This window comes from Bubalus kerabau, chromosome 6 (assembly GCF_029407905.1).
Source record: "Bubalus kerabau isolate K-KA32 ecotype Philippines breed swamp buffalo chromosome 6, PCC_UOA_SB_1v2, whole genome shotgun sequence".
In the NCBI taxonomy this organism is placed as follows: domain Eukaryota; kingdom Metazoa; phylum Chordata; class Mammalia; order Artiodactyla; family Bovidae; genus Bubalus; species Bubalus kerabau.
This window is the reverse complement of record NC_073629.1, coordinates 12,069,697-12,141,785: the sequence shown is the minus strand read 5'-3', so window position 1 is coordinate 12,141,785 and position 72,089 is coordinate 12,069,697. Positions and strand designations below refer to the sequence as shown.

Genomic DNA, 72,089 nt, shown 5'->3' with positions numbered 1-72,089 from the left:
ATGAATATTAAATGGATCCTCTTGCCCCCAAGTCCTCTAGTTAGTTATTAAAATAGACATGTATAGAAAAAAAAATCAGCATGATTTCTATGAATTTCCTCTATAATAATTAAAAAATAGCTTAATATATCAAATATTCATGCATTTTGATTGTTAAAGTTGAAAAATTGTCTAATTACAACCACAGTCCAGTTTTAGGGCATTTTTAATCATTGCCAGAAGACATTTCTTATCTGTTTCCAGTCAAATTATGTTCTGTCCCTAGCCTATGGTCTAATCTGCTTTCTGCCTGTATAGAGTTTCCTATTCTGGAAAATTCATATAAATGAAGTTTACAGTGTAGCCTTATGCACTTGGCTACTTTAACTTAGCATAATGGCTTTGAAGACAGCAATATCTATACTTTTGTTGATATCTACTATATCCTTTACTTTTAACCTTCTTGATGAATGCTTTTATTTTTATACCTCTGCTATTGTTTTGGTGCATGGGATATATATGAAATACCAAAAGATTTATTTAGAATAAAAAAAGAGATCCTATAAGAAAATTGAGTCAATATTTCTAGAAATATAATGAAATGCTTATTTGTAATGTATACAGTGAAGTATTTGGATTCAGCACTAATGAATCATTACAGGTCACTTATATATAAAACAAATAATGATATTGCATCCTAAAATAGCTACATTAGTAGAATTAAAATAATATGCATGCTAAAATATATAAATGAAAATACTTCACCAGGAGTAAATTGGAAGACACCAATAATAAAAATTAAATAAATTCTAATAATAGAACTTACATTAATCACATTCTCTCACTAACATAAATACTACATAAATTAAAGAAGTTATTTAAATATCAACAAGGGAGTATCTATAATAAATAAGCATTCCATTCCCCCCAAAAATTTGAATAATAAAAAAGGAAAAAAAAAACACAAGAGAACAAAAAATGGAGATAGTCAATATTGTCCTTATAGAGAAATGTAGTCAGTAAAATGACAATTATGCTACTACTAGTAATAATAAAATAACATGCAAAGACTTAATCTAAAAATTAAAAAATTGAGGGATAGAAATAAGAATAGAGATAGTAATTTAAAAATGTGGGAGCCTTATTGATGATTTTATATACTTTGATATGAAAATCTAAATAAAATTAACAAGAAAGAATATGGTTACCTTTTACCCTGAAAATGGAGGTCATACATGAAATATGAGCTCCAGTTTTATTAACTTTTAAAAAGAATACTGATAAGTAAAACACTGCACACAAAAAGCTGAAGTGTCTGAAATTCAAGTTACAGGAGTAAAGGGAAAGGATCAGATTATTAATCATAATTGTCTCAAACACCTGTGAAACAAGATTAGAACTACTGTATGACATAAAAGGCAGAAAATCACAGAGGCAAGTATCAACTAAAATGAGGGGAGATATTGGGTTGGCCAAAAAGTTCATTCGTAAATGAGTATGTTGTTCAATAAAGTTCTTGGTGAAAATGAAGAATGCATTTTTAATTTTTACTTAAAACTGAATAAACTTTTTGGCCAATCCAATAATAATGATAGTTAAAAACAACAGGAATGTACTTTTTGTGATACCTGTCAGGGAAAGCTGGTTTCTCTTGGAGCAGCCATGAAATTAAAAGACGCTTACTCCTTGGAAGGAAAGTTATGACCGACCTAGATAGCATATTCAAGAGCAGAGACATTACTTTGCCAACAAAGGTTCGTCTAGTCAAGGCTATGGTTTTTCCTGTGGTCATGTATCGATGTGAGAGTTGGACTGTGAAGAAGGCTGAGCGCCGAAGAATTGATACTTTTGAACTGTGGTGTTGGAGAAGACTCTTGAGAGTCCCTTGGACTGCAAGGAGATCCAACTAGTCCATTCTAAAGGAGATCAGCCCTGGGATTTCTTTGGAAAGAATGATGCTAAAGCTGAAACTCCAGTACTTTGGCCACCTCATGCGAAGAGTTGACTCATTGGAAAGGACTCAGATGCTGGGAGGGATTGGGGGCAGGAGGAGAAGGGGACGACAGAGGATGAGATGGCTGGATGGCATCACCGACTCGATGGACGTGAGTCTGAATGAACTCCGGGAGTTGGTGGTGGACAGGGAGGCCTGGCGTGCTGCGATTCATGGGGTCGCAAAGAGTCGGACACGACTGAGAGACTGATCTGATCTGATTGATGAAACAATTTCTGTATAGGTGAGAAGTTGAACGAGATGAACACCCAAGTCCTTTATACACTCAGATGATAGATTTGAATCTGGGAATTCTTCCTAATAAATTCGGTGGGGAAAGCTGTGTAGACATCTTCCTCATCCTGAGGCAAGACAGGGTGGTTATTATTTCTTCTATATTTATATAGCATGTCTTCTGTAATATATAAGGAGTAGTTCAAAGGAGTGATAAAAAAGGCATTGAGAAACACCATTTTTGGAGGATTAAAGAAATAAAAGGTCCTCGCAGAGATGTGCAAAATCTTGATTAATATGAGTCTTAGATTCTGTGCAGCTTCTTGCCTGGAAAATCCCATGGATGGAGAAGCCTGGTAGGCTACAGCTCATGGAGTCGCAAAGGGTTGGACACTACTTGACTTTCACTTACATTCACACATGCTTTCTTTTATGTTATCCATTAGATGCAAACAAAACCCATGCAAAATAAAAAATTATATTATCCAGGTTTTCTATATTTTAAAGTTTAGATTCAGAAAATAGCTATAACTTTTTAAATGTTGTGACCTAATCACCTAAAATCCTTTAATTACTAGTAAAATATTTTTTCCCTCATTGTGTCTTACTCCTATGTCAAAATCACCTTCAGGCCTGAGCACCTCATTTTATTTATTATTATTAATTTTTATTGGAGTATAGTTACTTAATAATGTGTTAGTTTCTGCTGTACAACAAAGTGAGTCAGCTATACATATACATACATCCCTTGGTTTTTGGATTTCCTTCCCATTTATGTCACCACAGAGCACTGGATAGAGTTCCCTGTGCTATACAGTAGGTTCTCACTAGCTATCTATTTTACACTATATATATATATATATATATCAACCCCAATTTCCCAATTAATCTCATCCCCCACTTTAGTATCTATACTTTCATTCTCTACATCTGTGTCTCTATTTCTGCTTGGCAAATTAATTCATTTGGACCATTTTTCTGGGTTCCACATCATGAATATATTGCTTTTCTCTTTATGACTTACTTCACTCTGTATGGCAGTCTCTACGTTCATCCATGTCTTTGCAAGTGGCACAGTTTTGTTCCCTTTTATGGCTGAGCAATTTTCCATTGTAGGCTTTCCAGGGGGCTCAGTGGTTAAAAAAAAAAAAAAAAAAAAAATCTGCCTGCCAATTCAGGAGACACAGGTTCGATCTCTAGGTTGGGAAATATCCTCTAGAGAAGGAAATGGCAACCCATTTCAGTATACATGCCTGGGAAATCCCATGGACAGAGGAGGCTGGTGGTCTGCAGAGTTGGATACAATTTAGGGAGTGAAACAAAAATAACAGTGTTCCATTGTATATATGTACCATGTCTTCTTTACCTCTTATTTTTTCTGATGGACATTTAGGTTGCTTTCATGTCCTGACTATTGGAAATAGTGCTACAATGAACATTGGGGTGCATGTATCTTTTTAAATTTTGGTTTTCTCCAAGTATATACCCAGGGGTGCGATCACTGGGTCATATGGTAATTCCATTTTTAGTTTCTTAAAGAATGTCTGTCTATACTGTTCTCTATAGTGGCTACACACATTTACATTCCCACCAAAAGTGTAGGGGGTTGCCTTTTCTCCACGTTGTCTCCAGTAGTTACTGTTTTATAGATTTTTTGATGATGGCCATTCTGACTGGTGTGAGGCTTTTATTTGCATTCCTCTAATCTTTGCAGCTTTGATTTGCATTCCTTTAATAATCAGTAATGATGAAAACCTTTTCATGTGTTTGTTGATCATCTGAAATTCTTATTTAGAGAAATATCTATTTAGGTCTTCCGCTAATTTTTAACTGGTTTGCTTGATTTTTTTTTTTTTTTTAACATTGAGCTGCATAAGCTGTTGTTATATTTTGGAGATTAATTCCTTGCCAGTTGCTTCATTTACAAATATTCATTTGCAAATATTTCTCTTCATTTACAAGTATTTTCTCACAATGTCAAGCAGAACCTCTGTTTAAGTTTCCTGAGCCATACAGCAAATTCCCGTTGGCTGTTTTACATATGGTAATGTAAGTTTCCATATTACTCTTTCCATGTATGGGAAGACATACATCTCACTCTCTCCTCCCCTCTCCCCATGTCCATAAGTCTATTCTCTATGTCTGTTTCTCCATTGTTGCCCTGTAAATAAATTCTTCAGTATCATTTTTCTAGGTCCCATATGTATGCACATTTTGAGTTTATTTTTATGTGTGGTGTTAGGGAGTGCTTTAATTTCATTCTTTTGCATGTGGCTGTCCATTTCCAACACTACTTATTGAAGAGACTGGCTTTTCTATGTTGTAGATTCTTACTTCCTTTGTCATGATTAGATGACCATAGGTGCATGACTGAGCACCTCATTTTAAACTGGATAGAATATGAAACAAAGAATGTTCAAATGCTCATTCAAAGAATGAGCACAACTGTACTCATGTCTCACACTAGCAAAGTAATGCTCAAAATTCTCCAAGCCATGCTTCAACAGTACATGAACTGTGAACTTCCAGATGTTCAATCTGGATTTAGAAAAGGCAGAGGAACCAAAGATCAAATTGCCAGCATCTGCTGGATCATCAAAAAAGCAAGAGTTCCAGAAAAACATCTACTTCTGCTTTCAGTACAGTTCAACCACACAGTCATGTATGACTCTTTGTGACCCCATGGACTGCAGCATGCCAGGCCTCCCTGTCCATCACCAACTCCTGTAGTTTACTCAACTCATGTCCATTGAGTTGGTGATGCCATCCAACCATCTCATCCTCTGTCGTCCCATTCTCCTCCTGCCTTCAATCTTTCCCAGCATCAGGCTCTTTTCAAATGAATCAGTTCTTTGCATCAGGTAGCCAAAGTATTGGTTCTTCAGCTTCAACATCAGCATTTGCAATGAACATTCAGGACTGATTTCCTTTAAGATGGACTGGTTAGATCTCCTTGCAGTCCAATCTCAAGAGTCTTCTCCAAGACCACAGTTCAAAAACATCAATTCTTTGGCACTCAACTTTCTTTATAGTTCAATTCTCACATCCATACATGACTATTGGAAAAACCATAGCTTTGACTAGACGGACCTTTGTTGGCAAAGTAATGTCTCTGCTTTTTAATATGTTGTCTAGGTTGGTCGTAACTTTTCTTCCAAGGAGTAAGCAAACTCCAGAGAAAATGAAGGACAGAGAAGTCTGACAAGCTACAGTTCATGAAGTTGCTAAGAATTGGACAAGACAGTGACTGAACAAGAACAACAACAAACTCCTTTTTGGAAATAACACCTCTAAACTACAAAGCTCAAGTTTGCTAAATTCAAGTCCATTGAGTTGGTGTTGCTGTCTAACCATCTCGTTCTCTTGCTGCTCCCTTCTCTTTTGGTCTTCAGTCTTTCCCAGAATCAAGGTCTTTTCCAAAGAGTCTGTTCTTCCCATCAGGTTACCAAAGTATTGGAGCTTCAGATTCATCATCAGTCCTTTCAATGAATACTCAGGGTTGACTTCCTTTAGAATTGACTGATTTGATCTCCTGTGGTTCAATAATGGAATTATGTCCTTTTCTCTCACATTGATGCTCTGACATATATCATAATTGGTGGATGAGCACAGTCTTTCTTTGCTAGTTAAGAATACATGCTGCTTTAATTAAATATATGGGGTTCCATCAGGTATTGTCACATACTTGGTGCTATAACTAAATTTTCAGCAAGGTATTACATTTTTCCATCAGGACACCTCCTTCTGAGATATGGAACACAGAGGTAGTAAGGTTCCCAGTGTGTGCTAGCTAAGTTGCTTCAGTTATGTCCAAATCTGTGTGACCCTATGGACCATAGCCCTCTGGCCTCATCTGTTCATGGGGATTCTCCAGGCAAGAATCCTGGAGTGGGTTGCCATGCCCTCCTCAAGTTTCCCAGTATCATTTATAAATAACCATAGTTTTCTTCTTCACTGACTTATTAGCCCACTTTTGTCAAAGACAAGGTTCCCAAATACTTTAGATTGATTTCTGAGCCCTCCTTTCCATCTCTTTATACTATTCATCTCTTTCTGTTCCAGTAGTGTGCTCTTTTTACTGCTAAGGCATCTTACTACAGAGAAGAGTAAGCCCTTATATTACTTTTCTTTTTAAAAATTTTGTTATTTTTTTCATGTAAACTTTAGAAATTTGACTTTTAGTTTGGCTTCTCAATTTATACAGTGATTTATATTATTCCCAGAAATAATGGAAGTTAAACCAATGAAACAGTGAAGCAGTAATTAATAAAAGTTTAGTGTGCATACAACACAAAGACAGTTAACCAGAAATATTCAAACCAACCAAAAAAAAAAAAAAAAAAAAAGGCTCAGGGTAATATTGTCATAAAGCAGCTTATAAAGTGAGAAGGCAGTATTTATTTATTACTCAAAGTGGTCTGTTAAAATATTAAATTTTTCTTAAATGATAGGAAATTAATCAGTGGTCATATCAACCTTGGGAAACAGTTTAGGTTTTGAATATGAATTCAAGAGCCATAAACAAGAAATGACCCAGGTCAAGTTAGTCTTGCAAAAATATGCTAAATTAAGCTTTGCATAACTAAACTGGTTTTGATCAAGGAATATTCAAAGTTGTTCTCCATTTGGTTTTGATTTTATAGAATATATGGACTTTATGGGGCTTCCTAGGTGGCACTAGCTGTGAAGAACCTAATGCAGGAGATGTAAGAGACATGGGTTCAATCCCTGAGTCAGGAAGATCTCCTGGATAAAGGACTGGCTACCTACTCCAGTATTCTTACCTGGGAAATCCCATGAACAGAGAACCTAGGTGGGCTATAGTCCGTGGGGTCCCAAAGAGTCCAATAGGACTGAGTGACTCAACATGCACACATGGACTTTATGGGCTGCGACGGTGCACAAGTGCCGTGGAGAGGAGCTACCCCCTGTCCGAGGTCAGGGGCAGCAGCCCAGATTTCCAGGCTGCGACAGCGCAGGAACGGCAGGCTGAGAGGAGCTACCCCACATCTGAGGTCAGGGGCAGTGGCCGGGAGGAGCTACCCCGCATCCGAGGTCAGGGGTGGCGGCCGAGAGTTCCAGGCTGCGACAGCGCAGGAGCAGCCGAGAGGAGCTACACCCGCCCAAGGCCAGGGGAGATGGCTGGGAGGAGCTACCCAAGGCCTGAGGCCAGGGGTGGAGGCCGGGAGGAGCTACCCTACACCCGAGGTCAGGGGCAGCGGCCAAGAGGAGCAATCCCACATCCAAGGAGCGGTGGCTGTGTGGGCACAGGAGGGCCTAGAGGAGCTACTCCACGTTCAAGGTCAGGACGGGCAGCAGTGAGGAGATACCCCTCATTTAAGGTAAGGAGAAGTGGCTGCAGTTTGTTGGAGCAGCCGTGAAGAGGTACCCCACGTCAAGGTAAGAGAAACCCAAGTAAGATGGTAGGTGTTGCAAGAGGGCATCAGAGGGCAGATACACTGAAACCATAATCACAGAAAACTAGTCAATCTAATCACACTAGGACCACAGCCTTGTCTAACTCAATGAAACTAAGCCATGCCCGTGGGGCCACCCAAGATGGGCAGGTCATGGTGGAGAGGTCTGACAGAATGTGGTCCACTGGAGAAGGGAATGGCAAACCACTTCAGTATTCTTGCCTTGAGAACACCATGAACAGTATGAAAAGGCAAAATAGTAGGATACTGAAAGAGGAACTCCCCAGGTCAGTAGGTGCCCAATTATGCTACTGGAAATAGGTGGAGAAATAACTCCAGAAAGAATGAAGGGATGGAGCCAAACAAAAACAATACCTAGTTGTGGATGTGACTGGTGATAGAAGAAAGGTCCGATGCTGTAAAGAGCAATATTGCATAGGAACCTGGACTGTCAGGTCCATGAATCAAGGCAAATTGGAAGTGGTCAAACAGGAGATGCCAAGAGTGAACGTTGACATTCTAGGAATCAGAGAACTGAAATGGACTGGAATGGGTGAATTTAACTCAGATGACCATTATATCTACTACTGCGGACAGGAATCCCTCAGAAGAAACGGAGTAGCCATCATGGTCAACAAAAGAGTCTGAAATGCAGTACTTGGGTACAATCTCAAAAACGACAGAACGATCTCTGTTCATTTCCAAGGCAAAGCATTCAATATCACAGTAATCCAAGTCTATGCCCCATCCAGTAACGCTGAAGAAGCAGAAGTTGAACAGTTCTCTGAAGATCTGCAAGACCTTTTAGCACTAAGACCCAAAAAAGATGTCCTTTTCATTATAGGGGACTGGAATGCAAAAGTAGGAAGTCAAGAAACACCTGGAGTAACAGGCAAATTTGGCCTTGGAATATGGAATGAAGTAGGGCAAAGGCTAATAGAGTTTTGCCAAGAGAACCCACTGGTCATGGCAAATGCCCTCTTCCAACAACACAAAGGAAGACTCTACACATGGACATCATCAGACAGTCAACACCGAAATCAGATTGATTATATTCTTTGCAGCCAAAGATGGAGAAGCTCTATAAAGTCAGCAAAAACAAGACTGGGAGCTGACTGTGGCTCAGATCATGAGCTCCTTATTGCCAAATTCAGGCTTAAATTGAAGAAAGTAGGGAAAACCACTAGAACATTCAGGTATGACCTAAATCAAATCCCTTATGATTATACAGCAGAAGTGAGAAATATATTTAAGGGACTAGACCTGATAGAGTGCCTGATGAACTATGGAAGGAGGTTCGTGACATTGTAAAGGAGACAGGGATCAAGACCATCCCCATGGAAAAGAAATGCAAAAAAGCAAAATGGCTGTCTGGGGAGGCCTTACAAATAGCTGTGAAAAGAAGAGAAGCAAAAAGCAAAGGAGAAAAGGAAAGATATAAGCATCTGAATACAGAGTTCCAAAGAATAGCAAGAAGAGATAAGAAAGCCTTCAGTGATCAATGCAAAGAAATAGAGGAAAGCATCAGAATGAGGAAGACTAGAGATCTCTTCAAGAAAATTGGAGATACCAAGGGAAAATTTCATGCAAAGATGGTCTCGATAAAGGACAGAAATAGTATGAACCTAACAGAAGCAGAAGATATTAAGAAGAGGTAGCAAGCATACACAGAAGAACTGTACAAAAAAGATCTTCAAGACCAAGATAATCATGATGGTATGATCAATCACCTAGAGCCAGACATCCTGGAATGTGAAGTCAAGTGGACCTTAGAAAGCATCATATGAACAAAGCTAAAGGAGCTGATGGAATTCCCGTGGAGCTATTTCAAATCCTGAAATATGATGCTGTGAAAGTGCTGCACTCAATATGACAGTAAATTTGGAAAACTCAGCAGTGGCCACAGGACTGGAAAAGGTCAGTTTTCATTCCAATCCCAAAGAAAGGCAATGCCAACGAATGCTCAAACTACCGTACAATTGCACTCATATCACACGCCAGTAAAGTAATGCTCAAAATTCTCCAAGCCAGGCTTCAGCAATACGTGAACCATGAACTTCCTGATGTTCAAGCTGGTTTTAGAAAAGACAGAGGAATGAGAGATCAAATTGCCAACATCTGCTGGATCATGGAAAAAGCAAGCGAGTTCCAGAAAAACATCTATTTCTGCTTTATTGACTATGCCAAAGGCTTTGACTGTGTGGATCACAATAAACTGGAAAATTCTGAAAGAGATGGGACTACCAGAGCCCTTGACCTGCCTCTTGAGAAACCTGTATGCAGGTCAGGAAGCAACAGTTAGAACTGGACATGGAACAACAGACTGGTTCCAAATAGGAAAAGGAGTACATTAAGGCTGTATATTGTCACCCTGCTTATTTAACTTCTATGCAGAGTACATCATGAGAAACGCTGGGCTGGAAGAAGCACAAGCTGGAATCAAGATTGCCGGGAGAAATATCAATAACCTCAGATATGCAGATGACACCACCCTTATGGCAGAAAGTGAAGAGGAACTAAAAAGCCTCTTGATGAAGGTGAAAGAGGAGAGTGAAAAAGTTGGCTTAAAATTCAACATTCAAAAAACGAAGATCATGGTATCTGGTCCCATCACTTCATGGGAAATAGATGGGGAAACAGTGGAAACAGTGTCAGACTTTATTTTTTGGGGCTCCAAAATCATTGCAGATGGTCACTGCAGCCATGAAATTAAAAGATGCTTACTCCTTGGAAGGAAAGTTATGACCAACCTAGATAGCATATTCAAAAGCAGAGACATTACTTTGCCAACAAAGGTCTGTCTAGTCAAGGCTATGGTGTTTCCAGTGGTCATGTATGGATGTGAGAGTTGAACTGTGAAGAAAGCTGAGTGCCGAAGAATTGATGCTTTTGAACTGTGGTGTTGGAGAAGTCTCTGAGAGTCCCTTGGACTGCAAGGAGATCCAACTAGTCCATTCTAAAGGAGATCAGCCCTGGGTGTTCTTTGGAAGGAATGATGCTAAAGCTGAAACTCCAGTACTTTGGCCACCTCATGTGAAGAGTTGACTCATTTGAAAAGATTCTGATGCTGGGAGGGATAGGGGGCAGGAGGAGAAGGGGACGACAGAGGATGAGATGGCTGGATGGCATCACTGACTCGATGGACGTGAGTCTGAGTAAACTCCGGGAGTTAGTGATGGACAAGGAGGCCTGGCGTGCTGCAATTCATGGGGTCACAAAGAGTCGGACAGGACTAAACCACTGAACTGAACTGATAAAACTGACAGCTTTATTTATTCTAGTATAAGCAATAGATAAAATAAGATAACAATTTAATGATATTCTTAACTAGATTTAAGGTATTTTCTAAAACTCAAGCTTTTGAAAAACACCCCAATGCGCTTGATTAGAATTTCTATGGACAAGAACCTGATAAGACGAATTTGTAACTAAGGCCTCCTTTGATTCGTGTACACACTAAAGGTCAAAGTCCCTGGATAAATACACCAGTATAATGATTTAAAATTCAATGAAAATATGTCCATGGTTTGCTGCATTACACACTAAGTTACAGTGATTTCTTTTTCATCAGTTCAGTTCAGTTGCTCATTCATGTCTGACTTTTTGTGACCCCATGAATCGCAGCACGCCAGGCCTCCCTGTCCATCACCAACTCCCGGAGTTCATTCACTCAGACTCACATCCATCGAGTCGGTGATGCCATCAAGCCATCTCATCCTCTGTCGTCCCCTTCTCCTCCTGCCCCCTATCCCTCCCAGCATCAGAGTCTTTTCAAATGAGTCAACTCTTCACATGAGGTGGCCAAAGTACTGGAGTTTCAGCTTTAGCATCATTCCTTCCAAAGAACACCCAGGGCTGATCTCCTTTAGGATTGACTGGTTGGATCTCCTTACAATCCAAGGGATTCTCAAGAGTCTTCTTAAACACCACAAAATCTTTTTCATAATCTCTTACAAATATACTGAATATTCAATGCAGATGTGAACTCATTACACTCAAGTCTTCTGCTCCCCAGGTTTCTCAACTGAGGGTTCCTTTGAGAAATTGGCAACATTATTTTTTCCAAAATAAAGTTGGCTTCTAATTAACCCCAAGACAAGGTCTTCAGGGCAGTAGATCAAGCCTCAGGAGACCAATAATCAGAGTATATGCTTCTAATGATCAACATCCCATGTGATTTTAAGAATTGCACGAACCACAAGTTCTCAAGATTTTTACTTTGGCTGGACAAATAGATTCCTGATGGATAGCGGATGCTACTTTTGATGCAGAGAACTTCTGTCTCAAGGCAGAGTCAGTCTCTTCTGCTGTTTCCTCAGGTTCTAGTCTTTGACGTAGAGTCTACTTTCCTAGGATTCCAGATACTGAACAGCTGTTTCTGAGTTGAAAGGAGATATATTAATAAGTACTTGCTAAGCAGTGACAATATTGATCTGGTTAGTCTAAGGGCTTTGTGGTGTCTAGACCTTGGCAAAGGGTAGCGTTATGGACACTGAACCTCACTGCAATTCTGGTAAGTAGCAGGGTTAAGAAGGAGTACCAGGAGCTGCTTTTAATTCCAGGTACTAAGAATGATTGGGCATAGTTCTCTGAGTTTTTCTTCATGACTATTATACTGGATTATTTATGCTCTTAGTAGATTTTCCATTCTTGTTTTTTTTTTTTAAAGGTTGGTTGACTAGGATTAAGTGAAACAAATACTTAATCAATATTCTTTCTGCTGTCTACTCATGGTTGTATGTTTTAAGCTATAATTGAAAACTCTACTTAAACTCCATTTTAAAATGTCAAATTCAGGATATCCATGTGTACTTAAGAATATGAAAATTCAATTTCTTTATTATCTGAGGCTGCCTACATGATTTATCTCAGTTAATTAATGCCTTCCATAAGATATATATTTGAAAGTCTCAAAATATTTTACACCTTAAAAATTTGTGAATTTGATCCTTTTTTAAATGTACATGGTAACCTCAAGTATTGAGTCACTTTTAAATCTAAATTACATAAATCCCTGGGGAGTATCTAAGGAGTCAGAAAGCAGAGTGGGAAAGTGTCAGCTGTAAGGATTGTAACCTGAATTCTATCTATAAGCTCTAGAATATTATAAGGGGACTTTCAAGGTTATCTAACTAAAGAATCTTGCAGTCCATGAGTTGAAAATGCTATTAAGGGCCAGTAGTCAATTGCTACCCTAAGTCAAATTTCTTTCTGTAGGATATTCTGCAGAAGTCTCTGTTTAAATACTTTCCATGCATCTTAGCAGTTTATTACAGTTATTTCCCTGACTCTTTCAAGGGCTTCCAAGATAGTTCAGTTGGTAAAGAATCTGCCTGCCATGCAGGAGACTGCATTTCGATTCCTGGGTCGGGAAGATCCACTGAAGAAGGGATAGGTTACCCACTTCAGTATTCTTGGGCTTCCCTTCTGGCTCAGCTGGTAAAGAATCGCCCACAGTGTGGGAGTCCTGGGTTGGGAAGATCCTTTGGAGAAAGGAAAGGCTACCCACTCCAATATTCTGGCCTGAAGAATTCCATGGGCTGTATAATCCATGGGGTTGCAAAGAGTTGGACACAACTGGAAGACTTCCACTTTCACTTTTAATTTTAAAATAAGGAGATTGATATCCAAGATAAGAATTTTGCCCAAAGTCACACAATGCTAGACCTAAAATATAGATCTTCTCACTCCAAACTGAGGGATCTTTTAACTTAATTGTACAGCCTATAAGTATTTGGCTGGAAGATCTTTTTATTCTTCTGCTCTTTAAATTTTTCTATCCCTGCTGCTGCTGCTGCTAAGTCACTTCAGTCGTGTCCAACTCTGTGCGACCCCATAGACAGCAGCCCAACAGGCTTCCCCATCCCTGGGATTCTCCAGGCAAGAACACTGGAGTGAGTTGCCATTTCCTTCTCCAATGCATGAAAGTGAAAAGTGAAAGTGAAGTCTCTCAGTCATGTCCGACTCTTGGCGACCCCATAGACTGCAGCCCACCAAGTTCCTCCATCCATGGGATTTTCCAGGCAAGAGTACTGGAGTGGGTTGCCATTGCCTTCTATCCCTAGTACTGATATAACACACTGTAGTGGTCTTTGATGTCTTCTCATATATACTGTGCCAGTGGGTCTCCATGCACCATGAAAAGAACAAATGCATCAATCACACAACTCATTTAGACTGTGGGGTTATATTATATTAATAATAGTATGAAAAAAATCTACCTAACTGAAATCAGCTACCTTCATGGGTCTGAGGGACAAATAATCCTAACAGTTGTGTTTTATGGTATTGGGTAAATACAGATACTCTTTAAGAATCAGGTAATTCTAACGTCTATAGTCTACTCTACAATTCATACTCAGTGAAGTGAGGGTACGGTGGGTTTACATGTGAATTAGTTGAAAGAAGATTCAGAAAAATTTTGGGAAATTGATAAGACAAGGATAAACAATGACTATAAATTTATATTTCCATCAATGTTTTGAAATGAATGGAAGTCCATTTGTCCAGTTGGAGGTATTATGTAGAGAAACTATTTCATCAGTTTGCTTTTCTTTATATAGAAAACAGACGCTTATTATACATATATATGTGTACATATTGAGGATATAATTTTCCCAGGTGGCTCTAGTGGTATTTGGTATATACACCCTTTGCATTTGTATGTAATAGAAATATCTTTATACTTATTTTTAAAGTTGCAGTCACTGAAAATTCCAATTGTTTGTGTTAAAAAGCTTTAAAACTAGTGTATGTGAATATCCTAATACTAATTTCAGAAAAACAATAATTATACCTACACATTTTAGGACCAGTTTCCAGTGATTAAGAGAGAGTAAAATTATATTCTCCAAATACTAGTAATAGTTGTTTCAGAAATTTTTAATCATTTTACTTAGTTTTTAGAAAGCTAACATTTACTATTGACTAGAAATATTGAAAAAAAACTTTTTGAGAGCAGATGCAAATAATTCTTCAGCGCAAAATGATGGATAAGTATATAAATATACTAAAAGTACATACACAAAGACTGGATACAGTCAATAAGTGCTAGATGATTTTGCATCCAGAGTACACTTTCTTACTTCTTAGGTTTGGTTAGTGGTAAACACACCCATGAAAAAATTATCTGATATTAAAATGACTTTAGATGTCCAGGCTGGTTTTAGAAAAGGCAGAGGAACCAGAGACCAAATTGCCAACATCTGCTGGATCATCAAAAAAGCAAGAGAGTTCCAGAAAAACATCTATTTCTGCTTTATTGACTATGCCAAAGCCTTTGACTGTGTGGATCACAAGAAACTGTGGAAAATTCTGAAAGAGATGGGAATACCAGACCACCTGACCTGCCTCTTGAGAAACCTATATGAAGGTCAGGAAGCAACAGTTAGAACTGGACATGGAACAACAGACTGGTTTCAAATAGGAAAAGGAGAACATCAAGGCTGTATATTGTCACCCTGCTTATTTAACTTCTATGCAGAGTACATCATGAGAAACGCTGGGCTGGAAGAAGCACAAGCTGGAATCTATATTGCCCGGAGAAATATCAATAACCTCAGATATGCAGATAACACCACCCTTATGGCAGAAAGTGAAGAGGAACTAAAAAGCCTCTTGATGAAGGTGAAAGAGGAGAGTGAAAAAGTTGGCTTCAAGCTCAACATTCAGAAAACTAAGATCATGGCATCTGGTCCCATCACTTCATGGGAAATAAATGGGGAAACAGTGGAAACAATGTCAGACTTTATTTTTTTGGGCTCCAAAATCACTGAAGATGGTGACTGCAGCCATGAAATTAAAAGACGCTTACTCCTTGGAAGGAAAGTTATGACCAACCTAGATAGCATATTCAAAAGTGGAGACATTACCTTGCCAACAAAGGTCCGTCAAGTCAAGGCTCCAGTTTTTCCTGTGGTCATGTATGGATGTGAGAGTTGGACTGTGAAGAAAGCTGAGTGCCGAAGAATTGATGCTTTTGAACTGTGGTGTTGTAGAAGACTCTTGCGAGTCCTTGGACTGCAAGGAGATCCAACCAGTCCATTCTGAAGGAGATCAGCCCTGGGTGTTCTTTGGAAGGAATGATGCTAAAGCTGAAACTCCAGTACTTTGGCCACCTCATGCAAAGAGTTGACTCACTGGAAAAGACTCTGATGCTGGGAAGGTTTGGGGGCAGGAGGAGAAGGGTACGATAGAGGATTAGATGGCTGGATGGCATCACTGACTCGATGGACATGAGTCTGAGTAAACTCCGGGGGTTGGTGATGGACAGGGAGGCCTGACGTGCTGCAATTCATGGGGTTGCAAAGAGTCGGACACTACTGAGCGACTGAACTATACTGAACTGAGAACGACTTTAGAAATAATCTTTTCTAGCAGTTTGCAAACTACGTTTAGTAGTCAGATTATTCAAAAGGAACATTAATAACATAGCAAGATACAAAATAAATAAAGCCTATGACTTATGTCAGGGGTTGGAACCCAGAAAACTGCCCAATTATACCTTTGTTTCTCATTCTCTGTAACAACTTCATGGCCATTTTTGCAAAACTCTATTTCTCTTTCTCTGAGGCACCTATTAATAGAATGGAAAAATTAAGTGTGGTACAAAATGCCACAAAGTCAATGTCTTGCTTTTTTTTTTTTTTTACCACCCTGATGACTATTCTTTTTCTGGAAAAAAAAAAAAACAAAAACAAAACCACGAATATTTGTTTAATGTTATTTTCTGTTCCATCCTTGCCCACTGCTCTAGTTTCAGAATTTTCCAGCAGTGTTTCTAATTCGTCTCTTCTTAATGTTAGAAACAACATTAAAGGCTTCTCTTCTATTTTCTTATTGTTTTGGATGTTGACATAAAATTATAATTAATAGTTGACAAAATGTATATGCTATTTTTACCATTATATTTTAGCATATATTAAGTTGTCAATAAGTACAGATCCCTTCACCCTTTTGCTCAGAGATCATCTAATTCTTCTTTTTCCTTCCCATTTTATGGTTGATAAACTGAAGTTCAGATACTGTTTCTGAACATTTCTCATTCTTTTATTCCACATTCTGATCAAGTTCAGATAGCTGAAGTTAACCATATTTTTCACTTTTGAAGAGTTGACTTTCTTGGGCTTCTGGTGAGCAAGAAAACCACAATAATCCATAAGTAAGATACAAGAGAAAACTGTTAGGCAAATCTTTAATCCTTGCCTGGAGAGGTAATGTGTTCATAACCTTGGGAAAAGTCTATTCATCGGTTGTCAATTATTCTGTTCCATATTTAGTCTTAATTCTTATTTTGGCAGACTATTTTGGAGGGAATGTATGAGTTCCATCAAACATCTGGAGATGCCTGCCACCTGCAGACTTTGTGCTGAGTTCCCCATGCCTTTCTCCATCCCTGGATCCTGGCCTCTGGCTCTGGCCCTGGCTCTCCTGTATAGCAGTGACCATGGAGTGGGCCAATGAGACCTTAGTTACAGAGTTTGTCTTCCTTGGCTTCTCATCTCTGGCTGGGCTGCAGCGGCTGCTCTTTGTTGTCTTCCTGCTTGTGTACTTGTTCATGCTGGGCACCAATGTCATCATTGTTTCTACCATTGTGCTGGACAGAGCCCTCCACACCCCCATGTACTTCTTCCTTGGTGTCCTCTCCTGTTCTGAGACTTGCTACACCTTCGTCATTGTACCCAAGATGCTGGTTGACCTGTTGGCCCAGAAGAAGACCATTTCTTTTCTAGGCTGTGCCATCCAGATGTTTTTCTTCCTCTTCCTCATTTGCTCTCACTCATTCCTGCTGGCAGCCATGGGTTATGATCGCTATGTAGCCATCTGTAACCCTCTGCGCTACACAGTGCTCATGGGTTTCGGGGTGTGCATGGGACTAGTGGCTGCTGCCTGTGCCTGTGGCTTTATAATCTCACTGGCCACCACCTCCATGATATTTAACCTGCCATTCCACTCCTCCAACGAGCTCCATCACTTCTTCTGTGATGTCTCTCCAGTCCTCAAGCTGGCATCTCACCAATCGTATCTCAATCAGTTGGTCATATTTGTGCTTGGTGTGTTTGTCTTGGTTATTCCACTGTTACTTATTCTGGTCTCCTATGTCCTCATCATCTCTGCCATTCTAAAAATCCCATCCTCTGTTGGAAGATACAAGGCTTTCTCTACCTGTGCCTCCCATCTCATTGTGGTAACTGTTCATTATGGTTGTGCCTCTTTCATCTACTTAAGGCCCAAATCCAATTACTCTTCAAGTCAAGACACCCTAATATCTGTATCTTATACTATCCTCACACCGTTGTTCAATCCAATGATTTACAGCCTGAGAAATAAGGAATTCAAATCTGCCCTTCAAAGAGCAATGACCCATACTTCATATTCTATTAATTAAGGAGCCAAATTTTAGCTATTCAGTTAACTGTAGACCTTTTATGTGTCTGGTAATATGTGTACTTTCACATTTTTCACAAGTGTAGAGCACACTGTAACATGAGAATGTTTTCATATTCAGAGAATGAGGATCAAAGATGTTAAAATATTTTGACTTTCTGCCATCAGTGATACTCTAAGAAGGTTGTGCTGATGTGGGAAACAATTACTCATTTCTAGAACAAATTTCATTATATTTCACAGCTGTGAAATAGATTGACTATTCAAAAACAATTACATCAACTGATAAGAGCAAATGTACACCCAAGCTGTTGTGAAACAAAATAAAGGATACCTCATTTAAAAAGGAGTCAGAAGGCCAGAGAGAGACCTTGCACACTGCAACTTGACTTCATTACAACACTCACCAGGAAGACATCAATAAGAGACCTCAACAGGAAGAATATTCCTCTCCCAGAAACAATCCAGGCAAAGGGAAATGCTGCACTGTCCAAAACTCTCACTTTGCTTCAACTGACTTTCATTCAAAACAACTCATCTCAATTTCCTCACTTTTCTCTATAAAGTAGCCTTTAACTTTTTTGTTTTAATTGTTAGACTTGCCTATGGCTTTTGCTAAAGCAAGCTTGTCTCAAATGGCAATTCTCCATTATTCCCAAATAAACCCATTTTGCTGATAAAATAATGAACAATTGGCTGTTTTATTTTATTTTTTTAGAACAACACTGTCCAGTTCCTTGGAACAGTAGAAGATAATCTTACTACTCTCTCGCCCCCCCTACTCTCAGTTCTGCCTTTCATGAAAAACTAAGGCAATTTTGGTACTCTCCATGCTTGAGAAAACCCTAGTAATCCTTTTCAGTTCCGATCCACCCACCTCAACCTACATATTGAAATGTCTTTGCTTTTCCATGAGATTGTTTTGGTCTTCCTTTGTTTGCATTTGGAACCTCACTATAGAGTCTCCTTCCTATGTGTATGCATATCCTTCCTGTATTCTCCTGTCTTTCTGCCACATTCATTCCCTGCACATCATATCTATTGCTTCTCTTCCAGGAACCTACTAAGATTGCATAATTGCTGAAGAATCTCAGATAATCTAAGAAAAAAGGGTTGAGTCAGTGTTAACAGTATAAAGAGCAAGAAGGCCCTAATGACCAGAAAATCCATGAAAATACCCTCAATGACTTCCCTTTCCCTATAAGACAAAGCCAAGAATCCTTTGTTAGCAAGAATTTATCACCTAGTCTTTGCCTATCTCTCTGACATTTTTGTTTCTAACATGATTACTATCCATTTCTCATACGTGTCTAGTTGTGCCCTATTTGATTATCCTCCAAGTGTCATTCTGTATTCTGCTATGTTTCCTCATGGGCTCCTTCTTTTCTGTGGGATAGCTCCTCTACTCTATGTAAATTGCATATTTCAAGATAGTCTGAGGGGCTCTCTCTCTTTCTCTCTAAAGCCTTCCTTGCTTCCTTATTTCAATCTTCCCTTGATAGTATACTCTGCCTTGTGTTTTTACAATTATCAAGATCTATTTTTATTATACCTTTTATTATTTCAAGAAATGTTTGTTCATTACTTAATATTACCAGATACTATTTTAGCTTCTTGAAATCAACAATAAATAAATATGTGTGGTCTTTGCCCTCTAGAACTATATTCTGGTTTGAAATAGTCTTATTAAAGAGGTAAATTCAGGGGAAAATAATTTACCACACGTTGAACTGTCATTTTAAAATAAAAGCTGTACATATTGGGGGGGCAGGGTAGATAATAAAATAAATCTAATTCAGATTGAATGGTGTGGAGATGACTTCTCTGAGAAATTGATGGGTAACTTATAATTTGAAGGATAAGTAGGAGTCACCAGGTAAAATGGATTATTTGGGTAGATACTTTCAGATTTAAGGGACAACATATACAAAAACTCTCCTAGCCAGAAAGAACTAGGAGAGTTGGAGGCAGACAAAGAGGTCAGCATAACACATTTTGTTTATCTCTCTGGACAATGAATTTGAATTTCCTGAAGGCACAGATTTTACATTAAACACAACCTTGTCAACACTGTTCTTTGTATAATGCCTGGAACCAAAGAGATGTTTATATATTTAATTTCCTTGTCCATCCTTCCATCTTTTGCTGCCAAGATTGCTCAGCCACCTTCATGTCCTGTCTTGGTGAACGTCAGCTCATCTCATCCACTCAGGCAGCCAAGCACCTGAAAGTGACTTCATGACTCTTTTTTGTTTTTTTCTTTCTACACCACACATTGGCTCAGCTACTAAATCCTATCAGTTTTGTGGATTATGAGTTTTTCAGTCATATTCCTTCTTCATTTCCACAGTATCATCCTGTTTCTGTTGAATCACTTCAAGAACTTCAAAACAGTAGTAAGCAGAACAGCTAAAATTAACACAGGTCTTTAATTATTCTTAGTCTGGTTCTCCTCCTGTCTTGTAAGGCTTTGACCCACTTGTTCTTGATCTCCCTTGAAACATAGTTCTTTAAATGTGGGAGAGAGGCAGGATTACAAGAGGCTTCCAGACCCTCCAGACAACACTTTACAAAATGAATCTAGTGCCAATAGTAGGGGCCAATGCTCTCTTGAAGGCTTCATCGCAATGGCCAGAATGTCAGTCTAGGACTCTTCATCTGTGTTTTGGACTTTGGCTTTCTCCTCCGTTTTTTCACTGACACTATTCTGAGCTGAAGAAAACTTATCCTTCAGGAGAAGGATAGGAGTCAAACACAGAAATACTCTTAATTCCTAATTTTATTTCCATGGCAATAATTTAGCTTAATTCTGTTAGAAACTTATGTTATTAACCAAATCTGTCCAAATCAGTCATTTAATCAAATTATGCTTTTGTTCATAAAGGGACGGAGTGAGGTATCATGAAGGAATCTGCATAACTTCAATCTGAATATTAAAAAATATCACTCAATAAACTACGCATTTAGAGTCCTGTAAAGGAAGAGACTCACAAATTTCTATTTCAAACAATATAGAACTGAAAGTTTGAAAATATAATTTGTGTCTTTCCCTGAAAATTGTATGTCTGTGGGCAAATAATGTACCCTATCTGTACCCCATTCTTCATATCTGTAAATAATAAATTATATATCTTGTCATCTTATATATTATAAGCATTTTAATTTAATTTAATAATATTTTTACTCATCCAGCATTCTTGTTCAAATTGACTTTCTTTTAAACGTACATACCAATTTTAGCTAAATCCTCGCATTAATATTTAATTACAAGGTTTGATATACTCAAAATTTCTAATGTAATTAAAATAAATATAAAAATTGAAATAAAACAGGCTCATTTGTATACCTCTCAAATGTAATGCTGGCCATTACATTTGGGGAAATCCTCCTGTATATTACTTTGGTAATAGTTTCTCAATTCCTGTTTGTTATTGTTGTTGTTATAATTAACATACAAAATTGTATTCATTTCAGGTGTACAACACAGTGATGCAATATACTTTAGGGAATAATCATCAAAATAAGTCCAGTTAACATCTATCACTGCACAAACATGTTACAGTATTATTGACTATATTTTTATGTGGGTATATGACATTCCTGTGACATTTATTTTATTGATATACATGAGTCTGAGCAAACTCTAGGAGCTGGTGATGAACAGGGAAGCCTGGTGTGCTGCAGTCCATGGGGTCACAAAGAGTTGGATATGACTGAGCGACTGAACAGAACTGAACCCCCTTTATCTGTTTTGTCTGTCTATTCTCCTGCCTCTCCTTTGGAGACCACCAGCATGTTCAGTATATGTGATTCTGTTTCTTTTTGTTTCATTTGTTTGTTTTACGTTTTATTTTCCTCATGTAAGTGAAATCAAGTATTTGTTTTTCTCTGTCCTTATTTTATTTAACAATTAGGTCCATGTTGCTGCAAATGATATTTTTTATGGCTGAGTAATATTCCATTGCATATATATATATATATATCAATGTTCACTCATCAGTTAACATTTAAGTTGCTTTTATATTTTGGCTATTGTAAATAGTTCTGCAGTGAGCATTGGGGTCCCTGCATCTTATTGAGTTAGTGTTTTTGTATCTTCAGAGTGTACACCCAAGAGTGGAATTGCTGGGTCATATGGACTGGAAAAGGTCAGTTTTCATTCCAATCCCAAAGAAAGGCCATGCCAAAGAATGCACAAACTACCGCACAATTGCATTCATCTCACACACTAGTAAAGTAACGCTCAAACTTGTCCAAGCCAGGCTTCAGCAATATGTGAACTGTGAACTTCCTAATGTTCAAGCTGGTTTTAGAAAAGGCAGAGGAACCAGAGATCAACTTGCCAACATCTGCTGGATCATGGAAAAAGCAAGAGGGTTCCAGAAAAACATCTATTTCTGCTTTATTGACTATGCCAAAGCCTTTGACTGTGTGGATCACAAGAAACTGTGGGAAATTCTTAAAGAGTTGGGAATACCAGACCACCTGATCTGCCTCTTGAGAAATTTGTAGGCAGGTCAGGAAGCAACAGTTAGAACTGGACATGGAACAATAGACTGGTTCCAAATAGGAAAAGGAGAACATCAAGGCTGTATATTGTCACCCTGCTTATTTAACTTCTATGCAGAGTACATCATGAGAAACACTGGACTGGAAGAAACACAAGCTGGAATCAAGATTGCCAGGAGAAATATCAATAACCTCAGATATGCAGATGACACCACCCTTATGGCAGAAAGTGAAGAGGAACTAAAAAGCCTCTTGATGAAAGTGAAAGTGGAGAGTGAAAAAGTTGGCTTAAAGCTCAACATTCAGAAAACGAAGATCATGGCATCCGGTCCCACCACTTCATGGGAAATAGATGGGGAAACAGTGGAAACAATGCCAGGCTTTATTTTTCTGGCCTCCAAAATCACTACAGATGGTGACTGCAGCCATGAAATTAAAAGATGCTTACTCCTTGGAAGGAAAGTTATGACCAACCTAGATAGCATATTCAAAAGCAGAGACATTACTTTGCCAACAAAGGTTCGTCTAGTCAAGGCTATGGTTTTTCCTGTGTTCATGTATGGATGTGAGAGTTGGACTGTGAAGAAGGCTGAGCGCTGAAGAATTGATGCTTTAGAACTGTGGTGTTGGAGAAGACTCTGAGAGTCCCTTGGACTGCAAGGAGATCCAACCAGTCCATTCTGAAGGAGATCAGCCCTGGGATTTCTTTGGAAGGAATGATGCTAAAGCTGAAACTCCAGTACTCTGGCCACCTCATGTGAAGAGTTGACTCATTGGAAAAGACTCTGATGCTGGGGGGGATTTGGGGCAGGAGGAGAAGGGGACGACAGAGGATGAGATGGCTGGATGGCATCACTGACTCAATGGACATGAGTCTGAGTGAACTCCGGGAGTTGGTGATGGACAGGGAGGCCTGGCGTGCTGCGATTCATGGGGTCACAAAGACTGGGACACTACTGAGCGACTGATCTGATCTGATCTGATGGTAGTTCTGTTTTTAAGTTTTTGAAAAACCTCTATACTGTTTTCCACAGTGGTTATATCAATTTACGTTCCCACTAACAATGCATGAGGTCTCTGCATCCTCATCAGAATTTGTTAGTTGTTTTGATAATAGACATTCCGACAGTTGTGAGGTAATATTTCATTGTGCTTTTCATTTACATTTCCCTTGTGATTAGTGGCATTGAGCATTTTTTTTCATGCACCTCTTGTCTATCTTCATGTCTTCCTTGGAAAAAAAAAGTCTATTAAATTCTTCTGCCCGTATTTTAATCTTGGTTGTTTGTTTTTTGATGTTGAGTTGTATGGGTTGTTTATATATACTATTAACCCCTTATAATATGATCATATAATTAGGGGCATAATTTGTCTTTCATAAAAATACTTTGCAATGGTGGAAGAAGGGCCACCTTGGTCACTCTTACACACTAGTTATGGATTAATTACATTCATATTGTACTTTTTAATTACATAAAACTACAATAAAAGGTAAACCTGTGGACATCAGCTCATCCATGTAGTGCTTCTAAGGTGGAATCTTCATGGAGATGGGGTCTGTGCTAACCTAGAAATTAAAGAATTTCTCAGTCAAAAGGGCTATTACCTCCTTTTACCCATATATAATCCTATCCTTATCAAAGTACCACTTTATTTTTACCTATTTCATAAGATATTTATTTCCTTTCTTCAAAATACCATAGTAATTTAGGCCTCTCTTATGAATTGTTTAGGTAGTTATGTTTTTATCTTATCTCCTCTACCAGATTGTCAGAATATGGGAGGAAGTGCTTTGTCATACCCATGTATTAAGTTTTCTCATTATTGTCTATTTCCTTGAGATAGTATGCAGCATGTAGATTACTGATAAATGTCTCTCAATTATGTTTGAATGATTTTGTGCTCTATCTAGCTAAATGGAACACTTAAAACTACATATGAAAGTGTACAAATAATATGTATACCCTCTCCCAAACTTAGTGATTTAAAACAACAATAATCATTTATTTTGCTCATAAGTCTCTAATTTGGGGAGAATTTGAGGATGCCTTGTTTCTGTTCCATACAATCAATTAAGTAGCTTGACTACATGGAAGGACCCACTTCTAAGATGGGGCTCATTTATGGCTGACAAGATGGTGCTGATAGATGATCAGGTGGTGATCTAAAGCTGTAAATTGGGAGCTTCATTTTTCTCCATGTGGCTCTTTTCATGGAGTTCCTCAGAATTTCTCACAGCCTGGTAACTGGATTCAAAGAGTAAATATTCTAAAATTCAGGAAGTGGGAACTGGTAGTCTTTTAAGGCATAGCACCATTATGGCATATTTCGTTGGTCAAGCTGTCATTATAGGGACCATGTGTGCTGTGGTAAGTCACTTCAGTCATGTCTGACTCTTTGCGATCCTATAGACCATAACCTGCCAGATTCCTCTGTCCATGGGATTCTCCAAGCAAGAATACTGGAGTGGATTTCCTTACCCTCCTTCAGGGGATCTCCCTCACCCAGGGATTGAACCTGTGTTTCTTACTTCTCCTGCATTGGCAGGCGGGTTCTTTACCACTAACACCACCTAGGAAGTCATAAGCAGTCATAATCATGATATTCAAGGGGAAGAGACATAGACAACACTTCTTATTGGGGAAAGGCTCAAAATACTTGTGGCTATCTTTAATTTTACAGTCTTCCCTTTTATCATACCATGTTTACATCCTTACCATTGCAAAATATGCTTACCTTCTTCCCAAGGCCAGTCAAACTCTTAACCAGTTAAAGCATCTGGTTAGTTCTCTCAAGGTCCAGGGTCTTGTGATCTAAATCAAATCCATACACACACGAGCTGCTGTAAGTGAAGTTTTTTTCTGATTTAAAGTTCTAAGGGAATTAAATATGCAGGTTATCTGCTCCTGACACATCTAAAATACAATGGTAAGATAAGCATAGGATAATTGCAACAGACGCTCCCTTTTGAAAAAGGAGGGAATGAAGCACCCAGTGGTCACTGGTCTGTAAAAATCCTGAAATCCAACTGCGCATGTGTTGACCTTGATTAGGATTAGTCTATGTCCTGGAAATGATTCTCCACATCTCTCTGTTCTAACCTGAGGAGTCTTTTTCCTATCCTCTGATCATTCTTCCTTATTCATAAGACAACCAATATTTTCAGGTGGGTCGTTTTCTCGGTCTTATTACTCTGTATAAAAGGCTGGGGATCCTAATATCTATTTCCATTTTTATTGTCTCTCTCCCTCAACCTTAGCAAAAAGTAATACAATTCCTTTTTTAAAAAAGGTATTTTTTTGTTTCTGTTCAGAAAATTAATTTCATTAAAGTCAAACTCACATTTATTTCTTCATTGTGGGCTACCTATGAGGATGATGTTTCTATTAAGATTGTTTTTTTAAAAAATCCAGTAATTTAGAAGATTTATGCCCTTCAGATATGTGGAAACCTTAATTGGCATAGACTTTAATGTTTCTAAATTATAACAAAGAGTCTTACAGAGATATTCTTCAGATCTTTACCCTGAGATGATAGTCTCCTGAAGCACCTTGAATTTGATCTTTTTTTCTGAAACCATTTATTACTGTGAGAAACTTTGCTGGAAGACTTTGGGGATGGGATGAGAAACAATTTTTTTTTCCCCAATCCCAGTGAGTTCTAGGTTCTCTAGAGTTTCTCTAAATTCTTCTCAGAAACTTAATAGCGCCTTCTTTTTTCATTTCTTCCTTCTTATGTTTTAGCATACATTTTCACTTTCTATAATCTTCCTACCAATTTACCAAAGGAAGTTCCATGAACTCACAAAGTGTTTTTTACATTTGCTGAGCTATGGGCTATCCAACTTTTCAACAAAGCTTATACATATCCCCTTTTTACCAGAGTATGAGAGCAATTTCCTCTCTGTCCTTAAAATACTTACCAAGAGTTGCCTCAAGCTTCTTCCACCTTTCAGTGACAGATTTCTTAAGCCTTTACAGAATTTCCTGTTTCAAACTTAATGCCACATTTTAAAAGTTTTTATTACATTAGCACCCTGCCTTTAGACACTAAATTCTAATCTTTCTTTTTTTTTTTTTTCCTGCATAGTAAATTACTGAGAACTTTTGCTGTTAAAATAGCAACACTTACTTATTTTGCACATAAATCTACAGTTTTGGCAGAGTTCCATGGGGAAAGCTGGTATCTGCTCTTTGTGAGGTCACTTTGGGTGGCTTAACTAAGGTTGAAAGATCCATTCACACAATTGTTCATGTATGTGGCTGGTTAGTTTATGCTGACTGTTGACTGTGTGCTTATCTGAGGTTCTTGACTGAGAGCCTTGGTTTGTTACCATGTGGATTCTCCAAGTGCTGCTTGGGTTTCCTTAGAACATCGTGGGCACAAATTCTTGCTTGGAGAATCCCAGGGATGGGGGAGCCTGGTGGGCTGCCATCTATGGGGTCACACAAAGTCGGACACGATTGAAGCGACTTAGGAGCAGCAGGGTACAAAAGTGGATGTTTTATAAGACAGTAGGAAGTTGTTTTGTAGGAAGTAGGAAGCTGAGGTAGGAAGCTCCAGAGTCTAGAGCTCAGAGTTTATAAACCATTGTAACTTCACTTTTGCTGCAATATGCTTATCAAAGTAGTCATTCAGCCTATGTAGTTTCTGGAGAAAGAGGCAATGCAGCATCTCTCCATGTGAGAACTAGTGAAAAAAAAAATGTGACTATTTTTAATCTTTTGTATGTCTAGAGAAAGATAAAGCCTATTAATCAATCTTCTCAGCAAAGCATTTCCTAAAGATCTAGCCATGGTCACAGTCTCTGACACAACTGAAGGAGAATGAAGCCATCAAGTTCTATTCATTAAGTTCTTACTGAATACCTTCAAATTTCCTACTGTTCCATCCCTGTAACTTCTCTGATATAACTTATACCAGAGTAGATTACATGAACCTCTCAAAGAGACTTCCACGGATGTCTAGTGCTTGCCTCATTTGTAGTCCATGAGTCTGGGTTCATTGACGGAATAAATATGCAATCGGAAGTTAAGGGGAAGTTCTTCTAAAGGATAAGTCTCAGCTAAAATTTAAAACATGCACTATCACATTTTACTCCACAATCCACACATTGCTTTTTAATTAATTTATTTAAATTGGAGGCTAATTGCTTTACAGTATTGTGGTGGCTTTTGCCATACATTGACATGAATCAGCCATGGGTATACATGTGTCCTCCCATCCTGAACCCCCTTTCCACCTCCCTCTCCACCCCATCCCTCTGGGTTGTTCCAGAGTGCCCTGTTTCATGCATCAAACTTGCACTGGTCATCTATTTTACATGTGGTAATATGCACGCTTCAATGTTATTCTCTTAAATCGCCCCACCCCCACCTTCTCTCACATAGTCCAAAAGTCTGTTCTTTATATCTGTGTCTTTTTTGCTGTTTTGCATATAGGGTCACCATTACCACCTTTCTAAATTCCATTTATATACTGTATTGATGTTTCTCTTTATGACTTACTTCACTCTGTATAATAAGCTCCAGTTTAATCTACCTCATTAGAACTGACTCAAATGCATTCTTTTTTTATAGATGAATAATATTCCATTGTGTATATGTACCACAACTTCCTTATCCATTCATCTGCTGATGGACATCTAGGTTGCTCTATTTTCTTTTCATTAAATATTTATCATGCTCACATTATATCCCAGGAAAAAAAGTTTCCCATGTGTCCAAAAGACTTATATTGCCTCTGCCACTCTAATATTTTGTCCTGTATTCTTTGTACCTTTCTTCCTCTCTTCTAGATTTCAGAAATGAAATGTGAAAAGGATCTTTTTCTCCAAACTGAGAAAAAAGTAGTCATGAGGTAGGGAAACTTAAAGAAGGTAGTTCCATTATGTCTGTTTTGACAAATATGACCAAGAAAACCTCCACTCCTCTAAGTCCCCAGAGAATTTCTAGGAGGAAACCAACTAACCTCCATGGTATATTAGAAAAGGTCTTTTCTATGACCAACTAATTTTCCTAGTGTATTACCATAGTTCTACTTACTAATTGGGGAAATTATGACAAGAACTGGGCACAGTGTGGTAATTAGATCCCTAGGAGGATGGCTATCTCAATAACAACTAAACTTCTGAAGTCATGGTTAATGTAAAAAGGAAAGACAACTGGTGATACATATTGAGGAAATAGCTAAACTTCCCATGAATAAGGTAACGTGACATTTTTTTCTGTGAAACAATGTATACTTTATATTGGTTCAGAGTTTGTAGGAAGTGGAAGAAAAACTTTGGGGCATTATGACAGGGAAGGTAATTTTGGCAAATAATACCCAGAAATCATAGATGTTTTGGGGATATGTCTGAGAATGAAGACACCTGCATGTCACTGGGTAATAAACTCTGATTCAAAGGAATGTGATTTTTTTTATTATTTTTTAGGAATTTTTATTGAGAAGAGCAGTGACAATCTAGTCATTTACATGTACAACAAATGCAAAAATTGTTGGTGTTTCTTTGGAGTCAGTGATATTTTTCCCCAGTTATTAATAGTGGAAAATAGAAAGGTGATCAAATGATAGAAAGGGTAGCTGAATGGAGGAAAATATAGGGATACATTATTAGAAAGAAAGAAAACAAAAATTTAAGCAGACTATGAACTATATGAAAAAAACAGAAAGTATTTTTACTTAGGAGGTAATTGCCAGGGGCCGGCGAGAGGCACTCCACTCGTGACAAAGGTCATGAGGAAGGAGGCTCGGCATACGCAAAGGCGGGATGGAGCCTCAGGAGTCCCCCTGGGTATTGTCGAGCATCTACCCCCAAAAAGCCAGAGTCTGCCTACTTTATTGCTTTGTGCTCTCATCTCTGACTTTACTGGGGGCTGTCCCCCACCACCATCTCGGTCTCTCTGTCAAAGAGTTAACTTACAGCTCCAATTAATAAAGTTCCTGGGCAATTAGGAGTGTTTAAATCCAAACCCCTCAGATAGCTCTCTAACTCACCTGACAAGTTTACCCGGACTCCTACAGCTATGCATACGATTGTTTACAGTCTCCCAGCCTCGAGAGGCATGGGAAGCTTAAGATATTCAAATAGCTTAGAGCCTCTCAGAGAGTTAGAAACTGTCAGAATAAAACTAGTAAAAGATTTCATTGACAAGCCAATGCTTGCTGCCAAGTTTCCACATCCCCTGTATTGTATCCTTGAATGTGTATTAATTAATATAGTTGGTATGTAGAAAAAAATAAGTAGTGGCCTTGGTGTTAGCAACTTTAGACCCTTAAGGTAATAAATTCTTTCCTTTGTTGTAAACCCATTGCACCTCTGCCCTATAGGAATGCAATTTTATCTAACACCTTCGGAAGATGGCGCCAAACCTTAAAATAATTACTCTTAGAGAAAATAAGTCTTACGGTTGACAAACCTTTGTCAAGAGTCATAAAATGTTAATAGGTCTTCTGGCCAGAAGATGATGTAAATCACCTAAACCATTTGTATACGATAAATTTGCAGGAAAGAAACACTAGTTTTTGATAAGGATCAAAGACTGCTGACTTTGCATCCCCTATTATCCTCTATGTGTAACTTAGGGTATAAAAACCCCTGTTGAAAATAAAGCTATGGGCTTTGCTCACCAAAGCTTGGTTTCCCCATGTCATTCTTCTCAATTTCCAGCTGAGTCTCCATCTGGAGTGCGGAGGTCCTCTGCGACCATTTATTTGCCTGGGCTTCTAAGACCCACTCGAGAAGGTGTCTAAGGTGGGGCACCTTCTGCTATTCAAGAGGGCCCCTGCAGCCTCCATGGTCAGAGCTAACCTGGTGTCACAGGTTATATTGATTTTCCATGTAAACCAAGCTACTCAGCCTCTTTTCTCCATTGAATTTTCCTACTGAGCTATCCTCATTCTATTAATCTTTATATCTTTGATGAATATGTAAATAGTCACCGACGCCCTCTCCCCTTCGAATACCCTGGATCAGCCGGGACTGGACCTCGGCAGGCAATAGCTTTGCAAAGGGGATCAAGGTGATGTCAAGAGTACTAATTGAAATCACTACTAATTCATTTATGGACTGTTTCTTTTCTTTTCTTTCTTTCTTTCTTTTTTTTTTTTTTTTTGTGCTCATCAAGCCCTTATATTCCATATATTTAACTTATTTGAACATTGAACTCTGATTTTTTTGTTTTGTTTTCACTTTTAATTTTATATTGTATTATCATTGATTAATAATGTTGTGTTAGCTTCAGGTGTACAGCAAAGTGATTCAGTCATACACATACATATATCTCCTTTTTTTTTTTTCAAATTATTTTCCCATTTAGGTTATTACAGAGTAGTAAACATAGTTCTGGGAGAAGGCAATGCCACCCCACTCCAGTACTCTTGCTTGGAAAATCCCATGGGTGGAGGAGCCTGGTGGGCTGCAGTCCACGGGGTCGCTAAGAGTAGGACACGACTGAGAGACTTCACTTTCACTTTTCACTTTCATGCATTGGAGAAGAAAATGGCAACCCACTCCAGTGTTATTGCCTGGAGAATCCCAGGGACGGAGGAGCCTGGTGGGCTGCCATCTATGGGGTCCCACAGAGTCGGACATGACTGAAGCAACTTAGCAGCAAACATAGTTCTCTGTGCTATACAGTAGGTCCTTTTTCGTTGGGCTCTGTTTTGAGGATACATAGGGAAAAGTTTTAGTCTTTATTATTGAGTCTGTCAAATCTATCAGAGAAAAAATCAGGAAAAAAATAATTTGGATATAACATTCTGAATATTTTGTGAGGACACATGAAACAATCTTTAAATATATAAGAAAAAATAAACCCTCTTTAGACAGATTAGAGAAAGTTCAATAACTACTGACTTAAAAAGTGTAAAGAATGAGTGGGTCACAGATGAAGGCAAAAGGAAATTGGAGTCTGAGATCTCTCTCTCTCTCTCAGCATGACATCTTGAAATATGATGGCATACATGAAAAACTGTAAGTATATCAGTGTAATTCCAGTGTGTTATATATTTAAAGAATAAGGTTATAAATGTAGATATGGAAGATAATTATTTATCTTTTTAACCAAAGTAAGGGTATTAACTTTATCTTATCTTACAGGTGTCAAAGAGTGATTGAGCAAGATAATAGGTCAATTTACTTTTTCCACTTGTGAAGATAGCTTAATTACCCTATTTTCCTTTTTTTTTTTCCCCTTCTTTTCATCTTTCCAAAAGTTTTTTTTTTTTTTTGGGGGGGGGGGCTATAATATCTTTCTTTCCAAGATTACAACACTATCTTCTATTGGCCAACTATTTTATGCAGAATCTTAGAGCAGGTTAAGTATATCCAAATTTTTCCATAATAAATTATTCTCAAACTTCAATTCCCACATACATCCACAGGATGAGTTTGAAAAAGTAGATGACGATTGCAGAGGTTGGCAGGGGAGTGTCATGGAATAGCCATTGAATAATGTGGTGTGTCTTTCTTCTCAGAAACTCCATCTTGCTTTGGATAACTAGTCACTGTTCTTTCTGAGGATGATCTTATGAAAGAGAAAATACTCAAAGCAAAGAAACCAGGAAATTGAAAATAAAAAGATGGTATCTTAGGAAGAATAATAGAAGAGTCTTTGTTCTGATCAAAAGCACAGTGTGCATTTCTTATAAAGTTTACAGATAAGGCAATTCAAGAAGATATTCAAAGAATATCTAAAGCTTTTGATTTTAGTCCTATTTCAAAATTTTGCTAAATATTTGTCTATGCAGAAGATCAAATAATAATAGAAATAGTGTTATTCTTAAAAGACTTTGAAGTGAAAGTCGCTCAGTCATGTCCGACTCTTTGTGACCCTTTGGACTATACAGTCCATGGAATTCTCCAGACCAGAATACTGGAGTGGGTAGACTTTCCCTTCTCCAGGGGATCTTCCCAAACCAGGGATCAAACCCAGGTGTCCCACATTGCAGATGGAGTCTTTATGAGCTGAGCCACAAGGGAAGCCCTTAAAAGACTTTAAAGCTATCAATAAAGTGCTTTTAAAATTAAAATAGAGAAGTTTGGTTAAGCAGATAATGGAGAAAATCACTTGGTAATTAGAAAAGAAAATGAGACAACAACAATTTTTAATGTATGTTTTGTGTCTGCATTTAGATAACTATGTTAGATTTTTTATCCAAAATTTTTGAAGCAGAAGGTTAATATTGTATGCTAAATTAATATCAGTGGAACAAGTATAGAAAATCTATGAAATCAAATGCTATCTACCTTTTGAGTTTTGAAATAATTTAGAAAAGAAACTGAAATCATTGGTCATTTGTTGTTTCAACAATTTTTCAAGTAACTGGTATATACTAGACACCATGGTAAGTGTTGAGATGCATTTTCTGTCTCAGGCAAGTTATTATATTTGGAGATAAACATGAATATATAATACTAGTGACAAAGGAAGTAAGATTCTAGTGATTGCTAAGGAAATGCAGAGAAAGCTATAAAACATGATTAGGAAGTTGGAGGAAGGATCAATGAGCATGTGTTATTTTAGATGGGAATTTAAGGAAGTTCCTCAAAAGAAAAGAAGGAAAATGATAAATATAAAGCATGGACTATTTCCAGATGTAGGGGATGATATGAAAAATGACATGACTGTTAAAATTTTCTCAATGCCTAAATGCATTTTCTCAATGATAAGGTAAAGGAATATGTGGTGAAAGTTATGAGTGGAAAGGTACATTTGAGAAAAATGAAAGACAAAATACAGTTGCTTTAACTTTTTTGATAATTGCAAATTATTGAGCTTATTAATGGGATAGAATTTGTCCTATTGAAAGAAAACTGTATTGCTATTGTGGAAGCTGGCTTAGAGTGGGACCAGGTGGAATCCTGGGAGCTCATTCATAAAGCTCTAAGTAATAGTTCAGGTAAGAGCTGATTTCTAGCAGAGGGAAAGAAATGGATCCTAGAAGTATTGCAGATCAAAACAAATTGGAAGATGAGAATTTTCAAGTGTTTAATTATTCCTTAGAAATTTACAATGGATGACTAAGAGATTTTGAAAAGTTTTGTTGGGATAGAGAATCCAGATAAAGGAACAGATTTAAGTTTGAAGTGGGAGAGGATAAGGATGTTTTAATTTGAAAAAAACAATAATCTAATACCAGCAATAAGAACTGTATCAGAAGCCTTAGGGAATGTATCTGAGCCTCCCTGCTTAAGAATTTAGAGACAGAACTGGGACCAATAGACTGTTGGGTTTCCAAATCAGGTATATCAAGGTTAAGATATATAACCAAGTGGGCAACCAATGAATACTGAAGCAAAACTTAATTATTCTAGCCACTCATTTTCTGTAAGAGGAAATCAAGCTTAATGTCCTATAAGAGTAAGAAGCAAAATTATGAAACTAGTTCCAAGACAGCATCTGTAGTTCTAATCCAAATTAATTGTAATGAAAACTGCATGAAAATGGGGTATGTGATTAGCAATGAAAGGAAACTCTATTCTAAGGACAAGCAACACAAAACAGTTCAATAGATATTGCCCTAGATGAGGAATGTATTAAAAGAAAATGGGAAGTAGATTTTCAGATATTGGTGCTATTGTTTATAGAATACATGTGTCAGTAATATGAATGAAACTATGATCACTTGTAATAATAATTATTATAGATAAAGAATATTTAAGAATTAAATTATATAAAAAAAAGACCTAAACAGAGACTATATATGTTTGCAAGTTGGGACTATGTAAGTCTTCAAAGCCTGAGGAATAGGCTTTATTTGAGCTAGCATCTGTACATTATATGTAAACACGTGTCCCCAGGTTCGCTGCTAAAATCTTTAGCAGAAAGTTATCACTGTGGGTGCATATTAATTTAGGATAATATTTGGCCACTTTGAAATCCTGTTGTTTCTCTTTCATACCCAGAATGGCTACTTTATGAAGGGTAAGTTTCCTTGATTTCTCACCTCCAGTGGTCTATGGACTTGATCATATTGACTTTATTCTGTAGGATCAACTCTCCATGGCTAATTCCTCCTGTGTTACTGAGTTCCTCCTGCTGGGCTTCTCCAGCCTTGGGGAATTGCAGCTTGTCCTTTTTATGATTTTTCTCTGCCTCTATTTGATCATCTTGAGTGGAAACATCACCATCATCTCAGTCATCTGCTTGGATCACAGCCTCCACACGCCCATGTACTTCTTTTTATGCGTCCTTTCTACCTCTGAGATCTTCTACACAATTGTCATCCTGCCTAAGATGCTTATCAATCTGCTCTCTGTGTTCAGGACACTGTCCTTTGTGAGTTGTGCTTCACAAATGTACTTCTTTCTTGGTTTTGCTGTCACCAATTGCCTGCTTCTGGGAGTGATGGGCTATGATCGCTATGCTGCCATCTGTCAGCCTTTGCACTACCCCATTCTCATGAGCTGGAGGGTATGTGGGCAACTAATATCAACTTGCATTGTTAGTGGTTTCCTAATATCTCTGTTGGGAACAACTTTGGTCTTTAGCCTCCCTTTCTGTGGCTCCAACAAGGTCAACCATTACTTTTGTGATATTTCACCAGTCATTCATCTTGCCTATGCTGGAAGTTACATTAATGAACTCGTCATCTTTATCTGTGGAGTCTTAGTGCTTATTGTGCCCTTGATCTTCATCTGCATCTCTTATGGATTTATTGTCTCCACTATCTTGAAGATACCATCAGTTGAAGGCAAGCGAAAAGCATTCTCCACCTGTGTCTCTCATCTCATTGTGGTCATCATCCACTATGGCTGTGCTTCTTTTGTCTACCTGAGACCCTCAGCCAAACATATTAATACATCAGGCAAAGACAGGCTGGTGACAGTGACCTATACCATCATCACCCCACTGTTAAACCCTGTGGTATACAGCCTCAGGAACAAAGATGTACAGCTGGCCATTCGGAAAATGATTGTGAAGAAGGGGTTTTCTACTAAGACTTTATAATTAAAACACTTTTCAAACAGTACACACACATTTAGGGCAAATGTATCAGTAACTGTTTAAGTCATAAAAGTTTCTAATCTATTTATCTGTATAACTGTATAGCCTTGGATGAGTTTGATATTGTGGGGCCTTAATGTTCTTTTATGTAAAGCAGTCTTGGTACATGTTTATCTCAAGGTTATTGCAAAGATTAAGGGAGATAGCAAAGTATCTGTCACTAAAACATAACTTTCCTACTCTTCTTTTCCCAGATTTATGGTTCTCAAAACTGTCTTAACAGCCATTATCTCTTGCCCTATGTTTGGCTTGTTTGCCAAAAATCTTTATGGTCATTTTGTTAAGGATTGTGTCCAGTTTATAATGAGGTGCTTGGGCCAGAAGGTACTTTGGATCTAGGACTGTGACATGATGTGGTAAAATGTTACTGTACTAGTAATTAGAAGATTTTAGGTTGACACTGGTGAGGTCATGACTTTCGTATAGCTATAGTTGTTTTCTGAATCTAAAAAATATAGAAAATAGGGATAATATGATTTTCTTTTTTTTTAACCTCACTAAGCCTTTTTTTTTTCATCTAATGGATAAGATTTTTTTAAAGCATATGTAATATGTAAAGCTGCACAGAATATAAGCCTCTATTAACATATTAAACAAGCCTTTATACATTTCTCCAAGGACCTTTTATTTCCTCGACTCTGAAGAAATAGTGTTTCTCAATGCCTTTTTTGATCACTCCTTTGAACCACTACTTATGCGATTAAAAGATATGCCATATAAATGAACAAGAAATAATAACCAGCCAATCCTGCCTCAGGCTGAAAAGATGTCTCTGTGTTCTTTACACTAAATTCATTAAGAAGAAGAGCTCCTAGTTTCAAATTTGCCATCTGAATGTATAAGACCGTGAACGCCTTGGGTATTTACCTCGTCCTACCTCTCACCTGCCCAGAAATCCCTATCATCAGCATCTCCAGGGAAACCAGCCTGCCCTGAATGGGTATCACAGAATGTACATCCCTGTTGTTTTCAGCTCTCATGGTCATTTCCCCACAATTAACCTTACGTTTGTCTCTTTGTGATTTTTGTACTTTCTGTCTCTTGCGTCACACAGTAGGGTTAATCTTGGTTAGCAGGTGTTTGAGACAGCTATGATGATAATCTGATCCTTTCCCATCACTCATGTGACCTGAATTTCAGACACATTCAGCAATTTGTGTCCAGTCCTCTCTACATGCTGCTACTTACCAATATTATTTTAAAGCTTAATGATTAAAACTGAAGTTCACATTTCATGTATGACCTCCATTTACAGGGTAAAATGTAACTGTATTCTATTAATTTTGTTTAGATTGTTAAATCAAAGGGTAAAAAATTGTCAATAATGCTATCATATTTTTAATTTACTACCTCTATTCACATTTTTGTCTTCCAGTTTTCAGTTTTTGGATTAATGCTTTTTGTATTATGTTCATTCTTACTAGTTAAATAATTAAGGCATTTTCAATTACTATATTACAACATTGGTCAATTTATTCTGTGGTTTTATTCTTCCTGAGTTTGAAATTGTCATTTATTACACAAATTTTTTTTAGGAATGGAATATTTACTTATTATAGATAATTCCTTGCTGATATTTAAAAGTCTTCTATTAATTATTTATAGTTTTTTTGTATTAGTGAGAGAATGTGATTGATATGTTCAATTTTTAGAATTTATTGAATTTTTATTATTGGTTTCTTCCAAATTATTCCTGATGAAAAATTTCATTTATATTTTAATAGGCCCATTTTTAATAGGCTAAATATAGATGTTATTTTAATGTTGTTAATCAAACTATTTTAGTATGTGATCTCATTATTTGTTTTGTGTATATGTGGCCTGTCATGGTTTAGTGGTACTGAAGCCAAGTACTTTAGTGCATCTGTATTTATTAGCTTTTGAATATTATATTTCTAGCAGTACTGACTTAATAATTTCGTCATGGAATCTATTTTTTAAAATTATAGGTAAACCCTTTGGGATTGAACATATATATTCTACCCCTGAAAGTGAAAAGAAAGTGAAAGTTGCTTAGTCATGTCCAACTCTTTGTGACCCTATGGACTATACAGTCTGTGGAATTCTCCAGTCCAGAATACAGGAGTGGGTAGTCATTCCCTTCTTTAGGGTATCTTCCCGACCCAGGGATTGAACCCAGATCTCCTGCATTGCAGGTGTATTCTTTACTAGCTGAGGCACAGGAGAAGCCCAAGAATACTGTAGTGGGTTGCCTATTCCTTCTCCAGTGGACCTTTCCAACCAAGGAATCAAACAGGGATCTCCTGCGTTACAGGCGGATTGCTTACCAACTGAGCTACCAGGGGAGCCCAATATTCTACACCTGCTGCTGCTGCTGCTAAGTCGCTTCAGTCGTGTCGGACTCTGTGCAACCCCATAGATGGCAGCCCACCAGGCTCCCCCATCCCTGGGATTCTCCAGGCAAGAACACTGGAGTGGGTTGCCATTTCCTGCTCCAATGCATGAAAGTGAAGTCGCTCAGTCGTGTCCGACTCTTAGTGACCCCATGGACTGCAGCACGCCAGGCTCCTCCATCCATGGGATTTTCCAGGCAAGAGTACTGGAGTGGAGTGCCATTGCCTTCTCCATTATACCCCTAGACTTACCAAAATTATAGCAGGAGTAATACACACACACACACACACACACATACTCATAAGTCAAAATGGAAGGATAACACACAGAAGATATTAAAGAAATATATAGAAGCAAAAAAAAAAAAAAAAAAAAGAGTTCCAAGAAGAAGAAAGAGTGCTGAAAATAGACTGACACAAGGCGCAAAATCAACTAAAAGCAACCAATTCACAGCACAGAACTGTGTCTGACCATCATCTTCACAACTGAGATTCTCTTCTGGTGGCTCAGACCGTAAAGAACCTGCCTGCAATGCTGATGATGCGGGTTTGTTCCCTGGGTCAGGAAATTCCCAGAAGCGAATGGGTACCCACTCCAGTATTCTTGCTGGATAATCCCAAGGACAGAGGAGCCTGGTGAGCTTACAGTCCATGGGGTTGCAAAGAGCTGGACATGACTGAAGCGACTAACACTTTCACTTCACGTCAAGGAACACAGATTCTCAACCAGAGCTTCTCCAATCATCTACCATGAGGGACCAGTTAGTTTTATTTTTCCATTTGATTATAAGCCAATACTTCAGCAAAATGCAATAAAAATGAACAATTATAAAAATGAAATGAAAAAATATTTTTTTTTTAATTATTCTCTTCTTCAAGAGGTGTGTCCACTGATTAGATGCTTCAATAATATAAAATTCTATAAAACTTGCTTAATGCTGCTAAGTCGCTTCAGTCGTGTCCGACTCTGTGCAACCTCGTAGATGGCAGCCCACCAGGCTCCCCCGTCCCTGGGATTCTCCAGGCAAGAACACTGGAGTGGGTTGCCATTTCCTTCTCCAATGCATGAAAGTGAAAAGCGAAGTTACTCAGTCGTGCCTGACTCTTCACGACTCCATGGATTGCAGCCTACCAGGCTCCTCCATCCATGGGATTTTCCAGGGAAGAGTACTGGAGTGGGTTGCCATTGCCTTCTCCCCAGAATGCTGCTGCTGCTGCTACGTTGCTTAATACTCACATTCAATTCATATACCCATTTTAGAGCTCATAGATTGGCACTGGACAGCAGACTGTCATTTGAGTAGCATGGCTTTATATTTCTTGGTAGTAGGAGTGGAGTTTTTGTTTTATGGCAGTTAAATTAGGGGACTTCTGGACTAGAGATAGAAGGCAGATCTGGGGCAAATCTGAGGAGCTATACTGAACACAGAGGCTTGGATGTGAGTGCTCTTGTAACCTGGAGCATACCCAGATGATTTCCCATGCTCAAATCCCAGAAGACTGACAGCCAGTCTTAAACAGTTCCATTAAGAAACAGAAGAATATCTTTCTGCAGGAGGTGCCTGGAAGTTAGAGGTTACCTCAACTCAATAGGTAACATTTCTCTGCCTGACTCTCCTATAATGGAGGCCATCAGTTCACAACGAACACCCAAATACAGAGAGCTTCTAATCACACTCTTTATTGCCTTAGTCTGGAATGCATGTGAACAACCAAGGGTTGTCAGACACTTGAAGAAGACTTGATCAAAACGTAAAACAAACAGTTCTCTGAAAGAAAGAAAAAACAAACAAACAGAAAATACATAGAACAGAAAATATTAACATTAATATCCTCACTTAAAATAAATCGTATTCATGAAAGAACATTATAATTGCCTTTTTATGGAAACAAAACACCTTGGCAGAAAGGTGTACAAATCATAATTTGTATGTCAATAAATTATCACAAAGTGAACATAAATGGGTCAAAAGTATGGTTTTACTAACATCTCATTACGCTTTCCTTCTTCTCCAGCAGAAAAAAAAAAACAAAAAACACTGTAACTTTTCATATCATGCATTAGTATTTGCCTGGTCACAAACTTTGTAACAACAGAATTCTAGAAAATATATTCTCTAGAATTATTTTTATCTTTTTCTCTGTTTTTTTTCACTCTATTCACATCTACTATTTCCAGCATGTTTAGTCAGTCTTTTCCTCCAGGTTTAAATTCATTGATGAAATAAATGGTTTTTCTTTCATTTCTAGGTGCTTCCTAATGTTCCTGTTTCCACAAACATCTGTTTTTCCAACCACACATAACAAAATTATTTTGAATTCTGATCTTTGTTGTTACTTCACATCTTTTATCACTTCTTATTTTATTTTTTTAGCTTATTTTGAAATAGTTAGTTTTCACCTATTTTATGAGTAGTCTTTCAGGCTTTTGCAGGTTGTATTCCCTGGGAATTGGAGAAGGAAATGGCAGCCCACTCCAGTGTTCTTGCCTGGAGAATCCCAGGGACGGGGGAGCCTGGTGGGCTGCCGTCTATGGGGTCGCACAGAGTCGGACACGACTGAAGTGACTTAGCATTCTCTGGGAAGCATACTCTAAGACCCCTTGGAATGTAGAATATGTATTTAAAAGTGCTTGGAATTAACACCTGTGGAATGAGAGGAATGTACTAGGCAGGGAGAAAAGCCAAGCTAAAGGCATTCCTAGTGTCAGTATCGGGGCTACCCTGGTGGCTCAGAGGTTAAAGCGTCTGCCTCCAATGCGGGAGACCCAGGTTTGATCCCCGGGTCGGGAACATCCCCTCGAGCATGAAATGGCAACCCACTCCAGTATTCTTGCCTGGAGGATCCTATGGACAGAGGAGCCTGGTAGGCTACAGTCCAAGGGGTCGCAAAGAGTCGGACACGACTGAGCTCACTCAGTGTCAGTATCAGCTGATCTGATGGTGAGCTCTGTAGAGGTGTCCTGGGTTGGGCCAATATGGCCAAGAGTTTATAAAACTGATAATCAATGTTTGAGGGTGGGTGGCTGCTACAGAAAGGATGGTTATTTGGTTGAGGTGTCTATGTTGCTGTCAAAAAGTCTGGAGAGGCAGACAGCTGAAGCCTGCCTACTTACAGCACTGCCATCAGCTGGGGCAACAAATCCTTTATTTGAAATAGAATCTGCACAGTGCAGCTTGGTTTTCGCTACAAAGGCACAGTTATTTCCTGTAGCAATGTTGTTTTGCTTGGCGTTTTTCCTGTAATAACTTTATATGGGATCTGAACATACTCTTTTTCTGGATTCACGTTTCTGTGAAACTGATTTTCTTGTACTCTAAGAACTGGAGGCGGGTATTCCTACTTTTGTAACGGTAGGGCTCCCTCTTGTGTTGTCATTAGGATGTATTTAACTATTTTTTTCAATTTATTTTTTAATTGGAGGAAATCACTTTACAATGTTATGATGTTTCTGCCATACAACAAAGCAAATCAGCCATATATCACCTCCCTGTTGAGACTGCCTCATCCCTCTAGACGAATGGAGAAAGTAGCATAGATCTATATACATTACCATGTGTAAAATAGATTGTGGATGAGAAGTTGCTCTATAATACAGGAAACCCAGCCAGGTGATCTGTGATGATCTAGAAGGGTATATTTAACTCTTAACTGGAAACTATGATTTTCTTTTTTTAGCTGATTTTCTCTGATTGGTCAATTGATTTTTAAGCTGTTACCTTTGGATGTTGTTTTTTTTTTTTTTTTTCTCCTGATATTAGGACTGTCAGAAAAAGTTCTTTTTCTTTACTTTCTCTTGTATAATTTTTAATAACATTCTTTGAGTTCCTTGAATATATTTTGATGATTTGCTTTTTGTAATGTTGCTTTGGGGGGAAAGTCTCAATTTGCCTTTTATATTTACATTTTTGTTCATCTTACTTTTAAATTAAAGAATAATTTATGTAAATAAAATTAAGATATTCTAAGTGCAAGTTATTTGTGAGTTTCTACAAATACGTTCACTCATTTAACCATCACAGCAATCAAGAAATAAAGTAATTTTGTCACCCGCAGATTATTTTATGCCACTTTCTAGTTGATTCCCTACCTTGAGATAACACAGGGTTGACTTTTTTCCAATTGTACTGAAGTATATTGACATATGAGATATGTAAGTTTATAGTGTACAAAATGATAATTTAGTACACTTACATATTATGAAATGAATACCATACTAAAGTCAGTTAACACTTCCATTATCTCAAGTAATAGCCTTTGTGAGTATATGTGTGTGTGTGTGTGTGTGTGTGTGTTGAGAACATTTAAGATACACTTTCTCAGTAATTTTCAAGTATACAATATAGATGTTAACTATAGTCACCATTTTGTGCATTATATCCCCAGAAGCTATTCATGTTCTTGTAACTGAATATTTGTACTCTTTGACTAGTATTTCCCATTCCACTCTCTATTTCTGTGCATCCAGCCTTTTAGAGTCCACATAAAAGTGAGAGCATATAGCATTTTTCTTTCCCTGTCTGACCTATTTTACTCAGCATAGTATATTCAAGGTCCATTCAAGTTGTTACAAGAAGTGATTTCGTCTTTATCATCACTGAATAGTATTCCATTATGTATATAAATAATCTATACATAAGATATATATATATAGTCACAATACTTTGTTCTTTTTATTGCTTTGTAGGATTCCCTTACAGAAGAAACACATTTACTCATTTATTTGTTGATATGCGTTTAATTTGTTGGCAATTGTTTGTTATTATGAATAAACCTGCCATAAACATATTTTGTCAAAGACCTTTGTGGACATTGATTTTCATTCCTCTCTCTTACATGTCTAGGTAGACATATTTAACTCTAGAAGATGTTGCCCAAATGCTTTCTAAAGTGAGTGTGCCAGATAAAACCTCATCAATTACTTCATATGTTTTCCAACTACTGGTACTACCAGTTGTTGTTGTTGTTGTTTTTAATTAGTCATCCTATTAGGGTAAGTAGTGGAATCTTACTTCATTATATCTTGTATTAACCTGATATCAAATTATGTTGGACAATTATTTTTTACTGGCTATTCATGTATCTTTTGGGAGTTTCACAGGTGGCACTAGTGGTAAAGATCTACCTGTCAAAGCAGGAGACACAGGAGATGTGAGTTCGATCCCTTGATCAGGAAGATCCCTTGGAGTAGGAAATGGCAACCTATGCCAGTATTCTTGCCTGGAAAATTCCGTGGACAGAGGAGCCTAGCAGGCTGAAGTCCAAGGGGTTGCAAAGAGTTGAACACAACCAAGCAACTGACCAGATACCTTTCAAGTGAATTGTTCTAGTCTTCTGCTCATTTTAATAAAACTGTTTTTAAATTGTTGAACTCCAGTAGCTTTTTGTATGTATTGAATAGCTTAAAATTGTTTTTAAGATATGTATTGTGAATATTGTTCCCAGGTTTGTAGTCTGCATGTCTATTTTCTCAGTAGTGTCTTCTAATGAGAGTGAGCTTTTAGTTTTGTTTAAATTTACATTTTTCCCTCTTTTATGTTTAATGCTTTTTGTGTCTTATCTAAGAAACAATTTTTTTTTTAAGAAACAATTTCTTAAACCAAGATTAAAAAAAAAAAACTTCCCTTACATTTTGTTTTAGAAGTTTTATACCCTTAATTTTTATTTATTTTTTAATATAAATTTATTTATTTTAATTGGAGGTTAATTACTTTACAATATTATATTGGTTTTGCCATACATCAACATGAATCAGCCACAGGTATACAAGTATTCCCCATCCCAAAACCCCTCCCTCCTCCCTCCCCGTACCATCCCTCTGGGTCGTCCCAGTGCACCAGCCCCAAACAACCATTATCATGCATCGAATTTGGACTGGCGATTCATTTCATATACGATTTTTTTAATTTAAATTTATTTATTTTAATTAGAGGCTAATTACTTTACAATATTGCATTGGTTTTGCCATATATCAACATGAATCCACCATGGGTGTACACGTGTTCCCCATCCTGAACCCCCTCTCTCCTCCCTCCCCATGCCATCCCTCTGGGTCATCCTAGTGCAACAGCCCCAAGCATCCTGTATCCTGCATCCAACCTGGACTGCTGATTAGTTTCTTATATGATATTATACATGTTTCAATGCCATTCTCCCAAATCATCCTCCCCCCTCCCTCTCCCACAGAGTCCAAAAGACTGTTCTATACATCTGTGTCTCTTTTGCTGTCTCACATACAAGGTTGTCATTACCATCTTTCTAAATTCCATGTATGTGCGTTAGTATACTGTATTGGTGTTTTTCTTTCTGGCTTACTTCACTCTGTATAATAGGCTCCAGTTTCATCCACCTCATTAGAACTGATTGAAATGTATTATTTTTAACGGCTGAGTAATATTCCATTGTGCATATGTACCACAGCTTTCTTATCCATTCTTCTGCTGATGGACATCTAGGTTGCTTCCACGCCCTGGCTATTATAAACAGTGCTGCGATGAACATTGGGGTACACATGTCTCTTTCAATTCTGGTTTCCTGGGTGTGTATGCCCAGCAGTGGGATTGCTGGGTCGTATGGCAGTTCTATTTCCAGTTTTTTAAGGAATCTCCACACTGTTCTCCATAGTGGCTGTACTAGTTTGCATTCCCACTAAGAGTGTAAGAGGGTTCCCTTTTCTCCACACCCTCTCCAGCATTTATTACTTGTAGACTTTAGGATCGCAGCCATTCTGACTGGCATGAAATGGTACCTCATTGTGGTTTTGATTTGCATTTCTCTGATAATGAGTGATGTTGAGCATCTTTTCATGTGTTTGTTATCCATCTGTATGTCTTCTTTGGAGAAATGTCTATTTAGATCTTTGGCCCATTTTTTGATTGGGTCATGTATTTTTCGATTGGGTCATGTATTTTTCTGGAAATGAACTGCAGAAGTTGCTTGTATATTTTTGAGATTAGTCCTTTGTCAGTTTCTTAATTTGCTATAATTTTCTCCCATTCTGAAGGCTGTCTTTTCACCTTGCTTATAGTTTCTTTCGTTGTGCAGAAGCTTTTAATTTTAATTAGATCCCATTTGTTTATTTTTGCTTTTATTTCCAATATTCTGGGAGGTGGGTCATAGAGGATCCTGCTGTGATTTATGTCAGAGAGTGTTTTGCCCATGTTCTCCTCTAAGACTTTTATAGTTTCTGGTCTTATGTTTAGATCTTTAATCCATTTTTAGTTTATTTTTATGTATGGTGTTATAAAGTGTTCTAGTTTCATTCTTTTACAAGTGGTTGACCAGTTTTCCCAACACCACTTGTTAAAGAGATTGTCTTTTCTCCATTGTATATTCTCCTTTTTCAAAGATAAGGTGTCCACAGGTTCATGGGTTTATCTCTGGGCTTTCTATTTTGTTCCATTGATCTATATTTCTGTCTTTATGCCAGTACATACTGTCTTGATGACTGTGGCTTTGTAGTAGAGCCTGAAGTCAGGCAGGTTGAGTCCTCCAGTTCCATTCTTTTTTCTCAAGATTGCTTTGGCTATTCGAGGTTTTTTTGTTATTTCCATGCAAATTGTGAAATTATTTGTTCTAGCTCTGTGAAAAATACCGTTGGTAGCTTGATACGGATTGCATTGAATCTATAAATTGCTTTGGGTGGTATACTCATTTTCACTATATTGATTCTTCCAATCCATGAACATGGTATATTTCTCCATCTATTAGTGTCCTCTTTGATTTCTTTCACCAGTGTTTTATAGTTTTCTATTTTTCTGTCTTTAGTTTCTTTAGGTAGATATATTCCTAAGTATTTTATTCTTTTCATTGCAATGGTAAATGGGCTTGTTTCTTTCATTTCTCTTTCTATTTTCTCATTATTAGTGTATAGGAATGCAAGGGATTTCTGTGTGTTGATTTTATATATTGCAACTTTACTATATTCATTGATTAGCTCTAGTAATTTTCTGATAGAGTCTTTAGGGTTTTCTATGTAGAGGATCATGTCATCTGCAAACAGTGAGAGTTTTACTTCTTCTTTTCCAATTTGGATTCCTTTTATTTCTTTTTCTGTTCTGATTGCTGTGGCCAAAACTTCCAAAACTATGTTGAATAGTAGTGGTAAAAGTGGGCACCCTTGTCTTGTTCCTGACTTTAGGGGAAATGCTTTCAATATTTCACCATTGAGGATAATGTTTGCTGTGGGTTTGTCATATATAGCTTTTATTATTTTGAGGTATGTTCCTTCACTTCCTGCTTTCTGGAGAGTTTTTATCATAAATGGATGTTAAGTTTTGTCAAAGGTTTTCTCTGCATCTATTGAGATAATCATATGGCTTTTATTTTTCAATTTGTTAATGTGGTGTATTACACTGATTGATTTGCAGATATTAAAGAATCCTTGCATCCCTGGGATAAAGTCCACTTGGTCATGATGTATGATCTTTTTAATGTGTTGTTGGATTCTGATTGCTAGAATTTTGTTAAGGATTTTTGCATCTGTGTTCATCAGTGATATTGGCCTGTAGTTTTCTTTTTTTGTGGCATCTTTGTCAGGTTTTGGTATTAGGGTGATGGTGGCCTCATAGAATGAGTTTGGAAGTTTACCTTCCTCTGCCATTTTCTGGAAGAGTTTGAGTAGGATAGGTGTTAACTCTTCTCTAAATTTTTGGTAGAATTCAGCCGTGAAGCCATCTGGACCTGGGCTTTTGTTTGCTGGAAGATTTCTGATTACAGTTTCAATTTCTGTGCTTGTGATGGGTCTGTTAAGATTTTCTATTTCTTCCTGGTTCAGTTTTGGAAAGTTGTACTTTTCTAAGAATTTGTCCATTTCTTCCACGTTGTCCATTTTATTGGCATATAATTGTTGATAGTAGTCTCTTATGATCCTTTGTATTTCTGTGTTGTCTGTTGTGATCTCTCCATTTTCATTTCTAATTTTATTGATTTGATTTTTCTCCTTTTGTTTCTTGATGAGTCTGGCTAATGGTTTGTCAGTTGTATTTATCCTTTCAAAGAACCATCTTTTGGCTTTGTTGATTTTTGCTATGGTCTCGTTTGTTTCTTTTGCATTTATTTCTTCCCTAATTTTTAAGATTTCTTTCCTTCTACTAACCCTGGGGTTCTTCATTTCTTCCTTTTCTAGTTGCTTTAGGTGTAGAGTTAGGTTATTTATTTGACTTTTTTCTTGTTTCTTGAGGTATGCCTGTATTGCTATGAACTTTCCCCTTAGCACTGCTTTTACAGTGTCCCACAGGTTTTGGGTTGTTGTGTTTTCATTTTCATTCGTTTCTATGCAAATTTTTATTTCTTCTGTGATTTGTTGGTTATTCAGCAGCGTGTTGTTCAGCCGCCATATGTTGGAATTTTTAATAGTTTTTCTCCTGTAATTGAGATCTAATCTTACTGCATTGTGGTCAGAAAAGATGCTTGGAATGAATTCAATTTTTTTGAATTTACCAAGGCTAGATTTATGGCCCAGGATGTGATCTATCCTGGAGAAGGTTCTGTGTGCACTTGAGAAAAAGGTGAAATTCATTGTTTTGGGATGAAATGCCCTATAGATATCAATTAGGTCTAACTGATCTATTGTATCTTTTAAAGTTTGTGTTTCCTTGTTAATGTTCTGTTTAGTTGATCTATCCATAGGTGTGAGTGGGGTATTAAAGTCTCCCACTATTATTGTGTTATTGTTAATTTCCCCTTTCATTCATATTAGCATTTGTCTTACATATTGTGGTGCTCTTATGCTGGGTGCATATATATTTATAATTGTTATATCTTCTTCTTGGATTGATCCTTTGATCATTATGTAGTGTCCTTCTTTGTATCTTTTCACAGCCTTAGTTTTAAAGTGTTTTATCTGATATGAGTATTGCTACTCCTGCTTTCTTTTGATCTCTATTTGCATGGAATATCTTTTTCCAGCCCTTCACTTTCAGTCTGTATGTGTCCCCTGTTTCGAGGTGGGTCTCTTGTAGACAACATATATAGTGATCTTGTTTTTGTATCCATTCAGCCAGTCTTTGTCTTTTGGTTGGGGCATTCAACCCATTTATGTTTAAGCTAATTATTGATAAGTATGATCCCGTTGCCATTTACTTTATTGTTTTGGGTTCGAGTTTATACACCCTTTTTGTGTTTCCTGTCTAGAGAATCTCCTTTAGCATTTGTTGGAGAGCTGATTTGGTGGTGCTGAATTCTCTCAGCTTTTGCTTGTCTGAAAAGCTTTTGATTTCTCCTTCATATTTGAATGAGATCCTTGCTGGGTACAGTAATCTGTGCTGTAGGTTATTTTCTTTCATCACTTTAAGTATGTCCTGCCATTCCCTCCTGGCCTGAAGAGCTTCTATTAAAAGATCAGCTGTTATCCTTATGGGAATCCCCTTGTGTGTTATCTGTTGTTTTTCCCTTGCTGCTTTTAATATTTGTTCTTTGTGTTTGATCTTTGTTAATTTGATTAATATGTGTCTTGGGGTGTTTCGCCTTGGGTTTATCCTGTTTGGGACTCTCTGGGTTTCTTGGATGTGGGTGATTATTTCCTTCCCCATTTTAGGGAAGTTTTCAATGATTATCTCAAGTATTTTCTCATGGTCTTTCTTTTTGTCTTCTCTTCTGGCACTCCTATGATTCAAATGTTGGGGCGTTTAACACTGTCCTGGAGGTCTCTGAGATTGTCCTCATTTCTTTTAACTCATTTTTCTATTTTTTTCTCTGATTCATTTATTTCTACCATTCTATCTTCTATTTCACTAATCCTATCTTCTGCCTCTGTTATTCTCCTATTTGTTGCCTCCAGAGTGTTTTTGATCTCATTTATTACATTATTCATTATATATTCATTATATCTTTTTTATTTCTTCTAGGTCTTTGTTAAACCTTTCTTGCATCTTCTCAATCCTTGTCTCCAGGCTATTTATCTGTGACTCCATTTTGATTTCAAGATTTTGGATCATTTTCAGTATCATTATTTGGAATTCTTTATCAGGTAGATTCCCTATCTCTTCCTCTTTTGTTTGGTTTGGTGGGCCTTTATCCTGTTCCTTTACCTGCTGGGTATTCCTTTGCCTCTTCATCTTGTTTATATTGCTGAGTTTGGGGTGGCCTTTCTGTATTCTGGCAGTTTGTGGAGTTCTCTTTATTATGGAGTTTCCTCGCTGTGGGTTGGGTTGTACAGGTGGCTTGTCAAGGTTTCTTGGTTAGGGAAGCTTGTGTCAGTTTTCTTTTGGGTAGAGCTGGATTTCTTCTCTCTGGAGTGCAATGAAGTGCCCAGTAATGAGTTATGAGATGTCTATGGTTTTGGAGTAACTTTGGGCAGCCTGTATATTGAAGGTCAGGGCTATGTTCCTGTGTTGCTGGAGAATTTGCGTAGTATGTCTTGCTCTGGAACTTGTTGGCCCTTGGGTGGTGCTTGGTTTCAGTGTAGGTATGGAGGCATTTGATGAGCTTCTGTCAATTAATGTTCCCTGGAGTCAGGAGATCTCTGGTGTTCTCAGGGTTTGGACTTAAGCCTCCTGCTTCTGGTTTTCAGTCTTATTTTTACAGTAGTCTCAAGACTTCTCCTTCTATACAGCACCATTGATAAAACATCTAGGTTAAGATGAAAAGTTTCTTCACAGTGAGGGACACCCAGAGAAGTTCACAGAGTTGCATGGAGAAGAGAAGAAGGAGGAGGGAGTTAGAGGTGACCCTAATGTACAACTGGCACACCTTCTCAGGCAGATGTTGACTGTCCAGAACCCCAAGAAGTCTCAGTTAGCAAAGAAGCCTGCTTGCAGTTTGGTAGATAATGTCTCTCAGGGGCTGTGATTGCCCCCTTCCGTCTCTGGCTGCCTGTCCCCAGAGGGGGATGGTCTGCAGCCGGTTATCTCTGTTCAGTCCTTTGTTCTGTGCGTGGGCCTAGTGGTGTCTTAGGTTAGGGCTGGCTTTGCGCATGATAGCTATCCAGCAGTCTGGTTTGTTAGCCCAGGTTAGTTTCCTCAGATTGCCCTCGGGGCATTCAGGCCTGGTCCTTACTCTAAGCCATGCAGCCCGCGCCTCCCTGCCCAGCCCCCGCTTGCTAGTGGTAGGTGTTGGCATCTGCACTGCTTCTCCACTGGGGGAGTTACCTTTGGGCTCATAATGTGTAGGTTTTAATTATTTATTTATGTTTCCTCTCTGTTTTGTTGCCCTCTGTGCTTCCAAGGCTCGCCACAGACTTGGCAGTGAGAGTGTTTCCTGGTGTTTGGAAACTTCTCTCTTTTTAAGACTCCCTTCTTGGGATGGAGCTCAGTCCCTACCTCTTTTGTCTCTATTTTTTGTCTTTTATATTTTTTCCTACCTCCTTTAGAAGACAATGGGCTACTTTTCTGGGTGCCTGATGTCCTCTGCCGGCATTCAGAAGTTGTTTTGTGGAATTTACTCAGCGTTTAAATATGTTCTTTTGATGAATTTGTAGGGGAGAAAGTGGTCTCCCCGTCCTATTCCTCCACCATCTTAGGACCGCCCCCTTAATTTTTATTTCTGATATGTTATTCATTTGTTTATGTTTCATCTCTTAACCAAATATATTGAAGTATAATTTAGCACAATAAAACATTCCAAGTTGAAGTACATAGTTTGATGCTTTTTGACAAAAATATACACTTGTGACTGCCACCATAATCAAAACATAAAGCATTTTCATCACACCCAAATTTTCTTTCATGTCCCTTCTCTATCAGTCTCCTATACCATCACCAGCCTTAGGAAACCGGTGATTGTTTTTTTTCACTAAAACTTTGTTTAACAATACTAGAATTTCGTACGAATAGAATCATAGTATGTTTGTTGCTCTTTGGCTTCTTTTACTCAGCATATTTTAAAAATATTATCCATGCCAGCTGTGACATAGTATTTCATTCTTTTTATTTCATCGTCATTGTGTAAATATACCATAATTTGTTTATCCAGTCACCTGATAATGGACATTTATTTTTTCCCCCCAATTTTTGAGTCTTAGGAATAGAGCTCTACAAACGCTTGTGCACACATTCTTACACAATTGTAGGAGGATATTTTTCATCCTATTAAGCAAATATCTAAATATAGGATTCCTGAATTATAGAGCAAATATATGTTAAGTGATTGCCACACAATTAGACAAAGTAGCTTTACTGTATTACACTCTCAACAGCAATATATGAGATGTACCAGTTGCTTAGTACTCTCAACAAAACTTGTCAGTCTTAATTCCATTCATTAGGTAGCTTCTTAATGGTATCCAATTGTGGTAATTTGAATATCCTTGATAAAAGGTGCTGAATATCTGTCTGTATATTGGCCTTCTTTTTAATTTTCTTTAGCTGAGTACCTCATCAAATCTTTTATCCATTTCCTAATTGGAATGTCTTTCCAATTTTTAGCTTGGATCATTTATCTTCTTATTGAATTGTAGGAATTTTTAATATTTTTTTAGATATAATTATTTGTCACATAAAAATTATGGAAATATTTTCACCATGTTGTGATTTTCTTTTAATTCTCTACCAGTGTCTTTTGAAGAGTAGAGCTTCACCCTATAGTTTAATAAAGTATCTTTGCAATTAAAATATTTTTGTAATTACTACTGAATCATGATTCAGTTGGAAACTAATGCAGGGAGTACAAAGTTAAGTTAAGTGTTTTAAGAAGAAAATATGATTCAATAAATTGTGCGTCTACAAAGTTTTGGAAAGTTTGAAAGAATTGAGAGACTGTCACTGGAATAAATTATTTCAAGAATGCATGACAATTGCTAAACCCTTATGATAAGGAAACACTACTGCTATTGCTACTGCTGCTATCACCATTTTACAGACTTCTTTCAATACTTACTAAACATAGGAGCAGAGATTGAGTCTAACTACTACAACAAACTCTCAACATTCAGATTCTCATTATTGTACTTCTTTGTATAAATAAGATAAAAGAAAGATGACCTGAGTTTTGCTTTCCATTTTACTACCATGAAGAAAAACAAACAGAGGAGAAACGAGAGCTAAGAAAATAGATAAATTGAACCCCTGGTGATGTTATAGTCTATGATTCACAATTTGTCTGCAGCTCATCGTTCAGGTAAGGGAGTGATGAATTCCTTTCCCTTTTAGGCACTGAATCCAATTTAACTTTTTTTTTTTTTTTTCACTTTTTGCAGTACGGTGAAACATGATTTATCCTCAAACCATTTCAAATATTTCAGTCAAGATACAAACCCTACCTCCTCCATCCCTTGTCATAGGTTGAGTAAAAAGACCTGTGAAATCAATCACACACCACTCCAACTTTTACTCTATCTGGAAAGAATCTTGATGAAATTTCAAAATATAAGGCTGTTAGACTGAGAATCTCTTTTGAATTGCATTACTAGAAACAGATTTAATAATTTCATGTCCCCTTTTCCTGTTATTTGGATAGACAGCTTACAGAGAAATAAACTTAGCACAAAGGGTGAAACTAAGTCAAAAGAAAGAAAGAGAAAAAGATCTATTTACTTATCCAATAAATTTTTATTGAATGTCTATTATGTATCAGGTAACAGCCTAGTGATGGTGCTACAACACTTAGCAAAGTAGGAAAAAAAATCCCAATGGAGACAAAAATAGAGATATGTAAAGGAAAAATGTAATAATAAATGCACATAAAATTGTGATATATGTCAAAGAGAAAAAAGTAAATTACAGATGAGGATGTCTTTCAGAGGTAACCTCTGAGTCAAGACTCAGCATAATGATATAATGCAAGTCTCTGATTTGAGTCATATCTAATCAGATTTGTCTTGAATTTCCCAGTTATTTAAGATAATAGATTTTCTTTCTTATGCAAGACTGTATTATGCTACTTTCACTTGAAACCCAAAGATCGTAACACATCACAGTTTTTTTTTTTTTATAAAACAGTTTTTAAGAGTTTTTCTTTATTATTTCAATTTCTATCTATCATTTATGTGCAGAGTATGTTTTGTGCATTGGTCCATGTTCTCCAGGGCAAAGGAAAAAATAGAATATATGGACCTCTTGCTCATCTATATGTCTTTTTTGGAAAAATCTATCTAGAGAAGCCTAGTAGGCTATTCAGATTTTTCACTCATTTTTTAAATTGGATTGTTCATTTATTTATTTGATATTAAGCTTCAAGAACTGTATATTTTGGAGATTAATCCCTTGTTGGTTGCTTAGTTTGCAAATATTTTCTCACATTCTGTGAGCTTTTTTTTTTTTTTTTTTTTTTATAGTTTCCTTTGCTGTACAAAAGCTTTAAATTTAATTAGGTCCCATTTGTATATTTTCATTACTCTAGGAGGTGGATCAAAAAAGATCTTGCTGAAATTTGTCAGAGTGTTCTGCCTGTTTTTCTCTAAGAATTTTATATTGATAGTATCCAGCCTTACATTTAGGTCTCTAACCCATCAACATCAGTGATTATTAGAGAAATGCAAATCAAAACTACAAAGAGATATCAGTTCACATGGATAGGAGTTGTCATCATCAAAAAAATCTACAAACAATAAATTATAGAGGAATCATAGAGAAAACGGAACCTCCTGCACTCTTGGTGGGATTGCAAATTGGTACAGACACTATGGAGAACAAAATGGAGGTTCCTTAAGAAATTAAAAATAGAGTTGCCATATGATCCAAAAATCCCAGTCCTGGGCACGTATCAAAAGAAAACCATAATTTGAAAAGATCCATGTATCCCAGTGTTCATTGGAGCACTATTTACAACAGTCAGGACATGGAAACAATCTAAATGCCCATCAACAGAGGAATGGATAAAGAAGATGCGGCAAACATATACAATGGAATATCACTCAGCCATAAAAAGAAAGAAACAATTCTATTTGCAGCAACATGAATCGATCTAGAGATTGTCATACTGAATGGAATAAGTCAGAGAAAGACAAATATAATATCACATTTTTTAATATGTGGAATCTAAAAAAAATGGTACAAATGAACTTATTTACAGAATGGAAATAGTCACAGTTGTAAAAACAAACTTATGGCTACCAGGGCAGAAAGGAGGAGTGAGGATAAATTGGAAGACTGAGGTTGACATATACACACTGCTATTTACAAAACAGATCGCTAATAAAGACCTACTATATAGCATAGTGAACTCTACTCAATACTCTGTATTGGGAATACTCTGTATTCCCATACTATATGGGAAGAGAACCTTAAAAGAGTGGATATATGTATATGTAAGGGCTTCCCTGGTAACTCAGACAGTAAAGAATCTACCTGAAATTCCAGAGACCTAGGTTCAATCCCTGGGTCAGGAAAGATCCCCTGGAGAAGGGCGTGGTCACAAAGAGTCAGACCTGACTGAGCAACTAACACTCATTCCTCATTCATATGTATATGTGTAACTGATTCACTTTGTTGTACAGTTGGAAGTAAAGCAACATTGTAAATCATCTATGCTTCAGTAATAATTTAAATATTATTAAATATATTGGAGAGAGAGAGATTTATTGCAAGAAATAGGCTCATATAATTATGAAGGCTGAGAAGCCTCAAATTCTTCGTTTGGCAACCTGGAGAAACAGGAGAGTCAATGGTATATGTGTACTCAGTCACTTATGTCTGACTCTTTGTGACCCCATTGACTGTAGCCCACGAGGCTCCTCTGTCCATGATATTTTCCAGGCAAGAATACTAGAGTGGTTGTCATTTCCTACTCCAGGGGAATCTTCCTGACCCAGAGAGGGAGCTCAAGTCTCCTGCATCTCCTGCATTTAGCAGGCAGATTCTTTACCACTGAGCCACAGGGAAGACCCAGGAGAGCCAATGATATAATTTCAGTACAAATCCAAAGATCTTACAACCAGGAGAGCTGATGATGCGAGTTCCAAGCCAGGTCCAAATCTCAAGGCAGGAGAACACTAATGTGCCAACTGAACAATAGGCAGAGGAAGAGAATGCTTTCTCACTCAGACTCTCTTTACACCAAAGGATCAGATGAGGCTGACCTTCATTGGGAAGGGTAATCTACTTTTCTCGGTCTATCAATTCAAATGTTAATCTCATTCAGAAAAACCCTCACAGACTCAAGCAGAATAATATATGATCAAATATCTGGGCACCCCATGGCCCAGTGAAGTTTGCAGTAATATCTTGTTAATTTTTATATTACACAGTAACTTTGAAGTTTAAATATCCTCTAAGAGCTGTTTTCATTATATCAAATATACAGATTTCCTTTTCAGTTCAGAAGTGTTTCTTAAATTACGTATCAGAAATATTTTTTGAGATCCTGTATTTTTAATGTATTATTAAAATTCACTAATAATTTTAGTGAATTAAGATTGGACTGCAAGGAGATCAAACCAATCAACTCTAAAAGAAATCAACTCTGAATAATCATTGGAGCTCCAATACTTTGGTTGCCTGATGTGAAGAGTTGACTGGAAAAAACTCCGACCCTGGGAATCATTGAAAACAAAAGAAGTGGGCAGCAGAGGATGAGAGGGTTAGACAGCATTACTGACTCAGTGGACATGAATTTGAGCAAACTCCAGGAGATGGTGAAGGACAGGGAAGCCTGTTGTGCTTCCATGGAGTTGCAGAGTTGGACATGACTTAGCAACTGAAAAACACCACCAGTTTTTAAAAGTGCTTTTAACTCTACCTATGAACTCCAGGAGTTGGTGATGGACAGGGAGGCCTGGCGTGCTGCAATTCATGGGGTCGCAAAGAGTTGGACACGACTGAGCGACTGATCTGATCTGATCTGATGATATACAGTATCTTTTTTCACAAAATATCTTTTTTCTTTACTTTAATACAATGCAATATTTTTTGTTCTCTTCTTCCCACTTTGAGGGTAGAGACAGGAGCAATGGGGACGAAGACACCCAAGAATTTTCTTCTCATAGCATCTTAAAGAACGTAAATATCGAAATTGGCACTGATTTCCTATAGCAATTGCTGGAAAATACAACTGAAACCTATGCTTCATATTGTTCTTAAGGCATATTTGGGGTGGTGCCTGATTATACTGGAAAATCCAAGAAAGCCACTTTTAGAGTAGTGTGGACCTAGTGGTTTGGGAATGAAGTCAACATGGCATTTATGGAAACTTGCCTAGAGACCAAGTGTCTCAATTTAAATTCCAATCATATATTTTTCTCTAAATATGGAATTAAAGGATATCCAGGGCTATTTACTTGTATGCATGAACAAAATTGGAGAAGGGAATGGCAATCCACTCCAGTATTCTTGCCTGGAGAATTCCATGGACAGAGAAGCCTGATGGGCTACAGTTTGTGGGGTCTCAAAAAGTCAGACACGACTGAGTGACTAATACACACATGAACCAAATATTTGAAATGGAATATGTTCCATACTAAGTTTATTTGACATGAGTTAAACTCTATCAAAAAGGAATCACTCAGTTAAACATCATGGAAAAGTATCTTCAAATGGATGAAAATGAGATGAAAGGCAGTTCCTAAGTCTACAACAATTATGTCAACAAATGTGATTACAGTATTTTTCAGATTTATTTCTATTTCAAAATCTCAAAGGTATTTAAGCAGGTTTCTTTAAAGGGTTATGCAATAACAAGGCTGAGGACTTTACCAGCACCCTGTGAAGAAATGCTTATTTAGGAAGAAGCACTGAGTAGACTATGTGTGCAAGAAACCCAAGGATTCAGCAGCTATTAGGAGGAACTGTTGTGCACATTTGAAAATTGCTGGAAGCAGTGGTAGCTGCTATCAAATCACTGTTGGTAGCCTCTGAAAATGGTATAGCTGGAAATAAAGACTCTGAGTCAGTAATCATCTCATTTGGAAGTTTCTGCTACTCTGAGGATAACTGCTGGGGACTGCCAACAGGTACATCTCAGCTGGGATCCACTGACAAGATCTCTAAGAGTCAAGTGGGAGGAGAATTTGATGCTAAGTGTCTGCAACCTCTCTGAACTCACTCTTTTGAGTCACTTATGACTCATAAGGGAGAGTAGAGCAGATGAATTTTTCTACATCTCACCAAAGAGGAAGAATTCCAGGAAGCTTGAAGATCTAAAAACTATATTGGCTGAATTCAGCAATAGAGAACAAAACTTTCAACCTCATTTCAAATACAGGATATTAAACCAGTGACACACACATGTAGAACAGTCATTTAATTGTTTTTCCCTAACTCCACAAACTCTCTCATCTATTTTGAGTCCGTCCAACAGAGAATTGCAAGAAAGAACAACTGGGGGATTAGCTAAATCCTCAAGGAAGTTATTTACAAGATTTTAATCCTATCCCTACCCTTGAGCTAGATACTTGGTTAGAGATCTTTTCTTCTCTATAAAGTTAAGAAGAAGCAGAGTAAAACCTTTGTGACCTGCATCTGAACACTCCACAACTTTCCTTCAGTCCTTAAATCTGCTCTTTGCTGTCATTCTTCAAGACCCCAGTTATACCAGCCTCCCTCTCTGTCAACATCTTTGAAAGATTGATTTTTTAAAGAAAATCTTCCCTAGATTATTGAAAAAGAAAGGACAGAAAGCAGTGACTTTCTACAAAAAATGAGCTTCCAAAATTTAGTTCATTTGATGTCTTTTTTCAAAATTCACATTAAACTATTCTCTGGTTACAACAGTATATAAGAAGAGTCTAATAAGCAATGAAATAATGAAAGTGAGTGTATAACTGGGATGTCATTCCTTACAGACTTTCTGCTGTCTTTAGATCTCACAATCCTAGCATTCTATGAACAAATAACCTGTGAACTGCATAAACTTCAGAGATGGAAATGGAGGAAGGAAATAAATTACATTTCTCAGAGGATATCCTAGTGTTTTTTGTTTGTTTGTTTTGTTTTTGTTTGTTTCTTTCATTAACCTTTGAGCAATGCATAAAGGATTGTGAAAAGCCAGAGCAACAACAATACTAGTCTATGGTACAAGCATTCATGAGCATTCATGCTTTACAACTTTTTAGTTGTGTGATAGATTAATATGTGGGTAATACAATTATAATTATGCAATGTGATCTGCTAGGTTGTGGTCTGAATCTCTCCAGATATCTCTTTCCAAGGCTTAAAACTCCACCTTTACTTCCATGAGCTTACATAATGACTTTTACAGATACCATCTGAAAAATCAAATATTTATTCATCAATTTATAGATGGAGGAAACAGTGACAGGTTTTATTGCGGGGGGGGGGGGTCCAGAATCACTGCAGATGGTGACTGCACCCATGAAATTAACAGATGCTTTTTCCTTGGAAGTAAAGCTATGACAAACCTAGATTGCATATTTAAAAACAGAAACGTAACTTTGTTGACAAAAGGCTGTATAGTCAAAACAGGTTTTTCCAGTAGTCGTGTATGGATGGGAGAGTTGGACCATAAAGAGGCCTAAGTGTCAAAGAATTGATGCTTTTGAACTGTGGGGCTGAAGAAAATTCTTGAGAGTCCCTTGGACTGCAAGGAGATCAAACTAGTCAATCCTAAAGGAAATCAGCCCAGAATATTCATTGGAAGAACTGATGCTGAAGCTAAAGCTCTGATATTAGGCCAACTGATGCTAAGAGCTCACCCACTGGAAAAGATCCTGATACTGGGAAAGACTGAGGTCAAGAGGAGAAGGGGGTGGTAGAACATGAGATGGTTAGATGGCATCACTTACTCAATGGAGTTGAGTTTGAGCAAACTCCAGTAGATACTGAAGGACAGGGAAGCCTGGCACTCTACAATTCATGGGGTTGCAAAGAGTTAGACATGACATAGCAACTGAACAATAATGACAAATTAAACATATGGTTCTTTTTTTTTTTAAGGAAAAAATATTTATTTATTTACTTGGCTGCAATGGGTCTTTTTTCTTTTAATTTTATTTTTAAACTTTACATAATTGTATTAGTTTTGCCAAATATCAAAATGAATCTGCCACAGGTATACATGTGTTCCCCTTCCTGAACCCTCCTCCCTCCTCCCTCCCCATTCCATCCCTTTGGGTCGTCCCAGAGCACCAGCCCTAGGCATCCAGTATCATGCATCGAACCTGGACTGGCAACTCGTTTCATATATGATATTTTACATGTTTCAATGGGTCTTAATTGCAGCTCATGGGATCTTCAATCTTTGTCATGGCATGAGGAATCTTTGTGTGTGTATGTGTGTGGCATGTTAATCTAGTTGCTGAGCAGGGATAGAACCCAGGGCCGCAGCACTGGGAGTGTGAAATCTTAGCCACTGTACTACCAAGGAAACCCCCTTTCTAGTGTTTTAAAATTTCAGTTATTGTATTCTTCAGCTCTGTTTGTTTCTTTTTTATATGTTCTAATTCTTTGATGATGTTCTCACTGTGTTCTTTATTCTTTTACTAAGTTTAGTGAATATCTTTGTGAACATTGCTTTGCCACTTTTATCAGGTAAATTACTTATGTTCATTTCATTAGTTTTTCTCGCTGAGGTTCATTTTATTCTTTCATTTGAAACATATTGTCTTTTCATTTTGCTTGAATTTCATTATCTCTATGAAATCAGATGAAACAGTTACCTATCATGGACATAACTATGCAGGTAGTTCTTGTGTGGGAATCTCATTATGCAGTCTGTGTGTACCCAGTAGCTTTGGTGGGAAAGTTGGATCTGAAGCAAACAGAGGTCGTGGCTTCTTCCCAACCATACTAATGGCCACCACCTTGATGGAAGGTAGAACTAGAGCTAGCAATGCTAATTTCAGAGCCTGATGTAGGCAATGCCTTCTTCCACAGCATGATGGTCATCACCTTGTTGAAGTGTGGGCTGCAGCCAGAGGAGTTGGGGTTGGACCCTGGCATGAGTGGCTGCTTTTCCTGTGGAGTGATGGTAATTGCTGTCTTGGTGGGAGTCTGGGCCAGAGCTGAAGGAGCTAGATTCACAGGCCAGTCTGTTCCATGGCTTCCCTTGCAGTATGCTGGCCATCACTGCATTGGTAGGGGATGTGGCAAGAGCTCCAGGAATGTTCTGTGATCATGATGGAGTGAGATGAAAATATTTTTTTAAATATTTTAAGTACTAAATGTTAGAACTTTAGTTATTAAAATTTTCGACAGAGAGGGAATATGAGGCAGTCTCACTGAGTTAGTGAGACAGAGACTGGAGTTCACAGAAGATGAAGGGGATATTTTCAGAGAAATGAACTAGAAAGGAATTAGCATAATGAGTGAGCTCTACATATCAACAAAGGGTTTCCATGAAGTCTTTGGCAGAGTACGGATCAGCACTCCCATTAGAAGAAATTAACCTTTTGCAGAAGTAATTAATCAAATACTTTCTAAAGTTCATACCGAAAGAGTGTGCTTCTAGCAGCCAGAGTGGAAAGACTTTCCCTTAGTAATAATAATAAATCAGCACTAGCCTAAAGACTGCTCTGGAGCATCTTAAAACATTTTTATAAAGGCTTGAAAAGATTGAACCTATAAAACAACAGCACACCAGAACAAAATACAAAACACATGAAACTTACAATTTTTGACACCTAAATAAAAGTTGTAAGGCATTTAAAGATGCAGAATAAATACCATGTAAAGCAGGAGAAAATTACTCAATAGAAATACATTTAAAAATGACAATGATGACAGAATTAGTGAAGAACATTGAAATAATCGTTATAAATATGTTCTGTATGATCAAGAAAGTATAGAAAAATGTAAGCATGATGAAGTGATTAAGAGATGATAGAAAAAAGACCCAAGTGTAACTTACAGAGATGAAACTATATATTATCTGAAATATAAAAATACAATGAATAGGAGTAGTTTGATTGCTTGTTGAGTAGACAGCAAAGAATGCTTGAGAGGTTCAGTTCAGTTCAGTCACTCAGTTGTGTCCGATTCTTTGCGACCCCATGAATCGCAGCCCGCCAGGCCTCCCTGTCCATCACCAACTACCGGAGTTTACCCAGACTCACGTCCATCAAGTCTGTGATGCCATCCAGCCATCTCATCCTCTGTCGTCCCCTTCTCCTCCTGCCCCCAATCCCTCCCAGCAGCAGAGTCTTTTCCAATGAGTCAACTCTTCGAATGAGGTGACCAAAGTACTGGAGTTTCAGCCTCAGCATCAGTCCTTCCAATGAAAACCCAGGGCTGATCTCCTTCAGAATGGACTGGTTGGATCTCCTTGCAGTCCAAGGGACTCTCAAGAGTCTTCTCCAACACCACAGTTCAAAAGCATCAATTCTTAGGCACTCAGCCTTCTTCACTGTCCAACACTCATATCGATACATGACCACAGGAAAAACCATAGCCTTGACTAGACGAACCTTTGTTGGCAAAGTAATGTCTCTGCTTTTGAATATGCTATCTAGGTTGGTCATAACTTTCCTTCCAAGGAGTAAGTGTCTTTCAAATTCATGGCTGTAGTCACCATCTGCAGTGATTTTGGAGCTCAGAAAAATAAAGCCTGACACTGTTTCCCCATCTATTTCCCATGAAGTGATGGGACCAGATGCCATGTTGAGCTTTAGCCAACTTTTTCACTCTCCACTTTCGCTTTCATCAAGAGGCTTTTTAGTTCCTCTTCACTTTCTGCCATAAGGGTGGTGTCATCTGCATATCTGAGGTTACTGAGATTTCTCCCAGCAATCTTGATTCCAGCTTGTGCTTCTTCCAGCCCAGCGTTTCTCATGATGTACTCTGCATAGAAGCTAAATAAGCAGGGTGATAATAGAGAGCCTTGACGTACTCCCTTTCCTATTTGGAACCAGTCTGTTGTTCCATGTCCAGCTCTAACTGTTGCTTTCTGACCTGCATACAAATTTCTCAAGAGGCAAGTCAGGTGGTCTGGTATTCCCATCTCATTCAGAATTTTCCACAGTTTATTGTGATCCACACAGTCAAAGGCTTTGGCACAGTCAATAAAGCAGAAATAGATGTGCCCACTTTAAAGGAGCAAAAGAGGGTTTAGAATTCAAATTTATGATTAGAGCAAGCTCTTTTAGGGTCTAGAAATGTATGAACTACTGTACCTGAGAACAATCAGTCAGTTCAGTCACTCAGTCATGTCCAACTTTTTGCGACCCCATGTGCTGTAGCATGCCAGGATTCCTTGTCCATCGCCAACTCCCTGAGCTTGCTCAAACTCATGTCCATTGAGTCCATGATGCCATCCAACTGTTTCATCCTCTGCCATCCCCTTATCTTCCTGCTTTCAATCTCTCTCAACATCAGAGTCTTTTCCAATGAGTCAGTTTTTTGCATGAGGTGGCCAAAGTATTGGAGTTTCAGTTTCAGCATCAGTCCTTCCAATGAATATTTAAGACTCATTTCCTTTAGGATTGACTGGCTTGATCTCCTTGCAGTGCAAGGGACTCTCAAGAGTCTTCTCCAACAGCACAGTTCAAAAGCATCAATTCTTCAGTGCTCAGTTTTCTTTATAGTCCAACTCTCACATCCATACATGACTACTGGAAAAACCATAGCTTTGACCAGGCAGACATTTGTCAGCAAAGTAATGCCTCTCCTTTTTAATATGCTGTCTAGGTTGGTCATAGCTTTTCTTCTAAGGAACAAGCATCTTATAATTTCATGGCCATAGTCACCATCTGCAGGATTTTGGAGTCCCCCAAAATAAAGTCTCTCACTGTTTCCATTGTTTCCTCATCTATTTTCCATGAAGTGATGGGGCCAGATGCCATATTTATTTTTTGAATGTTGAGTTTTAAGCCAACTTTTTCACTCTCCTCTTTTACTTTAATTAAGAGACTCTTTAGTTCTTCACTTTCTGCCATAAGGTTGGTGTCATCTGTATATCTCAGGTTGATATTCCTCCCAGCAATCTTGAGTCCAGTTTGTGCTTCATCCAGCCTGGCATTTCCCATGATGTACTCTGAATATAAGTTAAATAGGCAGGGTGACACTATACAGCCTTGCGTACTCCTTTTCCAATTTTTAACCAGTCTGTTGTTCCATGTCCAGTTCTAACTATTGCTTCTTGGCCTGCATACAGTTTTCTCAGGAAGAAGGTGAGGTGATCTGGTATTTCCATCTCTTTAAGAATGTTCTACATCTTGCTGTGATCCACATATCAAAGTCTTTGGCATAGTCAATAAAGCAGAAGTAGATGTTTTTCTGTAACTCTTTTGTTTTTTCGATGATCTAATGGATGTTGGGAATTTGATCTCTGTTACCTCTGCCTTTTCTAAATCTAGCTTGAACAGTTCACAGTTCATGTACTGTTGAAGTCTGACTTGGAGAATTTTGAACATTATTTTGCTAGAGTGTGAGATGAGTGCAATTGAGTGGTAGTTTGAGCATTCTTTGGCATTGCCTTTCTTTGGGATTGGAATGAAAACTGACCTTTTTCAGGCCATGACCTGAGAACAATAAGCTGCTTTTATTTATTTTTTTCTGCATCTATTGAGATTATCTTGAAGTTTTATCTTTTATTAATAGTGTATTACATTGATTGAATTTCATATGTTAAAGCAATCTTATATTCCTGGGTTAAACTGCACTTGATCATGATGTATAATCCTTATACACTGCTGCATTTGTTTGCTAATAATTGAGAAATTTTGTGTTTGTGTCCATATGCATAAGGATAAATGCCGTTTTACAGTTTCCTTGTCATGTCTTTTCCTGGTTTTGACATTAACATAATACAGACCTCTTACAATGAGTCGAAAAATATTTCTTTCATTTTCATTTTTTTGAAAAGTTTGTGAAGGTTTCATGCTAATTCTTTGGGCATTTGGTAGAATTCACCATTAAACATTCTAAACTTCTTTTTTTTTTTTTTAACTTTGTGGGTAGTTTTTTGATTAGTAATTCACTTTTTTGTTGTCGTTTTAGATCTATTCATATGTGCTATTTTTCTTAAATCTATTTTAGAAATTTGTCTTTCTAGGAATTTGTCCACTTCATTTATAGATCATATAATTTGTTGAGATAAACCAGTGTGGAGATTCTTTAAAAAACTGGAAATCGAACTGCCTTATGATCCAGCAATCCCACTGCTGGGCATACACACTGAGGAAACCAGAAGGGAAAGAGACACGTGTACCCCAATGTTCATCGCAGCACTGTTTATAATAGCCAGGACATGGAAGCAACCTAGATGTCCATCAGCAGATGAATGGATAAGAAAGCCGTGGTACATATACACAATGGAGTATTACTCAGCCATTAAAAAGAATACATTTGAATCAGTTCTAATGAGGTGGATGAAACTGGAGCCTATTATACAGAGTGAAGTAAGCCAGAAAGAAAAACACCAATACAGTATACTAACGCATATATATGGAATTTAGAAAGATGGTAACAATAACCCTGTGTACGAGACGGCAAAAGAGACACTGAAGTATAGAACAGTCTTATGGACTCTGTGAGAGAAGGAGAGGGTGGGAAGATTTCGGAGAATGGCATTGAAACATGTGTAATATCATGTATGAAACGAGTTGCCAGTCCAGGTTCGATGCATGATACTGGATGCTTGGGGCTGGTGCACTGGGACGACCCAGAGGGATGGAATGGGGAGGGAGGAGGGAGGAGGGTTCAGGATAGGGAACACATGTATACCTGTGGCGGACTCATTTTGATATTTGGCAAAACTAATACAATTATGTAAAGTTTAAAAATAAAATAAAATTAAAAAAAAAAAAAGAAAAAAAAAAGTATTTCCTTACAACCCTTTTTAATTTCTTAAGGTCAATAGTAATGTTCCCTTTTCCATTCCTGATTTTAGTAATTTGATATTTTCACTTTTTTTCCTTTGCCAGTCTAACTAAAGATTTGTTAATTTTGTTGACACTTTTAAAAGGATTTAACTTTTTTTCAAGTTTATCTGTTGTGTTTCTGCTCTCTAATTAATTTTCTCTAATCTTTAGTATTTCTTGTAGTTCAGCCTTTCTAGGGACAATTTGTCTCAATATTTATTCATCTGTGAATAAATTCCTTTGTTTGAAAAGTTACTTTGAAGTATAAATAAGGCAGAAATTCTTAGTTGGTGAAGTATAAGCAAGGTAGAATTGTTGGTTGGAAATTCTTTCCTGTCAACACTTTGTATATCATCCAACTGCCTTGTAATCCCCATGGTTTTTTATAGTAAATAAGGTTTTAATCTTATTGAGGATCCATTGTATGCAATTATTTGCTTCTTTCTTCCTGCTTTATAAGATTCTGTCTTTTGGCTCTTAATAGTTTGATTATCATATGTTTAGATATGAATCTCTTCGAGTTTATCTTATTTGGAGTTTGTTTAGCTTCCTCAATGTATTGATTCATGTATTTCTTCAAATTTGAAATGCTTTTGGCTTTATTTCTCCAAGTATCTTTTTCTCCGCCTTCCGTCTTTCCTCTCCTTCTGAGATTCTCATTATCAATATTTAGTGCTATTCTTGATAATGTCACAGGGATCTCTGGAGTGAAGTTTATTTTTATTTATTATATTTTTATCTCTGTTCCTCATACTGGATACTCTCAGTTAGCTTATCTTTGAGTTTATTGATTCTTCTACCAGCTCAATATACTTTGTGAGTCTTTTAGTGATTTTTTCATGTCAGTTATTGGATTATTTGGCTTCAGAGTTTTGACTTAGTTTTATTTATTTATTTTATTTACTTTATTTTTTTATTTCTTTTTTTATTATTTATTTATTTTACTTTACAATATTGTATTGGTTTTGCCATACATCAACATGCATCTGCCACGGGTGTACACGTGTTCCCCATAGTGAACCCACCTCCCACCTCCCAGCCCCAAGCTTCCTGTATCCTGCATCGAACCTGGACTGGTGATTTGTTTCTTATATGATATTATACATGTTTTAATGCCATTCTCCCAAATCATCCCCCCCGCCCCCACCTCTCCCACAGAGTCCAAAAGACTGTTCTATACATCTGTGTCTCTTTTGCTGCCTCGCATACAGGGTTATCATTACCATCTTTCTAGATTCCATATATGTGCATTAGTATACTCTATTGGTGTTTTTCTTTCTGGCTTACTTCACTCTGTATAATAGGCTCCAGTTTCATCCACATCATTAGAACTGATTCAAATGTATTATTTTTAATAGCTGAGTAATACTCCATTGTGTATATGTACCACGGCTTTCTTATCCATTCTTCTGCTGATGGACATCTAGGTTGCTTCCATGTCCTGGCTATTATAAACAGTGCTGCGATGAACATTGGGGTACACGTGTCTCTTTCCCTTCTGGTTTGCTCAGTGTGTATGCCCAGCAGTGGGATTGCTGGGTCATATGGCAGTTCTATTTCCAGTTGTTTAAGGAATCTCCACACTGTTCTCCATAGTGGCTGTACTAGTTTGCATTCCCACCAACAGTGTAAGAGGGTTGCCTTTTCTCCACAACCTCTCCAGCATTTATTGCTTGCAGACTTTTGGATCGCAGCCATTCTGACTGGCATGAAATGGTACCTCATTGTGGTTTTGATTTGCATTTCTCTGATAATGAGTCATGTTGAGCATCTTTTCACGTGTTTGTTAGCCATCTGTATGTCTCCTTTGGAGAAACGTATATTTAGATCTTTGGCCCATTTTTTGATTGGGTCGTTTATTTTTTTGGAATTGAGCTGAAGGAGTTGCTTGTATATTTTTGAAATTAGTCCTTTGTCAGTTGCTTCATTTTCTATTATTTTCTCCCATCCTGAAGGCTGTCTTTTCACCTTGCTTATAGTTTCTTTTGTTGTGCAGAAGCTTTTAATTTTAATTAGATCCCTTTTGTTTATTTTTTGCTTTTATTTTTGACTTAGTTTTAAAAAATAATTCTAAACTCTTTTTTTGATATTTTATATCAAAGCCATTATCATGACTTCCTTTAATTCTTAAGCATATTTATAATATATAATTTAAAATATTTGTCAATGAAGCTCCATATTCATGCTTTTTAAGAAATGATTTCTAGTTACTACTTTTTTTTCTGTGTAGGTCAAACTTTATGTTTCTTTGCATGTCTCATATTTGATATTGTTGTTGCTGAAAACTGGATATTTTAAATTTGGTAACTCTGTATTTCATACCCCTCTTTCAAAGAAGAAGGTAGACTGATTATGTGACTGGCTGGTATAAGCATAGCTGAGAAACTAGCTACTCAAGTGGTTCCCATTAGTCATATCTGTACCTTTCTAGTTATAAATGCATGGTTGTAGATATGTTTTCTTACTGACATATCAGATTTTCAAGGAGGAGAGCATATTGATGAAGAAGTGCATGAGCATGGCTAATCTAGAATCTGCCTGAACTACAACAGTGATAAACAAACTCCCTGCCAGGATGAGAAGACAGATGCACTGCGTGTCCCCAAGAATGAAAGAGTTCACAGGGGTCCTGTGGTAATGAAATTAGCAAAAAAGAAAATCTAGAAGTCCACATGTGGATGACTTAAACCATGATTCTTAGGAAGGATGGAAAAAGTGAGATTAACCACTTCAATATTCTTTTTCTTCAGAAATTTTGCCAAATTCAAAATTATAGAACATATGACACAAAAATAACTTTTACATTATTAAACTAAGTCATCTCACTTTTTAAAAGAGGAACTGTAGACCAAAAGGCAGAAGTGGTTTGCATAACATCACAGCCCATTGCTAACAGAGTTGGAGTCCAAGTTTCCTGATTTATTGTCCAGCACCATTTTGATTGTGCAGAATGTGACACCAGCATCTTAGACCACAGGATATTTTCCCACATACCCCACAAGGAATCAAAACAGATAAGAAATTTTTATGCTTTTCTTACAGTCCAAATGAAATGTCCTATGACTTTAAATCATCCACCTATACCATATCCCCTGTATCCAATCATCAGTTGTATTTAGCTATGGGAAAAGGAGACATATTTTTCTGAAATATGACAGATAAGTTCCTTCATAGAGCCTCTCTGGAATTCAGGAATGCTGTAAAGGCTGAATGTTATATGGGCTGAAGGAAGAAGAGGTGAGACAAGAAAGATATGTGAACACTCTGGGAAGAATCCCTCAAAGTCCAGAATGATAGGGCACCACAGTAGGCACAGTGCATTCTGAGTAAATATTCCCAGAAGGAATTATGTACTTGGAAGTCTCTAAAGTGTATATGTGCCTGTTTGTGTGAATTGATGAAGTCATGACTCTCTAATGTTGGTATGAAGGGCAATACTATAACATAAAACACATTCTCTTTAGGAATTGGCTTTCTAAACTTGCTTTGCCACTAACTCAAAATGAAAATTGAGCCTGGCCGTTGTTCCTGTCTTTACCTCAACTTGTTCTCATCTAAAATGAATTTTGAATAGATGTTCTACAAAGCCTCTTATAGTCCTAGTAGTCTGTGGTCTTCTAAAGTTACTGAAAAATATTTTAAGGATGAGGCTGGAGAAAGGAGATCTATCCTAGTGTCCCAAGAGCTTTCTTCCTACATCTAACAGACCTCACATAGGAAAGGTCAAAGTCCTCTCTTAGTTCTCTTCTTCAGCTCCTCTCATCTGTGCTACACCATACCTGACCATTACCTGACTGCAGGTGCCATTAAGTCTTGTAGCTTCTTTTTCAGTGTCCTTTTATCTCTAGTACACTCCCCTACAAATAACTTTTGTTCCTAGAAATTTTGGTTTCCCAGGGGCTCCTTGCTGTGTTTCCTGGGGTTGCTGGGTATGACTAGGACACAGCAGAAGTCCTTCTGGGACAGAAGGTCGGGCACAGGAAGGCAAATCAGAGTAGCGCTATTTCTCAAACAACTTTTCTCAACTCTGCAACCCTGATCATAGGGCTCTCGAATTCAATCTCAGGAACATTGTGTCCTCTGGACAACTAGAATTTTTGCAAATTCCATACAGCTTTCTATGGTAAAATATAACTCACTTTGCATAAATGCACATTTTAAGAGTCACACATTGAGCACTTAAGAAGTGAGCTTCATCTTTAAAAAAATTCCTGCAAGAATTCAGCTCTTTTTCTGATTACCACTACATCCAAAGGCAAAGAAGAAGCCACAAAGAGATGGTAGGAGGGGTGCAATCATGATAAAATCAAATCTTTTCATACCAGGTAGATGACTCACAAACTGGAAAATAAGTATACCAAAGAAGTTCTTCCATGGGAGTGAAAGTTCTGAACCCCATGTTGATCTTTAGCCTGAGGGCATGGCAACAGAAAGAGGAGTCCCCAGAGAATCTGGCTTTGAAGGACAGCGGGGATTGACTGCAGAAATTGTGCAAGACTGGAGGAAACAGAAACTGTACCCTTGGAGGATGCACACAGGGTCTCATACCCACCAGAACCCAGGGAATAAAGCAGTAAGTTCATAAGAAACTAGGTCAGAATTCCCATTTAGTATTGGAGGGTGCCCTGTAAAGATAAGGGGAGCTGTGGCTCACTGTGAGAGCAGGGACACTGGCAGCAGAGGTTCTGTTGAGAATTCACTGGCATGGGTTCTCTAGGAGGCTGTTATTTTCTTACCAAGACCTGACCCCAACCAACAGCTTGTAAGCTCCGGTGCTGGGATGCCTCAGACCAAACAACCAACAGGGCAGAAACACACCCAGCAGTAGACAGGAAGCTTAAAGTATTCCTGAATAAACTGCTGCCTGATAATAAACATAACCTCAGGCATGGCCCTGCCTACCATAAGGACAAGACCTATCTCCACGCACAATGAGTGGGTACATCCCTCCCACCAGGAAACCTGCATAAACCTCATAGACAGCCTCATTCATCAGAGGACAGGCAGCAGAATCTAGAAGAACTACAACCCTGCAGGCTGCTGAAAGAATCTGTAATCATAGAAAGTTACACAAAATGAGACAGACAGCAGAGGAACATGTCCCAGATGAAGAAACAATATAAAACTGAAGAGAAACAACTAAGTGTAGTAGAGATAGGCAATCTACCTGGAAAAGAAATCAGAGAGATGATAATAAAGATGATCCAAGATCTCAGAAAAAGAATAGAGGCATCAATCAAGAATATACAAAAATGTTTAATAACCACATAGAAGAACTAAAGAGCAAAATGAACAGGGATGAACAGTATAATAAATGAAATGAAAAACACACTAGAAGGAGTCAATAGTAGAAGAACTGAGGCAGAACAGATAAGTAACCTAGAAGACAGAATGGTGGAAATCATTGCCACTAAACAGAATAAAGAAAGAAGAATGAAAAGAAATGAGGACAGACTAAGAGACCTCTGGGACAACATTATTCATACCAACATTTGCATTATAGGGGTCCCAGAAGAAAAGATAAAGAGAAAGGACCTGAGAAAATATTTGAAGAGATAATAGCTGAAAAATTCCCTAGTATGGGAATGGAAGCAGTCACCCAAGTCCAGGAAATGCAGAGAGTCCCAGGCAAGAAACCCAAAGTAGAAAGCACTGAGACACATAATAATCAAATTGAAAAAAGTTAAAGACAAAGAAAAAACTATTAAAACAACAAGGGAAAAGCAGCAAATAGCATACAAGAGAACTCTCATAAGGTTATCAGCTTATTTTTCAACAGAAATTCTACAGGCCAGAAGGGAGTGGCGATATTTTTAAAGTGATGACAGGGAAGGTACTATTAATACAACCATGAATACTCTACCCAGCAAGACTCTCATTAGATTCAAAAAAGAAAACAAAACTTTCACAAACAAAAAAGCTAAGAAAATTTAACACCGCCAGACCAAGATTGAAACAATGCTAGAGGGAATTCTCTAGGAGGAAAAGAAAAGGCCACAATTAGAAGCAATAAAATTCTGAATGGAAAAGCTCACCAGTAAAGGCAAACATATGTACACAAATATCATATCAAAACCAGTAATTGTAAGAAGTGGATAGCACAAATGTAGGCTATTGTAAATGCATTTGAAATTAAAAGGCCAGTAACTTAAAACAATTCTATCTATATATAGACTGCTATATCAAATCCTCATGGTAATCACAAACTGAAAATCTACAATAGATACACAGAAAAGAAAAAGGAAACCAGGCACAACACTAATGTTAGTTATCAAATTACAACAGAAGAGAACAAAAGATAAAGGGAAGAAAAAATATCAACAAAAGCCAATCCAAAAACTAAAAAATTAAAATAACAACATCACCTCAGTTCAGTTCAGTTCAGTCGCTCAGTCGTGTTCAACTCTTTGCGACCCCATGAATTGCAGCACGCCAGGCCTCCCTGTCCATCACCAACTCCCGGAGTTCACTCAAACTCACGTCCATTGAGTCGGTGATGCCATTCAGCCATCTCATCCTCTGTTGTCCCCTTCTCCTACTGCCCCCAACCCCTCCCAGCATCAGAGTCTTTTCCAGTGAGTCAACTCTTCACATGACGTGGCCAGAGTACTGGAGTTTCAGCTTTAGCATCATTCCTTCCAAAGAACACCCAGGACTGATCTCGTTTAGAATGGACTGGTTGGATCTCCTTGCAGTCAAGGGACTCTCAACAGTCTTCTCCAACACCACAGTTCAAAAGCATCAATTCTTTGGCACTCAGCTTTCTTCACAGTCCAACTCTCATATCCATATATGACTACTGGAAAAACCATAGCCTTGACTAGATGGACCTTTGTTGGCAAAGTAATGTCTCTGCTTTTGAATATGCTATCTAGGTTGGTCATAACTTTCCTTCCAAGGAGTAAGCGTCTTTTAATTTCATGGCTGCAGTCACCGTCTGCAGTGATTTGGGAGCCCAAAAAAATAAAGTCTGACACTGTTTCCACTGTTTCCCCATCTATTTCCCATGAAGTGATAGGATCGGATGCCATGATCTTCGTTTTCTGAATGTTGAGCTTTAAGCCAACTTTTTCACTCTCCTCTTTCACTTTCATCAAGAGGTTTTTTAGTTCTTCTTCACTTTCTGCCATAAGGCTGGTGTCATCTGCATATCTGAGGTTTTTGATATTTCCCTGGGCAATCTTGATTCCAGCTTGTGCTTCTTCCAGCCATTACCTTACATGTAAATGAATTAAATGCTTCAATGAAAAAGCATAGAGTGGCTGAATGGATACAAAAACAAACAAGATCTGTATATATGCTGTTTACAAGAGACCCACTGCAAATCAAGGGACACCAACAGACTGAAAGTGAAGAAATGGAAAAATGTGTTCCAAGGAAATGGAAATGAAAAGACAGCTGGAGTAGCAATAATCATATCAGACAAAATAGACTTAAAAATGGAGACTACTATTAAGACACAAAGGAGGATATTTCATTGTTGAGGTCCTTTAATGGATCGGAACCTGGTGGTCTGGAGTCAACCGATAAGAAGTAAAGGAGAGAGAAAGAGGCTGATATTCCTTGGTTTACACAGAA

The 72,089-nt window shown here is 37.7% G+C and overlaps 2 protein-coding genes across 2 annotated transcripts; both read left to right on the top strand.

Annotated features, from left to right (window-relative positions):
- Window positions 1-17,068: 17,068 nt before the first annotated feature.
- On the top strand, window positions 17,069-18,010 carry LOC129655974 (olfactory receptor 10K1-like). Its single transcript, XM_055586774.1, has one exon. It carries the CDS (start codon window positions 17,069-17,071, stop codon window positions 18,008-18,010), a length of 942 nt encoding a protein of 313 aa, XP_055442749.1.
- Window positions 18,011-34,523: 16,513 nt separating this feature from the next.
- LOC129655973 (olfactory receptor 10R2-like) lies at window positions 34,524-35,474 on the top strand. The gene has a single exon (XM_055586773.1). The coding sequence runs from the start codon at window positions 34,527-34,529 to the stop codon at window positions 35,472-35,474; it is 948 nt and encodes a 315-aa protein (XP_055442748.1). The 5' UTR covers window positions 34,524-34,526.
- Window positions 35,475-72,089: the final 36,615 nt, after the last annotated feature.

What these genes read in the sequence shown, in the direction of transcription:
- LOC129655974 (XM_055586774.1), top strand. Translation starts at nt 17,069, where the DNA reads ATGGAGTGGGCCAATGAGACCTTAGTTACAGAGTTTGTCTTCCTTGGC.
- LOC129655973 (XM_055586773.1), top strand. Translation starts at nt 34,527, where the DNA reads ATGGCTAATTCCTCCTGTGTTACTGAGTTCCTCCTGCTGGGCTTCTCC.